The sequence below is a fragment of the Gossypium arboreum genome, chromosome 5 (assembly GCF_025698485.1).
Source record: "Gossypium arboreum isolate Shixiya-1 chromosome 5, ASM2569848v2, whole genome shotgun sequence".
Classification (NCBI taxonomy): Eukaryota; Viridiplantae; Streptophyta; class Magnoliopsida; order Malvales; family Malvaceae; genus Gossypium; species Gossypium arboreum.
The window spans coordinates 61,178,397-61,250,485 of record NC_069074.1 but is presented as its reverse complement, the minus strand read 5'-3'; the positions used below and the strand labels follow the sequence as shown (position 1 = coordinate 61,250,485).

Sequence of the window (72,089 nt, the reverse complement as noted above, 5' to 3'; positions counted from 1 at the left end):
CCCACCGATACTCGATGTCTTTTCGTTTGCACCGCGTACCACTTCGACGATCGGAGGCTATCTTCGGACTTTCACGGATTACTTTCACTTTCATTCAGATCTCTAATTAAATCCACCACGAAAATTTTGCTTTCACCGAGCTCGGTCAAAACAATGGTGTACGGCATTTACGACCGTACAAAGCCTCGTAGGGTGCCATCTTAATACTTGATTGAAAACTATTGTTGTGCGAATTCAATCAAAGGCAAATATCGTTCCATGAACCACTTGAACTCGAGGATGCAACATCTTAACATATCCTCAAGTATCTGAATTATCCGCCGGATTGACCATCGGTTTGGGGTGAAAGGCGGTCTTTGAAATGTAGCTTGGTACCCAAAGCTTCTTGCAACTTCTTCCAAAATCGCGAGGTAAATCTTGGATCTCTATCCGATACGATGGAAATAGGCACCCCGTGTAATATCACAATCTGAGAAACATACAATTCAGCTAGTTTGTCCATTGAAAAATCCGTACGTACGGGGATAAAGTGAGCCAACTTAGTCAATCTATCTACCACGACCCAAATTGCATCCTTCTTACTTGCTGACAATGGCAGTCCGGATACAAAGTCTATTGTGACTCGATCCCATTTCCACTTGGGTATCGTGGTCGGTTGAAGTAATCCTGAAGGCACTTGATGTTCCGCTTTCACTTGTTGACATATTAAACATCTCAAAACAAAGTCGGAGATGTCTCGTTTCATACCATGTCACCAAAACCGACGTTTCAAATCGTTGTACATCTTCGTACTCCCCGGGTGGATTGCCATTCGGCTACAATGGGCTTCGTTCAGAATTATCGAAATAAGTTCCGAATTCTTTGCAACACACAGACGACTTTTGAACCTCAAACAATCGTCATCATCGATTTGAAATTCCGAGTCCTTGTTCGAACACACTCACCCGTTTGCAACCAACTCATCGTCGACTTTACGAGCTTCACGAATTTGACGTATCAATAATGGTTTGGCTTTCAATTCAGCTACTAACACATTGTCGGGTAGAAACAGACAAGTGTACATTCATCACTCGTAAAGCGAATAATGATTTACGACTTAAGGCATCCGCAACCACATTCGCCTTTCCGGTGATAGTCAATGACCAGCTCATAATCCTTTAACAGCTCGAGCCAACGTCTTTGTCGCAGATTTAAGTCTCTTTGAGTCATCAAATATTTGAGACTTTGTGATCCGGATACATATGGAACTTCTCACCAAATAAGTAATGTCGCCATATCTTTAAGGCGAATACGATGGCGACCAATTCGAGATCATGGGTCGGATAATTTTTCTCGTGTGGCTTTAATTGCCTCGGCGATAGGCCACAACTCAACCTTCTTGCATCAATACGCAACCTAACCCGAGTAGGGATGCGTCACTATAAATAACAAACTCTTTGCCCGATTCGGGTTGCACTAGAATTGGGGCTTCACCAAATAAGTTTTCAGTTGATCGAAACTTTTTTTTCGACATTTCTCGTCCATTCGAACTTAACATCCTTTTGGAGTAACCGTCATTGGCGTGGCTATCGTCGAAAACCTCTTACAAATCGTCGGTAATAACCGGCAAGCCCCAAAAGCTCGAACCTCGGTAATATTTCTGAGGCTTCCAGTTAAGTATGGCTGAAATTTTGTTCGGTCGACTCGAATACCCGTCTGAGATATCACATGCCCCAAGAAGCTAACCTCTCTTAACGAGCTCACACTTGCTGAGCTTAGCATATAATTGCTTATTCCGTAAAATTTGTAGCACTAACCTCGGTGTTCAAGATGTTCGGTCTCATTTCTTGAATAGACCAAGATGTCATCAATGAACACGACTACGAACCGATCCAAATATGGTCGAAGATCCGATTCATTAAATCCATAAATACCGCAGGGCATTAGTAAGCCCAAACGGCATCACTAGGAACTCGTAGTGACCATATCTCGCTCAAGGCAATCTTGGGTACGTCTCAATCTCGAATTCATGAATCGATAATAGCCCGATCTCAAATCTATTTTCGAGAACACCGAAGCTCCTTCGCTTGATCGAACAAATCGTCGATCTGTGATAACAGATATTTGTTCTTTATCGCCGCTTTATTAAGTCGACGATAGTCGATGCACGACCTCATGGTTCCATCCTTCTTTTCACAAACAACACCGGTGCACCCCAAGGTGAAAAATTCGGTGAGCAAAACCTTTATCCACCAATTCTTGCAACCGAGCTTTCAACTACTTTAATTCCGTTGGTGCCATACGATACGGAGCTATCGAAATTGGGGTGGTACCAGTACCAATTCGATGCCAAACTCTATTTCCCGAGCAGTGGTAATCCGGAAATTCTTCAGGAAAACATCCGGTATTCACAAACCACTAGCATTGCCCATATTTCTAGGTGGCCTACCTCGAGTTGTGGTAGCACCGGGTTCCCACTTTGATTTACGTTTTGTTCGGATAAACTCGGGCAATCCTTAATGAAATGATCGAGTGATCCGCACTTGTAACAGAGCGGTCACGAGTCTACAACTCGAAATGCCATTTGCCACAATATTGGCACTCGCTCGTCTCGACGATCATTGCCAACACCGGCGATCGAAGTGACTCGCGTGCCCATAGGGGTCGATCGCGGTCTCGTCTAGAAAAGCCCGAAGTGTCTCTAGACCGCCTAAGCCATCTCTAAATTTCTTTGATGATGTGGGAAGGGCTTCCCGAAGACCTCTTCTGAAACTCCCTTGCTCCCACTTCACTTTTCTTTTCTCCATCTTGAGCTCCTCGGCTTTGCACGCCGCTCGACAAGAGCCACAAACTCTCGGATTTCCAAAATGCCAACATACAGCTTTATATCATCATTCATCCATCTTGAGCGTTTACATCACGACTTCGAAGAAATGCATTCGCAGCGTCTCGCTAAGCCTCACAAATTTTTGTTCGTAGTCGATAACCGACATGGAACCTTGTTTAAGTTCAAGAAATTCCTTCCGTTTTGATCCATAAATCTCGATGATATACTTCTTTCGAACTCGGTTAGAAAGAACTCCCAAGTTACGTGCTCCCTAGGCACAATGAAGTTAGAGTACTCCACCAATAGTAGGCGGAATCGCGTAGCAAGGAGATAGTACACTTTAAGCATTCATCGGTGTACATGATAGCTCATCGAGCACCGGATAGTGTTGTCCAACCAAAATTCAGCTTGCTCGGCATCGTCGCTATCCGTAGCTTTAAATTCAGTAGCCCCATGTTTTCAATTCATCGATGGGGCTTACTTGACCTTATTTGGTCGATTCTGGGAGGTATTGTAGGTCTGGGGTTGCATTAGTCGGGAATGGAGGTTGTGGAACAGCTGTGTTAGTTCGAATGTATTGGTTGAACCAATCATTCATCACGCTATAGAAGGCTTGCTAGCAATAGGTTGAGAGTCCGCGGCGCTGTCCCTTCTTGCGCGGAGCAGCGCCACACTCTCCACATCATCAGCTATTGCTCGGTTGGGATCGGGATCCATGGCTATAAACAAACACAAATTTCAAAATGTCGTAAATCACCACACTATCAATTATCACTTAATGGCATGTATAGCTAGACCCCAAACATATCACAGTAGTCCTAGGATCGACTAAACCGTAGCTCGATACCAATAAAATTGTAACACCGAACCCGAGACCGTTGCGGTTGTCGGACACGAGGGTTAACAAGCCAAAACCACTTATAGCACCGACCAACTTGACATTCCCAGACAAGCTGGAAAACTGCATCACTGTTACCTTAAAAAGCATATCTCGAGTTACAGAACTCGGAAACTGATTCCGTAAATTTTCCCTGAATTTAGACTCATATATACATCCCTGGATTTTTTTATATAATTTTTGGTCGGGCCAATTGGTACATTTTATTAGTTAAAGTCACCCATGTTACAGGGGTCGACTACACTGACCTTCGCGCGTTACAACTTGAATATCTCTCTGTACAGGGTTTCAATACTGATGTCGTTTGTTTCTAATGAAACTAGACTGAAAAAGGAATCTGGACATATAAGAAATGACTTCTAATTCATTCTTGATAATTTATGGTAAATTTTAAAAATCGCGACAGGGGACCCAGAAACCGTTCTGGCCCTGTCTCACGAGAACTTTAATATCTCTCAGTATACTGTTCATATGATCGTTTCGTTACTTTCATATGAAAATAGACTCGTCAAGGTTCGATCACACAATTTATTCACTATTTAACACCATTCCTACAAATTTTGGTGATTTTTCACATCCACGTCACTGCAGCTGGCAGCCTCTGTTTTTAAGGTAGGCTTTACCTATATTGTAGTTCCCATGGACCAACTATAGTCTAGTCATACTTAGGTCCACATATGATCATATTTAGCCATTCCAATGGCTGATCATGTGACCAACACTCTCATTCAAACCATAATCACATCATGAAACCAAATATAATTACAAACCACATATGGTCAAATTCCATACTCCACTTTTACGAACCATTTTCGCATGGCCGCACACATATACATCACAAAGTACTTAAAAACAACCGAGGGTGGTCCTATACATGCCATATCCAAAACTCAACTAAAGGAGTACCAAAAAGGGCTTTGATAGTGTGGTTGACTTCAACTTCTATGATCCCGAATCCGATCGCTAACGAGCAAAATCTATAAACAGAGAAACAAAGAAACGGAGTAAACAATTTATGCTTAGTAAGTTTCGAGCCATAATATACACACAACCAAAGCATAGCATTCAAGTAGCTAAACAATAATTCATATGCACAATTTCTCAAAGACATGCTTACTTCACAATCCCAACTCTTATATTCATACAAAAATAACGGCCTAGTTAATGCCGATAGCTCATTTATCATTAGAGCGAATATTCATACGCACTTACTCATAGTGTGCGAAGCACACAAAACATACCTTGTTGTTGGGAATTTCACAAGTGCATTAACTGAAAATTTTCCAGCAAGTTCAAAGTTCTCGAATCACATACCTTGAGTTTATCCGGATATAGCTACTCGTTCAAACGCCTTGGGACATAGCCCGTTATGGTAACCGCACAAAGGCCTTGGGACTTAACCGGATATCACAATTTGCACAATTGCCTTGGGCTTAGCCCGGATATCATAACTCGCCTAATTGCCTTGGGCTTAGCCGATATCATAACTCGCACAATTGCCTTGGCTTAGCCCGATATCACTCGAACATTCATACACATCTTTGCTTCAATTTCATAACACAACTTTTATGCACAATTCACTTAGCAAAATATCATTTCGCTCAATGGCCACATACAAAGGCACAATTTCGATTGCTTATTACTTCATTCAATCGAATCAAAATCTAAGTTTCGATACTCGAAAACTTACCTCGGACGTGGTCGAACGATTTGACGGCTATTCGACGACTTTTTCCTTCCCTTATCGGATTTAGCTCCCTTTGCTCTTGAGCTTAATTTAACAAATAAATTGGTTTTATCATTTGAGCATCGAAAGAGGAATTCAAGATACCTAGCCAATATATATGCTCATTCGGCATCAAAGTCGCATATGTACGAAATCACGAATCGAACTCAACACATTAGTTAATATTCCTCTTAGTCGAATTTTCTAAGCCAAGAATAGGCATCAATATGCTTGCCTCTAACCGAATGCATGCACACCAATTTCCCCTCATGTGGCCGAATATGCATGTCCATGTTGAGGCCAATTATGCATAATACCACACAAAAACAGCATGCATTTTACTAACTAACGCATTACATATTGTAGCTCAATACACATCTCTCATGTACTTCATAACCGAAACATCATCACAAGCAAATATATACCTTGAAATAGTATATATGTCATGCCAATACATCATGTGCAAACATGTATACACATATAGGTGCAAGGTCAATCTCAAGGGGTTCATACCCATCCAAACACAAATTTTACCAATCAAGTAACAAGCATAAATCATGCTCATGAATGCACCATGGCGAATACATCACAACCATACTCTTTCAACTTCGGTCATGGTTAAACAAAGAATTCAATGTCCTACTCAAGAATACTAAAAGAAATTTCAAGAGAAGTCAATCCATCATTACATGCATCATCAACAAGCTTCACATTTAGCATGCAATGGCTTTAACACAATATCAACCTTGGCCAAATACCATTTTTCATGGCATAGCAAGGATTTGAACCATGGCTAACATGAACATCAAGTTAGCAAGCAAAACAAGCATGAATCTCATGACACAACCTCAACATACCTTAATCTTGATGCAAGTATAGCCAAATCTCCTTCTAGATCTCTTCTAAACTAAAAATGGAGCAAAATTTCCTTCCTTCTTAGAATTTTCAGCCCAAAGAAAATGAGAATGGATGAACCAAATTTTTTTCTTTTCCTTTCTCTCAACTCACGGCCAAGGGGGGGGACGCATGGATGAGACCATTTTTTTTTCTTTCTTTGCCCATGCTCTTTATTTTATTATTTCACCCTAATGCACCAACAAAACATGTTTCATGACATGTTTTGCCCATCCACTCTTGCCATGGCCGGCCACATCATGTTGGGGGGGGAAATTGACATGCAAATCCCTTATTTTTGTATGCATGTTCAACTAGTCATCACACCTTTCCCCATCATACTTTCAAAGTTTACTACTAGGTCCTTTCTAATGAAATTCACATTTATAACTCTAAATCGAAACATCAAAATGTCACACATGAATTAACACATATTATAGGCATCAAAATAAATTATAAATTATTTTTATGCCTCGGTTTTGTGGTCCCGAAACCACCTCCCGACTAGGGTCAATTTTGGGCTGTCACAGGCAGCGCCTTTGACAAAGCTAAGAAGGAAGGGAGTATTGTTTGTTTGGATTGAGAAACAACAGGAATCTTTTGAGAAGCTGAAGAAAGTTCTGAACGAGGCACCTGTACTGATTCAGCCAGAGTCTAGAAAAGATTTTACCGTATGCAGTGATGCATCACATGTAGGGTTGGGCTGTATGCTGATGCAAGAGGGTAAAGTGGTATCTTATGCATTGCGACAGCTTCAACCACATGAAGTTAACTATCCTACTCATGATCTAGAGTTGGCAGCGATAATCTTTGTGCTTAAGATTTGGAGACATTACCTGTACGGAGAAAGGTGTATTATATACACAGATCATAAGAGTCTTAAGTAATTGTTGACTTAGAAGGAGCTGAACCTTAGGCAGCGGAGATGGATAGAGTTGCTTAAGGATTATGACTGCACGATTGAGTATCACCCAGGCAAACCTAATGTGGCGGCTGATGCCCTAAGTCGTAGAATTGTATCTAATCTGAGAGCGATGTTTGCTCGTTTGAGTCTGTATGACGATGGTAGTCTGTTAGCAAAACTGCAAGTTAGGCCGACCTGGGTGGATGAGATTAAGGAAAAATAGTCGAGGGATGAGTCCCTGGTTTCTCGATTCCGGCAGGTTAAGATTTTAAGGAGGAAATCAGTTCCGCTAGTGAAGGTGTTATAACATAATCATGGCAAAGAGGAAGCTACTTGGGAGCCAGAAGTGGCGATACGTCAATAATATCCTTATCTGTTTGATTCAGGTAAAATTTTGAGGACGAAATTTCTTTAAGGAGGGTAGAGTTGTAACGCCCCAATTTTCGGAATTTTTTGTGTTTCTGTGATTTTTAAAATTTGTGTGTGTTCTAGTTGGTTAAAATATATATTTTAGTAGGTTAGTGGTCATTTGGAAGGCCCAAACTTAAGTTAAATCTGTGGTAGTCTTCGGAATTTTAATTTTATGAACAGGTGATGCAATTGGCATTTGGGCTTTTAAGAGTAAAGGGGTAAAAGATGACACAAAAAGGAGTGTGGTGTAGTGGCAAGGTGGCGCCACTTAAGGGACAAGGAAGTGACGCCATAGAGGAAGCAAGTGGTCTAAGGTTCAAGTCTTGGCTCTTGCAATATATTTTGGTTTCTCTTTTCAATAAATCTAGAAGCAAGTAGGTGCACTTTAAAGTTTAATATGTTGGATTTATGAAACAAATGAGTTGATGGCCTAGTGGTGGTGGCGTGAGTTGGCATGTGAGAGGACTTTGGTTCGAATCCCTTGGCACGAAAGGTTGATTATTTTGCTATATTGGGACGGTAAGAGTTGGTGTTGGTTTTAAACTCTGGTGATGGAGGGATCCCACATCGGGAAACTAACATACGAGTAGATGGAGAGCTGGCTTTAAATAGAGCAAACCATGAAGAGTGTAGGCATACCCTTCTTGGCTGATCCCTTTCACTTTGTGACGTGCTCGTTTGGGTTGGGCATCGGCTAAGAGTGCTCGGAGCGCGGATTAACTCCAGTCTCCTATCAGGTGTGTATTTCTCACTACTCTAGCAGTAGGACGGCTATTTCAGGCCGCGATGGGCTAAAATGGGCCCTGTGGTCCCAATGGGTCCATAGGCCCAAGTGGATAAGTTGTAGAATTACCGAAATCCCCCTATAAGGTAGAATTACCGAAATACCCCTGTAGGGTAGAATTATTGAAATACCCCTGTAGGGTAGAATTATCGAAATACCCTTGTAACATAGAATTACCAAAATTCCTCTGTAGGGTAGAATTACTGAAATACCCTTGTGGGGTAAAATTACCATTTTGCCCCTAGGGTGTTAAATGACTATTTTGCCCCTCGTGTGTAAATGACTAACTTGTGTGATGATTAGGTTAGTTGACGTGGATTTATGTTAGTTATCGTTAATTCGTAAGTCTAATGTGTTAGTGATCGATTGTAGGATTATCGCGTGGGAGATATCGTCATCAATCGTCATCAACCAGGTGTGTAAACGACACCCTCCCTTAGACTGAATCCGTAAAAGCCGAAATACCGAAACATTGGTATTTTGTGAACTCGCGAGCGTGCAAGCGCTCATGAGATAGTTGTTAATGAATATGGTGCATTTGGATGATTAGAGTGCAGAGTGTGCATTTTCGCACACAACGGTATTTTTAGGCTTAATGGGCCGAAAACGGGTCAATGGGCCAACGAGCCCACTTTGGTAAAAAAGACGAGGTAAGTACTTCTGATTACTTGGTAAACGTTTGAATGAGCATGAAACCTTAGTAATAGGTAATAATTACTGAAATACCCTTATGCATGCAAAATTACGATTTTACCCCTAGGGTTATTTTTTTCTGAAAATCATGATGTTCTGTTTCTGTATACGTATTCCATGACATATTATTTCTGTTGCATGGGACATGGGTTTATATTAATGGAGGAAGCGTTCTGGCAGCCTCGTTGCAATCTAGTGGCCTCGCCAAGATATATTCGTTCTAGTGACTTCACACAATATTTGGCGACCTCATTTTTGCAATCTGGTAACCGCCATATATATATATATATATATATATATATATATATATATATTTGTTCTGGTGGCCTAGCCACAATATCTGTATCTGGTGTCTTAGTCACAATAACTGGCAGCCTAGCTGCAATTTCTGTGGTGTGTAGCAGTTGGATGGGTCGAGTAGTCTCCCCACATGGTGTAAGGCAGGTACAGGGGTATTGTGGATGGCTCTGGGTTGGGATTTCTGCATTCATGATATATTTGTTCTATATCTGCTATGGGCCTATGAGTTTCATTCTAATTTCTGTATTGGGCCAAGGCCCAGATAAGTCTGACTCTGAGGTTTGATCCGTTTTGGGCTATGGTTGGGTTATGTTACACACTGAGTTTTCGTAAACTCACCCCATTTATTAACCTTTCAGGTAATTTCCAGCCTTAGACGGATCGGAGCTGCAGGGGGGAGGGGGGGCTCGAAGGAAGCCACACACACTGTTTATGTTACAGTTTTGATTATTACTTTTAAATGTTTTTATGTGGGTTGTAGTAAAGCCGTTGTAATTTTCTGGATTTCAAATTTGGAATTTTATTTATTGGTCTTATAATTGCTAGTATTAGAACACGGTTTTCCAAAGCAACTACTATTTTTCAAAACATCACGTATCCGCAATTGTTTTTAAATTAAGCTTCTGCAAGTACCAAGATTTTTACAAAGTTGTTAAGAATGTTATTCAGCTGAGGTTTTCTAACAAGGTTTAAAAAGGGTATAAGTTTTTAATTATTAAGAAGGGTTTTTAATGGAAACATGGTTTTCGAAAAACACTTCAATGTGACACGCTAGATTCGAGCCAAACTTCCAGACCGAGTTTGGGGTGTTACACATCAAGTACTCGAATAGTGTTGTCCAACCAAAATTCAGCTTGCTCAACATCATCACTGTCTGTAGCTTTAAATTCAGTAGCCCCGTGCTTTCGAATTCTATCAACCGGGGGCTTATTCAACCTTATCTGATCAATTACCGGAGGTATCGTGGGTGCAGGGGGCGTATTTTTCAGAAGTGGCGGTTGTGGAGCAGCCGCATTAGTTCGAATGTATTGGTTAAACCAATCATTCATCACATTATAAAAGGCTTGTCTAGCCTCGTCATTTCGATTGCTCGCAATAGGTTGAGAGTCCATCAGCTCTGTCCCTTGTGCGGGAGCAGGCGCTACACTCTCTACATCATCAGCTACCGCTCGATCGGGATCGGGATCATTACTATACGAAAACACATTTTTAACAGTCAGAAATCAACACACTATCGTATTAACACTAATGGCATGTATAGCTAGACTCATATAAGCTATGTTAGTCCTAAAATTCACTAAACTGTAGCTCTGATACCAATAAAGTGTAACACCCCTAGCCCGAATCCGATCGCCGGATTAAGGCTAAGAGGTATTACCGAACAAAACATTTAATTATCTCATTCACATTGTCAATAAACATAAACAAAGATCGAGCTGAAATACATACTGATATTTAACTTATACGCCATTTTCATATGGCCAAAATATTTACAATTTCCAAACATCGTTATCATCAGCCTAACCTATACATGCCATATCGAGTCCAAAATATAATTGTACCAAAAAGATCGATAGTGTGATGAACTGCTGACGATCCCCGGGTCGGTGGCCAAGATCAACAATCTATAAAACAGAGAAATAAAGAACAGAGTAAGCTTTCAAAGCTTAGTAAGTTTTAAGCATCGAAAACAATTAAGACTTATCAAACATCGAAACATTTATTTAAACAAACCTAATCTCAATTCAAATTTGCTTCATGATCGAATACACATAAACATAAACATAGATTCTCAACACATATTTTTCTTTTACTTAAAGTTCATACGATGCATTTAAATCAAATAATCTCATATATTAACAACATTTGACTGAATAGGTCATTGTTTTACTCATAGATATAACAATCATTCACACTTAAGTATCATTCTTTAATACTAATAATTCACAAAATCATTGATTTGGATGTACATGTGTCATAAAGTAATTTTAACATATAATTCATATACAAATATACCATGACCGATTAAATCATTCTCATATTCGCAAATATAACCATCAATCACATTTATATATATATATATATATATATATATATATATATATATATTATTCTTTGATGCTAATGATTCACTTCGAAATCAATTCACCGATGTGTAAGTAATACATACCTGAACATCTTAAATGTATAGTACTTACTCAACAATGGTTTACTGCGAACATTCAATATCGTAATCTTATTTAATTTACTGGCATTAAGCCTGTCAGGTCTTAGAACTTGAAACTAATTACTAGCACAAGCTCATGGGAATTTAAACCGGTATAATACCATTTCGAAGCTCATGGGACTTTAGCGGACATATTTCCAAAGACGTAGCTGCAGACCTTAAGTCCGGTTATAATTCCAAAGACATAGCTCGGACCTTAAGTCCGAGATATAATTCCAAAGACATAGCCTGCGGACCTTAAGTCCGGATATACTTCATCATGAGTGTCATGCATACTTATTTGCAGGAGAATTCAATTCACATAACATCTCACAATCATAGTTCATTTATTCCATTCAAATAATAATGTAACATAGGCACCATTCATATAACCTTTGGTTCAATAACATACATGAGAATATATGTTCGTTTTACTTTCCAAACTTATCTTCTAATGTCTATTCGGCTTTAAGCCTTAAACATAAGTTATTTGACACACAACTATATTCAAATAGCCTCAATAGATCTTACTACAGTTATCATACATATATCAAGATATTATCAATTACATACTAAATATGACTATTCAAAACTTACCTCAGATATACTTGAACGGCTGCGGAACGGCTACTCTATTACTTTCTCTTTTCCCTTATCTAATTTTGATCCTCTTTGCTCTTGAGCTTAATTAAAACAAATAGATTTGTTTAATAACTTACTCAACTTTATTTCTTAATAGTCACATTTGACAATCATATATAACTTCAATATGTATTATATTTTATAAAATATGCCATGACTCAATTTCATGCTTATATAATCTATATCGAATTCGCATACCAGGCAAAGATTCACATAACTTATCATGCTTCCTTATACATGAATTTGACCATATTCCTGAATGTCTATATAAGCACAAGGTACATATATAAGGCATATATATATACTTATATATGACTATCACAATTTAATCATTTACTCATATTTATGCACAATCGCGTATACACATGCATATATATAATGCATGCTTTAATATCATATACTTTTATTATTTCAAATTACACTATGGCTCCAAGACATATAACTAACTCCGAATCAACTTATTAAACATTTACCACATTAACAATTGCCATTTATCATCAATGCCGCACACACAAATACATACATACTCATATGCATAAAATCCGTTTATGTTTAATCTATAACCCATTCGGCCTTAACTACCCAAACTTAGCCTTCATACTTAATTCCATTTTATGACCGAATGTAACAAATTCATATAGGTTTCACCTATTCCAAACAATGACCGAACCATTTAAACATGCTTATGGCCGATTATCATATTAACACGAGACACACAAACATCAATATCCAAGTATGCTAATATATCACACCATCAACTAAATCATACATATAGAAACATAAAATTCATTTTACCTATTATACTTTCATGTACACAATTTTAACCATATAGCCAACACCTTAATAAACAATTTAAATACATATCACCTACCAATTCACATCTCTAAAATCCCCGATACAATCATTTTTTTTATCATAGCCGAATGTCACAAAACAAGGCATCCAAAATCTCAAATCACTTTATATAATCCATTCGGCCATTTCAAATTAGATACACAAAATTTTATTTTTTTTAAACTTAACATACTTTTATAATTTCAACCGAATGGAGTACTTTTATTAATTCAAAACAAAACATCAAAGTATCATTTCTAAATGAAAAATCCTCTCATGACCGATTGCTCCCATAGCTACCAAAATGAAAATTTGCACATGGGTTATAGAGGAACTAAGAAACTATCCTAAAATACACAAGTAATTTCTTTCAAAACACTTTAAACATACTAATGACATCAAAACATCTACTAAGAATTTCAAACTCCTTGGCCGAATTTCAATCCTCCCAAATAACAAAAATTCAAACCATGAAATAGGTAGAATTCAAACTAACCATCCAAATTATGCATAAATTTCCAAGAGTGGCATTGTACATACCTTATTCTAGCAATCTCCTTAGCCGAAATTTTAACAAGAAGTTTCTTCTTCCTCTCTTCTAGCTACGGCAATGGAGGAACAAAGATGAACCCATTTTGGTTTCTCCTCCCACTAACCCATTATTTTATTACCCTTTACTCTTTTATTCATTCTTTAATTCATTTAGTTGCAAATAATGTTAATGGAAAATACATATAATATATTAATCAACAACATGGCCGGCCACTATCAAAAAACATGGATAATTTGACATGCAAGTCCACTTTTTTTATAACATGCATTAGTAGACCATTTTAAATTAACCTATCACATTTCAAAAGTGTCTCACATAAATTCTATTTACTAAATTTCACATACATTAGACAAAATCAAAGCACGAAACTTTCACACATGCATTTACACAAATAATAAGCATAAAATATAATGGTTAATTATTTAATGACTCGGTTTTATGGTTCCGAAACCACTTTTTAACTAGGGTCAAATTAGGGCTGTTACACACCTAAAGAATTAAAAGAATTGAAAGCTCAGTTGCAAGAATTGACAGATAGAGGTTTTCCGGGATCGAGTTTCTCTCTGTAGGGTGCACCGGTGTTATTTTTAAAAAAGAAAGATGGAACTATGAGAATGTGCATCGATTACAGACAGCTTAATAAGGTGACTATAAAGAATAAGTATCCGTTACCATGGATTGATGATCTATTTGACCAACTGAAAGGGGCTACAGTATTTTCAAAGATAGATTGAGATCAGGCTATTATTATTTGCTAGTTAAAGATTCAGATGTGCCAAAGACTACCTTCAAATCAAGGTACGGACACAATGAGTTTTTGGTCATGCCTTTCAGACTCACTAATGCACCCGCTGTTTTTATGGATTTGATGAATCGGATCTTTAGACCATACCTGGATCGGTTTGTGATGGTGTTTATAGATGACATTATGATCTACTCTTGATATGAGGTTGAGCATGCCGAACATGTGAGAATTGTGTTGCAGACCTTGCGAGATAAACAGTTATATGTGAAATTCAGTAAATGTGAGTTCTGGTTAAATGAAGTTAGTTTTCTAGGCCATGTGGTATTAGCATCAGGTATTCAGGTGGATCCGAGCAAGATTTCAGCTATACTTGATTGGAAACCCCCGAAGAATGTTTCTATGATTGCAACCTCGATAACAAAGCTATTGCAGAAAGATGTTAAATTCGAATGGCCAGAGAAGTGTCAGAAAAGCTTTGATCAGTTGAAAGCCCTTTTGACTGAAGCATCATTAAATGGTTTGGGTTGTGTTCTGATGAAGGAAGGCAGAGTGATAGCTTATGCCTCGAGACAGTTAAAGCCACATGAAAAGAACAATCCAACACACGACCTAGAATTGGCAGCCATCGTGTTCGCATTTAAGATATGGTGGCATTATTTGTTCGATGAGAAATGTTATGTTTATTCTGATCATAAAAGCCTGAAATATTTGATGACTCAGAAAGATATGAATTTGAGACAACGTCGATGGTTAGAACTGCTAAAAGACTACGAGCTTGTGATTGACTATCATCCGGGAAAAGCTAACATTGTTGCTGATGCCTTAGGACGAAAATCACTGTTTGTTTTACGTGCATTGAATACGCATATGGCTATGTCTAATGATGGTTTGATAGTAGCTGAATTGAAAGCTAGACCATTATTTGTCCAACAAAATGTGATGCCCAGAAGATTGATAATGAATTGATTGTAAAACAAGCTCAGTGTGAGACGAATGTTGATTCAGAGTTCAGAGTTGATGCCCATGACTGCTTGAGGTTTAGAGATCGATTATACGTTTCGATAAATTCAATGTTGATTCAGATAATTTTGAATGAAGCTCACAGCAGTCGATTACCTATTCACCCAGGTAGTACAAAGATGTACAATGATCTGAAACAACTTTGCTGGTGACATGTTATGAAACGAGACATTTCGACTTTGTTGCAAGATGTTTAGTTTGTCAACAAGTAAAAGCTGAACATCAGGTGCCTTCAGGATTACTTCAGCCTATCATGATACCTGAGTGGAAATGGGATAGTGTTACATTGGATTTTGTATCTGGTTTACCATTGACACCGGGCAAGAAAGATGCAATCTGGGTTGTTGTTGATAGATTGAATAAATCGGCTCAATTTATTCTGATACGTATAGATTACTCACTCGATAAGTTAGTTGAATTGTACATTACTCAGATAGTGAGATTACATGGTGTGCCTATATCTGTTGTTTCGGATAAAGATCCGAGGTTTACATCGCGGTTTTGGAAGAAACTGTAAGATACACTAGGTACAAAATTACATTTCAGTACTACTTTTCATCCGTAAACAGATGGCCAATCTGAACGAATCATTCAGATACTTAAGGATATGTTGAGATGTTGCATTCTCGAGTTCGAAGGTACGTAGGAATGATATCTGCCTTTGATTGAATTCACGTATAATAACAGCTATCAATCGAGTATCAAAATGGCACCTTATGAAGCTTTGTATGGTCATAAATGTCGTACGCCATTGTACTGGACTGAGCTTAGTGAAAATAAGATACACGGGGTTGACTTGATCAGAGAAACTGAACAGAAAGTGAAAGTGATTCGTGAAAGTTTGAGAGTGGCGTCGGATCGTCAGAAATCTTATGAGCACTTGAAACATAAAGATATAGAATTTCATATCGGAGGTAAAGTCTTTTTGAAAGTCTCACCGTGGAAGAAAATACTCAGATTTGGTCGTAAAGGCAAATTGATCCGAGGTTTATTGGGTCGTATGAGGTTATAGAGCGTATCAGGCCAGTTACTTACAGATTATCGTTGCCACCTGAGTTAGGAAAGATACACAACGTATTCCATGTTTTGATGCTTCAGAGGTATCGATCTGATCCTTCACATGTGATTAGTCCGTCTGAGATTGAAATTCAGCCTGATATGACCTACGAGAAAGAACCGATCCGCATTCTGACTCATGAGATTAAAGAGTTGAGAAATAAGAAGATTCTATTAGTTAAAGTACTATGGCATAAACACGGTGTTGAAGAAACAACATGGGAACCAGAGGATACAATGAAAGAATGCTATCCGAACCTATTCACTGGTAAGATTTTCGGGGATGAAAATCTCTAAGGGGGAGAGTTGTAACAGCCTGATTTAGACCCTAATAGAACGGTGGTTTTAGGACCACAAATCTGAGTTAGAAAAATATTTAAAAATTATTTTCTATGTTTATTTTGTGTGAATTAATATCTGTGAAATTTTCGTGATTTAATTTTGTCGTTTAGGTGTCCGATTAAATAAAAGGACTTAATCGCGTAAATTGAAAAATGGGTAGTTTATTTTGTAAAGGGATTATTTGTTAATGGCTTTCTAATTCGGGGTATTTATGATGAAATTATCCCATTATATATATAATGTTGGACAGTAGTGGGTGATTTTATAATTTATTAACTAAAGTTTAAAAAAAAGGTAAAATAATAATAAGTTAATGTGTGTTATTATATTATAAAATAAAAAGTCATATCCATATTATTTTCTTCATCCTTGCACTGAAACTAAAACAAAAAAAAAGAAAGAAAACAAAGTAGGGTTCGGCCTTGTTCAAGCAAGATTAAGGTAAGTGTTCAACTTGGTTTTTGATAATTTATACCTTTTTGAGATCGTTGTTTCGAGTACTTCAAAACCCAAGCTTTAATTTTTTATTTTCATGAATATTTTGAGTTGTGTAATTGTTGATAGCTTGTGATTTTTGTGGTTTGATGATGAAAAATGAAAGATATGTTTTAGCTTAACATATTTTGTATTGAAATTTTTGATGATTTTGAGTAATTAGGACTTAATTGCATAAATAATAATTTGAGGGACTAAAATGTGAAATAAATGAAATATATGGACTTGTATGGTAATGGGTAAGATTCAGCCAAACTTGGGTATTTGGAAATTTTGTGTATTTTGTGTTTTGTGCAATAGGGACTAAGTTGTAAAAATTGTAAATGTTAGGGGTAAAATGGTAATTTTCCTATTTATGTGTTTTTGCATTAAATTGAATGAAAATATGTTTGAATGAGCTTAATTTGAATATGTTTAGATCAGGAAATAAAGAAATTGGATTTGGACCAGGGAAAGACGAAAGTTGTCGACTAGCAGCCCCATCCCTTTTTACGACATCCAAGGTAAGTTTATAAGCAAAAAGACGTGTTTATTTGGTAATTAAATGTTATATTTATATGCTGTTATTAAATTTAGAATTTTAATATGCTATGGCCGAAAATGATTAAATTTGACTACTACACTTCCGAGTTCGATTCGACCGAGTTACGACGTCCGAAAGCCCTGTATGGACCTTAGGAATAGTTAGGATACTTATGTCATGACATAGGATTCCGATATATGTGTGTGAGTAAGACCATTGCATCGATATGTGATTCTAATATGTGTTTACGAGTAAGACCCTGTCTGGGACAGTGGCATCGATATGTGATTACATGTAAGACCATGTCTAGGACGTTGGCATTGTACGACTTATGTGATTATCCGAGTATCCTATCCAATTCTGAATGGTTCATCAGGCAAAGATAAGTTGTATTCAAGTGTGTAAAATGAGCTAAATGACCTGGTATGAATTAGCTCGAGGTTTATTTAAAATAAGGTAAGTGTGTAAATTGATACTCATTACAAATTGTGTGTACTACAAATGAGGATTATTTTTGAACTAGGTATGGGTATTCAACCTTGTGAAAATTATTGAAATGAGTATTAATTATATGTATGGAAATTTATGTATTCGGTCACATAATCAATGCATGTATATGAAATTATATGGTAACACGTGAACTTATGTAATTGAGTGTAAGTGAATTAGATTTGTAATGATTATTTGGCTTTGGAAAATTAAATGCTAATATGTTAGTTTGACTATATAGATATTCGGTTAGGTGATATTTATAATGAATATATATATGTATATATATACAATATAAATTTATATGCGTTTGAATCTAAATGTGTTATGATAATATAATTTGGTTTAGTTAAAATAAGTTGATAATATCCTTGGGTTGATTATTTGCTTATGACTTACTAAGCTATAAAAAGCTTACTTGTGTATATGTGTATTTCTATTTTATAGATTTTGGATCAAGCTACAAGCTCGGGGACTGTCAGCAAAGTTCATCACACTATCTGCTGTTTTGGTTCCTTTTTAGCTAAACTTAAATTATGGCATGTATAGGCTAAAATGTGTTTTGAAATATTAGATTTTTCTTTTGTATATAATGAGCCATGTGAAAATGGCTAAGTTATTATAGTAGAATTTGAATTATGTTAGTTATGGTTTAGATTAATTTTGGTTAACAGGTTGTGAGCCATAAAGGTAAGATATATGCGGTAAGCAATATTTATTTGTGAATGGCATGCTAAATATGTCTAAATTTGACCTGTTAATAGTTGTGAGGAAGAAAAAATATATGGAATGTTGCATGAATCAAAGTGTTAAGTAGTTATGTTCAAGTTGACTAATTTGAAGGATACGAGGTGGGTAATGCTTGTGTCTTATGATCAAGTTGGTTGTTTGTTATGAGAACTTAATATTCAAATAGTAAATTGATTATATTACATAAGTGATTCATTGATAGGTCTGATTATGGAACAATATTACAAGACATTTATAATTGCAAAAGTAGGTGTGGTGTTTAATAGCTAACTAAATTGATGTTATGTTGGATGCTTGTATTATTCAATTCAGTAATTAAATCCAATGGTACTTAGGTTGCATAAGAAACTTTGTTCTTAAAATAAAAATAAATATATTGTACTAGTAAGCGGATATGATCTATTAAATGGCTACTTACATGTATATATAAACATGTTTATAAACGCACTTATATTTGGTTCATGTATAAACGTGCATGGTCATATAATTTTATTAATTTTGGTATATTAAAGAATGTGTAAAATAGAACTATGTGGGGCGAATGAATAAAGAATGCATTGAGTTAATATATTTGTATATTTGGATATTTGCATTGCAAATTTGTATTATTTGTAAAACAAATGAATTTCATCTTAGTTCACGTGGTATTGCCGCATTAATGAATGGTGAGGTTGAAAATGATGTTTACTTATTTTAATTGATGTACAATTTATACATACAGATGACTTTTGTAAAACAAGTCTAACATTCAATATTTAAGTTGTGGATGTGTTTTATGTTCTGAGTATGTATAAAATGCTTAGTATATACATATATGCATATATGTTATCTAGATCTCGTAGTACAATTATTAATGAATATTTATGTGAATAATATTTTAATCGGTAATACCTCATAACCCTAATCTGCCAACGGATATAGGTTAGGGGTGTTAGAGATGCTGTTTGGACTGACGAATGCACCAGCGGCTTTTATGGATCTGATGAACCGAGTGTTTCTAGCCCTATCTAGACCGGTTCGTAGTGGTGTTTATAGGCGACATCCTAGTGTATTCGAGAACTGAAGATGAACATGATGCACATCTCTAAATTGTTTTACAGATTCTGAGGGTGAAACAACTATATGCCAAGTTCAGTAAGTGTGAATTCTGGTTACTAGAGGTAACATTTCTGGGCCATGTGGTATCTATGGAAGGGATTAGAGTTGATTCTCAGAAAATCGAAGCTGTTCTGGATTGGAAGCCGCCTAAGATGGTATCTGAGATTCGTAGTTTTTTGGGACTGGCAGTGTATTATAGACGATTTGTTGAGGGGTTTTCATTGATTACTGCACCTTTGACTAAACTATTGTGTAAGGGTGTATCGTTTAAATGGACTGATGCAAGGCAAGAGAGTTTTGAGAAACTTAAAAAGGTTCTGACTGAGGCCCTTGTCTTAGTACAGCTAGAGTCTGGGAAAGACTTTACTGTCTACAACGATGCATCACATGTTGGTTCCAGATGTGTGTTGATGCAAGAGGGTAAGGTGGTAGCATATGCATCTCGCCAGCTTAAGAAACATGAGATGAATTATCCGATGCACGACTTGGAGTTAGTCGCAGTGGTATTCGCACTAAAAATTTGGAGGCATTACCTATATGTTGAAAAGTGTATCATTTACACAGATCACAAAAGCCTCAAGTATCTCCTCACTCAGAAGGAGCTAAATCTTAGGCAGCGGAGATAGATTGAGCTGCTTAAGGATTATGACTGCTTGATTGAATACCATTCTGGCAAGGCCAATGTGGTGGCCGACGCACTGAGTCGTAGGGCTATGACGGAGCTGAGGGCAATGTTTGCTCGTCTCAATTTGTTTGACAATGGTAGCTTGTTGGCAGAACTCCAAGTTAAACCGAGGTGGATTGAGAAGATTAAAGGTAAACAGTTGGAGGATGAGTCACTGGGTTCTCGATTCCGACAGATAGTGGTAACACGTCAGATTTTGGATTGAATAGCGAAGGGGTACTATGTTTCCGTAGGAGAGTCTGTGTACCGAAGGATAAAAATTTGAGGCAGTCTATACTGCGAGAGGTGCATAGTAGTCCTTATGCTATGCATCTCGGTGGGAATAAGATGTATCGGGACCTTCATGAGTTATATTGGTGGCCAGGTCTTAAACGTGAAGTTACCGACTTCATGGGTAAATGCCTTACTTGTCATCAGGTTAAGACTGAACACCATTTACCTTCAGAGTTGCTTCAGCCAGTTAAGATTCCATTGTGGAAGTGGGAGAGAGTGACTATGGACTTCGTTAGTGGGCAGCACTTAACGCTTACTAAGAAGGATTCAGTATGGGTCATCGTAGATTGATTGACCAAATCTGCCCATTTCATACCTATTCGTACTGATTACTTATTGTAGAAACTGGCTAAGCTGTATGTGTCTGAGATAGTGCGACTGCATAGAGTACCGATTTCCATAATATCTGATAGAGATCCTCGCCTCACGTCTCGGTTCTGGAAGAAGTTACATGAGGCTTTGGGTACAAGGTTGGACTTCAGTACTGTGTTCCATCCTCAGACAGATGGTCAATCAAAGAGGGTGATTCAAATACTGGAAGACATCTTAAAAAGTTGTGTGATAGATTTTCGAGGTAGTTGAGGAGACTATTTGCCGTTAGCAGAGTTTGTATATAACAATAGCTATCAGTCTAGCATACAGATGGCACCTTACGAGGCATTATATAGTCATAAGTGTCGTACTCCTTCGTGTTGGACTGGGTTATGTGAGCAGCAAGTTCTGGGTCCTGAATTAGTTTCTGATACCGAGGATAAAGTTAGACTAATTCAGGATCGACTAAAGGCAGCATCAGACAGACAGAAGTCATATGCGGATCTGAAATGTAAGGAGGTTGTGTATTCTGTAGGGGACTTGGTATTTCTCAAGGTCTCACCATGGAAGAAGGTATTGAGATTTGGATGGAAGGGCAAGTTGAGCCCTAGGTTCATTGGGACTTACCGCATACTGAAACGTGTAGGACTGGTCGCCTATCAGCTTGAGTTACCTCCAGAGTTGGACCGAATTCACGATATGTTCCACGTCTCTATGCTGAGGCGTTATCGCTCTAATCCTACACATATTATCTCGACTGAGGAGATTGAGGTCAAGTCAGATCTGACCTTTGAGGAAGAACCAATTCAGATTCTAGACCATGATGTAAAGGTACTAAGGAAGAAATATATTCCACTGGTTAAGGTACTTTGGTGTAATCACAGCTCAGAGGAGGCTACGTAGGAGCCGGAGTAGGCGATGCGACAACAATACCATCATCTGTTTTGATAGGTAAATTTTGAGGCTGAAATTTTCTTTTAGGGGGTAGAGTTGTAACGCCCCAAAATCTAAGAATTTATTCTTGCATGTGGTGTTGCATAAATGCATGCCTACTACACTGGTTAAGTGTCCTGAGAAGTACTGAGTTCAAGCCTTGGCTTGTACAAAATTTTTCTTTTCACTTGAATTAACCCTTACCTTTAGTTAGTAGACTTTTAAATTTATGTGAGTAGAGCATGACATAAAAAGCCTGTTGGTCTAGGGGTAAGTGGCATGTGGAGTGTTCTAAGGGGTCTGAGGTTCAAGTCTTGCTTGACACAAGGGAGTGTTTATTTTGCTGCTGAGGCTGTGAAGGTGTTTTGGTTTAAACGAAACACTGAAGTGCTGTAGTGGAATTCAAACTAAGCAGTTGAAAGAAGAGTGATCAGTTAAGGGATTTGAGGAGGAATTTTAGCAGAAAATCAAGGGAAGTGTGGTGAGAGAAAGTAGTGTGCCAATTTTGAACAGTGGGCATTCAAGAATTTCAGTTTTGGTAAGTTTGAGTACTCCATTTCGGCTTTTGTAAGCATTTTGGGTTCCTTTCTTTTGTTCTTTGGAGGCCGAATAGTGTTAAGAAAATAGGTAATACCTTTTATTTTCTCTTATTGTTGTTGGTTTTACACTCTTTATTAGCCAAATTTTTTCTTTCTCTCTCCCAACTCTCTTGAGACCGTCAAGCCTCCTCTTTTGCATCTTATTGTTGGCCAAACTCTCACTCCCCTTTTCATATTAGCACTTTCAGTTTTGACAAGTGCTCTCTTAGTTTTCTTGTTCTTGTGGTGACCTGTCTTGACCGTATACTCCATCTTCTTCCTCCCCCAATTGGTTGTGGTTCTTTGACCGAATACTCTCCCCTTCCCTTCTTTCGTTTCTTCCTCCCTTTTTCTCTCAATTTCTTCTCAAGCTGAATACCCCATACTTTTTTCTCCCTTCGGTTTTCACTTTTTGGGCACCATATCCTCTCTTCTCATAATCCTTGTCATTACCCCAATTTATTGCTTCAGATCAATCTTTCCTCACCTACCGATTTCCTTTTCTCAAGCTGTTGGTTCTGCCCAACGTGAATTACTTTAGGGTGGTAAGTCTTTGGTAAGAGTGGAATTTGTTTTTGGCTCAAACATTTGAAGTACTGTTATTTATTAATTTTTTGAGTTTCTAACATTCGATCCTATCAAATGGTGGTTGGCAGTTTCTAATCATAACAAATGGGGACTATCTTTGGAGTTGTAGGCTACATCTTGTTTTTGGGAATAGTAAGGTAAGCAACGAATGTAAATCAATTGTTTATGGGATTGGTTCCAAACATGAATAAAAATGGATATGAATGGTTATTGGTTTTAGGTACAGTTCATCTCAGGAGGGGTTGCAAACTTAGAATCCTATCAAGTGTGTAATCACACTGCTATACACGTAAATCGGCAAAAGTAGGAATAGGTGATTGTTGACCCTACACGAGCGTGCGCTCGCTCGTGTGGTAATCTGAACGTGTAACCGTGGACATTTGATCGTAAAGGCCACCATGAGCGATTTCATGGGTTTAGGCATTTCTGGGCCACGTTGGGCTGAAATAGGCTGTGTGGGCCCCACAGACTTGTGGGCCTCACACGGGTGAACCACACGGACGCGTGGAGATTATTAGGCCAGGCTGTGTAGTTCACACGGCCAAGGCCACTCTAGGGCTTAGTGGACCTATTGTTAAGGTTGTACGGGTCGCCCGAGACGACTGTGGACCTACTGTTGGGTCAGTAAGTATATCTAGACCCCAATCTAATGAAATGACTATTTTTCTCCCTATGAGATAAAATGACAAATATGTCCCTATGTTATGTATGACTGTATTGAGCATGTCATTTTATATATGTTGCATACATGTAGGATATTATGATGTAATGCATGGGTTTGGGTTATTATGATTGGAGGAAGTGTACTATCCTGGTAGCTCTACTGCAATTTTTGTTTAGTGCCGCCACCGATGCTACTTTTGGTGTGTAAGGATGGGTGGGTTGATTTTATCCCCACATGGTGTCTAGGGTTGGACTGTGACACCCTTAATGTGACCCTAGTCGGAAAGTGGTTTCGGGACCACAAAACCGGGTCACAAAAATAATTAGATGTTATATTCTGTGCTTATTATATGTGGGATTTGTATGTGTGAATATTTCGTGGCTTGATTTTATCAATTAGGTGCTAATTTATAAGAAAGGACCCATGTGATAGGACTTGAAAATGTGATAGGTGAAATTTAAAGTGGCCAAATAATGCATGAATTATTGACATGAGGGACTTGCATGTCAAATTAGCCAAAAATCTAAATGGTGGCGGCCATGCTATGGGGTGAGGCATATTGTAGACATATTATGTTAAAAGGTGTGGGAAGAATAATAAATAAAGAAGGGAGTGGGAGGAGAAACCAAAGTTGTCTCCCCCTTTGCCGTGAATGGAAGAAAGAAAGACTCCAACTTTCATTTTCTATCTTGCTTCCTTGTCTCTTGCAAAGGAAGCTAGAGAAGATAGGCCATTGCATGTAGTGGAAAACCATGGAATTTGTTTGCTTCTAAGTTGAAATTTTCAAGTAGAAGGCTAAAAGAGAAATCGATTCTCCTTGGCGAATTGAAAAGAGAAGAAGGAGGATGGTGCTCATCTTCTTCTCATGCCACTCTCTAACCGAAACAAAGATGAAAGGAAGAAAAACTTACCTAGAGCAATTCGGCCTTCATCTTTAGCTATTAGGAGGTAAGCTTTGAATTTGTTGATTTGGCTTTATAATATGCTAAGTTAAGTTGTGGATGCACTCTTGGTAATGTCAAGAAAGTTGAGATTTCTTATGGTGATTTGAGCATAATGCCAATGTTTGTGTTTATTGTTTGTGTTTTCAACTATTTTGGAGATATGTTTTATGGTAAATATGCTTGTGGTGTTTGGTTTTGTGATTTGGTAATGAGAAATGCTAGGTATAATATACAATCGGTATTATGGTTAGTTCATTTTGGAGAAAAAAATTAGATAATGGGATGGATTAAGTGTGAGTGATTCTATTATTCGCTTGACTAAATAGGTGAGGTAATGAGTTTGACATATTGATATGTTTTGTATTTGTGATAGTTATTAGTAGCTTTGGTAAAGGAGTAATGTTCATTAAATGTATATTTGGCTATGATGGTGAGTTGTTTTAAAAGTGTTTTATGGCATGATTTATGTGATGGAAATAATAGATAATATGTACGTGAGCATTCGGCTATTGTTTTAGGTTCAAGTTGATGAGTATGAAAAATTAGTCTTATATGCATAAGTAGTTAGCAAAGTGGTTAAGCTACCGAATTTAATTATTAAATGAGTTCTAAGCTTGCTGAATTTTGAGATGTGATTGGGAGTGAATTTGACATGAGCATATTTTGTTAATGATATATTGATAAATGTTGAGTTATGATACCATGAAATGAACTTAATTATCAAATTGCGAATCGTTTATAATTAAGTAAGGTTAATAATAGAGCAATGAGTGGCTAGTAGAATCTAGTAGTCTTCTTGTTATATTCGCCATGAGTTTGTATAATTGGTTGGTAATAGATTAAATTTGTTTATGCAAGCTCAAGAGCTTAGGGAGTCTAATTCGGAAAAAGAGAACAAGCTACCTAACCGAATAGTCGATCTGTAACCGTTCGGCAATTCCCGAGGTAAGTTATTAAGTATATGAGTTGATTTAATAAGATATGATGTGGCCATGATATGTCTTAAACCCAAATGGTAAGTTCATAAGTGTTTGGACTTGGAAATTTAAGAGCAAATTGTGATAATTTGCTTGGACAGTAGCAGTAATGTGATTTTAGAAAATCACTATAAATTGTCGGTGTGGAATTATAGGCTGAGTAAAATATGTAATCAAAGCTTAGTTGGTCTAGTTTCTTATAAAAGAGACTGTGGAAGCAAAAACATTTCCTATAAAGAGATATTTAAAGTTGTGCGAGACAGTGTCGGATTGACTCCGAAATTCCCTGATTTGTTTTTGGAAAATCATTATAATTTGTACAAAAATGGTTATAAGATAAGATTTATATGCTTAGACTCCTTAATGAGTCTAGTTTCAAATGGAATCAAATAGAACACATTATGAATTCTGTACAATGAAAAATTCGATTCGTAGCGAAGGGGGGGTCAGATTAGTCAAACAGTAAAACAGGGAAACTTTAAGAAAAATCTGGTATTGATTGGCCAAACCTAAAATTCTGAAAATTTTATGGGTGAAAGATACATGAGTCTACATTGGGGGAAAATTAACAGCAATTGATTTTGAGTTTTTTAGCTCCAGTTATAAACAACTTAATGACTGTTGGTCAGAAAAAAACTGCTTGTAGTGAATATGTGATTTTGTTGTAAACTTTGATGAAACTATTTGAGTTGCTTATAAGCTATTGCTGAAATTGATGTACAAGAAAAATATGAAATATGTATGATATACATATATGTGTGATAAGGCCTAATGGCCGATGTGATGAATGTGAAAGTGTATGTATATGTGATAAGGCCTAATGGCCGATGTGATGAACGTGAAAGTGTATGTATATGTGATGAGGCCTAATGGCCGATGTGGTGAACGTGAAAGTGTATGTATATGTGATGAGGCCTAATGGCCGATGTGATGAACGTGAAAGTGTATGTATATGTGATGAGGAGGCCTAATGGCCGATGTGGTGAATGTGAAAGTGTATGTATATGTGATGAGGCCTAATGGCCAATGTAAAATATATGTGTGATATGCATATGTGGTAAAGCCGAATGGCTAATGTGAATGTTGTAACATGTGATTAAATGTACATGAAACTTGGAATATGTTCCGGGCGAGACCCGATGACTACGTGTGGAGATTATGACCGGGTAAGACCCGATGACTACGTGTGGAGATTATGACCGGATAAGACTTCTTTTATAAGAATTGCTTATAAAAATACGCAATGCAAAAGGTCAAACAGGTATGTACTCCAAGTTTATATGTGAGCTTGATTTAAACCAAACCATAAGGTAGTTATGTGATGAATACGAGAGCAATCTATGAGACTATTCCTATGATTATGATGAGATGTGCATATTTGGATAAAGGGGTGGTATGCCCGAAGGAAGAGTGAAATAAAAATACGAACAACCATGTTATAACTTGATTGTTATCTGTTGACACTGCTTGAAACTTACTAAGCATTGTAATGCTTACTCCGTGTACTTTGTTTCCTCTGTTTTATAGATCTCAATTGGAAGCTACAGGCTCGGGGATCGTCAGCAACTATCACACTATCACTATCCACTGTCTGGTACTGCTATGTTTTGGAATATCTTATGGCATGTATAGAATAGACTAGTAGCGGGGTGGGGGGATATTCTGGTTAATGTATATAAGCCATGCGAAAATGGCTTTAAGTATACTTTGATCATAGCACTGTAATCATTTTGTATGTCGTCCATCAAGAAGTATGGAAATGTTGGTAACGGTTAGTCATGGGAATGGTTATTCATGATCATTTTTGGTATATGTATGACAAACTCTAGTTGATCCATGGAGGATCATGAAATAGGTAAAGTTTACCTTAAAAATAAATGCTGGCAGCAGCAGTGATGTGGATGTGAAAAATCTCTAAAAATAGTAGGAATAGAATTAAATAGCAAATAAATTATTTAAATGAACCTTGATGAATCTAATTTCATATGGAAGAAACGAAACGGTCATATGAGTTGTATGTTAAGAGATATTTAGGTTTTCGTGAAACAGGGTCAGAACGGTTTCTGGATTCTCTGTTCCGACTTTGGAAACTCATTGTAAATTAACCAGTGATAATTAGGAGTCATGCCATATATGTATAGATTTCTCTTTGAGTCTTGTTTCTATAGAAACAAACGGCATCAGTATTGAAGCCCTGTACAGGGAGATATCCAAATCGTAACGCATGAAGGTCAGTGTAGTCGCACCCTGTAACAGGGGAGGCTTTAACTAATAAACTGTACTAATTGGCTAGACCAAAAATTCTAGAAAAAAATCTGTAGATGGATATACGAGTCTAGTTTCGGGGAAAAATTACGAATCTGATTTTCGAGTTGTGGAACTCAAGATATGATTTTTAAAGTGACAGTTACACAGTTAGCCAACTGCCTGGAAATTTTTTTTTTAAATGGACTGTGAAAGTGAATGGTTTAAGCCGTTAACCCCTCGTGTCCGACTCCAGCAGCGGACTCGGGTACGGGGTGTTACATGGACGGAATGGTGTGTAGAGGCTGGCTGGGTAGGATTTCTATTTGCATATCTGTACCGTGGCTGCTACTGAATTGGGCTAAGGGCCACACTAATTCTGATATTGTAATGGGCAAAGGCCCTATCTGAGATTAAACTGTTACTGAAGCGGGCTTAGGCCCAGACTGTAAATGCCTACTGTATGACTGACTGTTGTTATGGGATTACACACTGAGTTTTCATAAACTCACCCTTTTGTTTCTGCGCAGGTAATTCTTAGGTGGGTCGGTGCTGCGAGGGACTCGAAGGTGGCCACACAACTGCATGGACTTTTATTTAAATTTTACTTTATAATTTAATTTGGGTATTTGGTTATGTAATAAGGCCTCTTTAATTTTTAACTTTTAATTTGGGATTTTTTTTTAATTATGATTCATATCTAGTAGTAGTAGGGCACAAGTTTTCAAAATGATAAATGCTTTTCAAAACACCACAAGTACGCATCCTATTTCAAAAAGCTTCCGCAAACAAACAACGATTTAAAAAGATAACTACGATTTAATTGATTAAGCATTTTACTAAAAAAACTACGATTTTAAAACTGAACAAGACAAATTAAATAATGGCTAAGATTACAAAGAGGATTAATACAGAATGGAATTTTTCAAACGAAATTTTATTTTGGGAAAAACACTTTCATGTGACACCGCCAGATTCGGTCATAACGTCTAGGCCGGGTTTGGGGTGTTACAGCCTAAACCCCTTCTCTAAATTCTAAGTGTAAGTTTTCTTTTACCTATGCCAAATATGTGATAAATATGTTTGTGAATTGTGATAAAGAGTGTTATGATTTGATAAAATATGAACATGTTGTGATGACTGTTATGACGATAAATATGAGAGTATGTTATTCATGCCATGTGACAGTGTGTCTAATATGCTAATGATATGGTTGTGGAGAGACTATGTATGAATAATCGGTAAAAGTAATATTTGATGATAGAATGCATATTTTGGCCTTGTGATTTAATGAGACCATTGGATATAGTTGGCATGCCTTAGGATTGTGAATACTCACTTATATGTGTGGTGATATTTGGGGCATTAAGGCCCAACGACAGTTTTTGGAGAGATAGCAAAATGCAAGCTAAACTCCATTAACTAGGATATGTATGTTTGGTGTGTTGGAGAATGTTTACTATAAGCTACACTTATGGGATATGTTCAACTCTACGAGTCTATGTGTGGTATGTTGGAGATCTGTGTATTCGATGAGTGATGGTAAAGCTCACTTTTATGTTTCATAGCTCAAGTGTCAAATTATCTTAAAAAGTGTAGATATGTGTAATATGATGTTGCTTAAACGAGTATGTGGATGCTACGCAAAATATTATAAATTGCATTTAAATGGGATTATATGTGACTATATGTCATTAATATGTATTAGAATGTAAAACTAAATATTTGTATATAAATGTGTAAAAAGGATACATGAAAGATGATTAAATATGTAAACTATGGCACTAAGTTAAAGAAATTTTGGAAAAATGCTATAAGTTGTTTGGTTTATGCATGATGAATTGTTTGCATGGTGGTTATTCTGAGCATTCATTAAGCTTGTTAAGCTCACCCACTCCTTTTAAACCATTGTAGATAAATAGTGCTAGTGTGAGCGATGTGGTCTCAAGGAGTGATCCAAGCCAGGAACTTAATTGCTATTAGTAGGTGCTATTTGTTTAATTGGATTTTGGGAATAAAAGACAATGTGGTAGATGTTATGTGATTTTACTATAAATTTTTAGTTGATTGTATGCCTATTATGATTGGTATTTTGTAGACTTGAAAATATGATGTTTGGGACTACCATTTGAGGTATTTTCTATGTATTTTATAAGGTATTTGATGCATGACATTTAGGACTAATCGAGAATGATCAATGTGTTGATACATGTTATATTTTTAAGGTCTAGAATAGAGGTATCAATATTCGGCCTTTAAAAATGATACCTCTTCTATTTTCAAATTTTAGGAAGTCAATTTTTCTTGTAGGGATTGATATTTTATCTCGAGTATCGATACTCGGGGTGAAGTTATTTATTCTTTGTTAATGGTACCGACATTTTCCAAAATTTAGGTTTTTGAAACAAGAAACATTAAGTTAATTTGGTATCGATTTTCCAAGTGGTATTGATACCACTTGAGAGAAATATTGATATGTACATAACAGTTTAGAAAATTTTTCGATTTGTCTAAATGCATGTATAATTATTGTTATAAGACTATGTGATGTATGTTTAGCATGTAACGATGATAACTAAAAAGTAAGATTGACTTAACACCTATATGAATACTAAAATAGAAGACTTTTCTTTTACAACGAGATTTTAAAATGTTGTGTATGACACAAGACGTTGATGTGGCTTCTTGATATTTGGGCTTGGCAACCAGGCCGGGTATAGGGTGTTACATATTAAGTGGTATTACATGGTCGGGTCATCATTCGAAAAGACAACTTATATTAGTAGATAATATTAAGACATCCTTAGTCTAATTGGAATTAAGAAAATTGATTGAAAGTTTAATATATAGTCTATCAAGTCCAATTAAGGAGATATCTTCTCTTGGTTATTGAAGCTGATGACTCCTAAAAGACAAAAATGTAGATGTGACTAACTAGATTGACAGTTAACCAGACGACAACCAAGTAGAATAGATCCTAGATCCGTTTATGGATTTATTCACATGTGACATTCATAGTGTGACATACCTTAATCAGGAGTCAATGATAGAATATATATGTGTGACTCTTATAATTTGATATAAGTGAAAGCTTGAGTTTGAAAAGATAAGGAACTGAAAGTTGGTGTGTTGGGTATACGTGTAACACCCCTCACCCGTATTCAACTTCAGAATAGGGTTACGGAGCATTATCGAACTTACTATATCATTAAACACGCATTTCATATACATTTTCACTTTTCATATAATCATCATTCAACAATGATGCGAGCTTAGTCAAGGAGCTAGTTGCCGAACCACCGTTGGAGTTGCCTTTGGGACCAATCACTTGAGCCCCAGCAAAGAGGTTCCAATAAGCTATATCGAGCTACCTTGATTGAGCTTGGAGAGAAAAAGTGACCGACCATTGCTGTTTCAACTCACCAAGCTTAGTGTGTATCGTCTTGCAAGCTAATTTACCTCAACCTAGCTCAATGGAGCTTACACTAAATTGCATCTAGCTCATTCAGCTAGATTATTATTTTTCAAGCACCTAAGCTCATTTAAAATAAATTAATTAAGTTAGTTTAATTAGTTAAGACCAAATAAATGTGTTCAATTCTGGACATAATAATTAAAGTTTAAATTTGTATCAAGTTCATACATAATTAATAGTTAATTTTAATATGTTTAGATTAAGACAGATTTATTAGCTGTTGTTAGTCAACGTGTCCAGCCGAATAAACTTAATTAAAGTTGTCTTTGAGCTGCCAAATTTAATATGTCTTAAAGATATTTAATTTGTTGTTTTAATGTGCAGCTCATATGCATGAAACAGCTAGCAAAGGAGCTGAAGATCAACTCTTTTCAAGTGGTTGTTCATGGCTATTCGTGTAGCTTAACAGCCCTTGAATGAATTAATTTAGTTGTTGTAGCCATTAAACTTCCCTAAGTGACGCCTAGAGGAATTCATCAGCCACATCTTTTCACCAAAAATTCAGCTGAATGGTGCTGTCCATTGGAGTTTCCTAAGTTGAATTCAATGACTTCCTTGACTGTCCAGCTAACTGAAGTAGCCTCCAGCTCAATGCATTCACTTGGCCGAATGTAGACCAGGCTATTCAGCCCTCTACCATGTCAAACTAATGTTTAGCTAAATAATCTCCATCTAGAAGCTAACTATTTGTGTTTTCTATGCTAAGAAGCTTCTAGGGACGTTCAAGAATCTTCAACAAATTTTCCAGCCCCTTTCTAGCTTCAATATGCCGTCCATTTAGCTCACTTCAGGACCATTCGACTAGCCACCTGTTTTAGCTATAAATAGATGTTTAAACCGAATGCAAAAAAAAACTTTTGATGAATTTTTATGTTATCATATTACTTTGTGAATGTTCAAACTCTCATTGCTCTCCTTAGACTGAATTGACTTATCAAGTATCCCTTGTGGGGTCAATCCCATCTTTTCTTGAACTTATCACTTGTTAAAGTGTGGCGTTCACCCATACCAAGGTTCCTATCTTCCGTAGATATCGGGTCGAGGTTATTATTCATTGTTCATCAATCTATCCTTCCTATTTTTTATCACCTTTTAAAACTAAGTACTTGTCTAATTTTCGGGTCAACACGGCATATTGTGTTGGTTCACTCCTAAGCCTTAGCTGAACCCATAACTTTGCTTCCATATCCACTTCGAAACCATCCCATTGAACCTATCTTTATCATTTTCAACCTAATTTTGCAAATCATCCAAACTTACCCAATTGTACGATCAGGCAAACAATATGATTCAAGACATCCACATCCGAGCTTGTATTAAACAACATACATATCGTCCCTAGTATAAGCCTACGAGGCCTAGAACATGCATTCGAGGTGGTTCAGAACTAAACCAAAAACTCAAGAAATTTTATGAAACTTAGAAAATTTTTCAAACTACAGGGGACATATGCCTGTGTGGCCCGGCTGTGTGCCTTACACGGCTAAAGACATGCCCGTGTCACAGGCCGTATGGACCTTCGAAATGGGATCACGTGACTGTGTCCCAGCCCATGTCCGACCCTATGTAACTTTCTGACTTGGGTCACATGGCCAACTCACATGCCCGTGTGCCCTAAAAATGGCCACACACATTCGTGTACCAGGCCATATGCTAGGCCATACCAAACCTGTAGGGTATACTGACTTATGCCACACGGCCAAGTCACACGCCCGTCTGCTGGGCCATGTAAAGCATACTGACTTGATTTCTAATTCAACGCCAGGGGACACATGGCTGTGTAATCTGACCGTGTGTCGGACACGGCTGAGACACATGCCCGTGTCTCTGCAGCCATTTTGCCACCCAATTTGTACACACCTATACTAAACCAAATGGCACCGAAACATAGCATGAATAGGCATCCAATTCAAGCACAACCAAGACCAAAAGATGCCAATTCAATACCAACAACTAACACGATCACAATATCATGTTTTGCCAATTCAAAGCATACAAGTTTCACAATTTCAAAACACTTAATTGGTCACTTTCAATTGTGCACTAATTTACCTAAAACCACATATCTATCATAACTCTTAATGCATTCATATGGTACTCAATGTACCAATCCACAATAAGGCATACCCTAAGCAATTTGCTACCTTTTATGCTCAGTCTCAACAAGCCATTCAACTAGCAAGTATAAACCACATCACCAAAGAGCATTAGTACATGTATATACATCACCATATTTTCCAAAATAAGTTAACTCACATGGCTATACACAAACAAATTACTTAACTTTTACAAGCCAACACAAATGGCCAAATTCATACTAACATATACCAAAATGACCCAAAGTCCCTATACATGCCATATGACCAAAACTTAATTTCAAAAGTACCAAGTGGTAGTTGGATAGTGTGATGAAGTCTCCAACGATCCCCGAATCCAAGCTAGCTTTAAAATCATTATAAAACACAGAAAAACAAACGATGTAAGTTATAAAGTTTAGTAAGCTCATATGAATTAATAAGTAAACTCACCATTTATTCACAATCAAATAATATAAACATAATAGGCTACAAAACATTCAAAGCAAAATGTTAACTTGTATTCAATCACAACTATAACCGTGAACTTATAATTTCCATAAATTAGATGCTCACATAGTTTTCGTACATACCTGTACTGTTTCGTATCTATTCTCATCATTTCATATCTTCGATATACCCGTTGAACCATTTGGAATATAAGTCAGATACTCGGGAGTCTCGCACCCTAAGTGCCAATATCATGGCCCAAAGCCAACTCAATGTAACCCCTAATGACATGTCATTTGTATCCTACTCTATTCCTAAGGTTCAACCAGGATTTCCAATGCCAAATCTTTGTCAAATGTGCCCGTAAGGTCATAATTCACATTTTAGGCAATATTAAGGTATTCAAAATACAATTAAAACAAAGCTTATTACATACAAACTTACCTCGGATGCAAAAATGGCAAAACAAGTCGATTAATCCAAAACTTTGTTCTTTCCTTGATCTAAATCCGTATTTCACTTTTCTTGATCTATATAATATCAAATTTAGATTATTTAATAATCTCTCTATTCAATTTAATCCAAAATACACATTAAAACCACTTTACACATTTGCCCTTAATATTTCATATTTTTACAATTTAGTCCTTATTTTATAAAATTACAAATTCATGCAATTCAACCGCAACCCATGCTAGCCAATTTTCAATTAGGTCCCTAGTAGCCCATATTTTTCTTTTATTTAATATTTTAACCACAAAGTTTCCACATTTCACAATTTAATCCCTAATTTGCATTTTCACTAAAAATCACTTAACAAAACTTGTATAACTATCATCAAACATTCATAATCTATCATCAATCATTAAAGCTCATACATATTCATCAGTGGAAACATCCTAAACATTTAAAAATTTTGCAAATTAGTCCTTCGGCTGGCTAAACCTAGTTGCAACAATCTCAAAAACATAGAAATCAATAAAAACCGAGTCAAAATCACTTGCCAATTTATCCATGCAATTGTCGAACCCTAAATAGCATCCATGGATGTTTTTCTTTTCTTAATTTTGGCTAGAATGAGGAAGATGGACTAAAATTTTTGGTTTTTGTTTTATTTAATTTATTTTAATTAATCAAATTACTTATTTAACCTTACTTATAAACTATTAATAACACTTAAATGAAGTCCAAGATTGTCCACCCATAATAAAAATGGTATATTTACCACATAAGGACCTCCACTATTTAATTTCATAGTCATTTAATACCTTTAACTATTAGAACATACATTTTACACTTTACGTAATTTAGTCCTTTTTATCAAATTAAGCATTCAAACGATGAAGTTTCTCAACGAAAATTTCACACAATCACAATATCATGCTGTAAATATTAAAATAATAATAAAATAATTATTTCAACCTTAGATTTGTGGTTCTGAAACAACTATTCCGATTTGACCAAAAATAGGCTATTATAATACGACTTCGGCTTGATGTATCGTCATTCCATAATAGTGGAACTCATAGCCAATAAAGCATAAATAATATCCTTTCATCAATATAGCATGATAAATAAAAAATAACATGGTTACGAGTCATTTATCTCAATGATAAATTTTTTAATTACTATTTTATAGTAATTGACTTTTCATGAATGTAGACATAATGGTAACCATGAGATAAAATATAATCATATAAGGGAAACAAATTTATCTCAAAAAGATTAAAAGATATCCAATGAGGGTAACACACACTTAAGACAAGGCTATTGAACGAGCTTCCCCACTATTCTTGTACCACTAATTGCTTCGAGTGTGGGTTTGAACAATTATGAATCAAAAATAGAACTAGAAATAATTTATTACTTTAGTAGGAAATTAATTCTCTCTCAATAGAATCTGATAGAATTGTTATTCCTAGAAAATAGAATTTATACTTAGAAAATAAATTCTCTCTACTTTTTGGCAGAATAACAATATCTCAAAGTTATGTGAAACTTATGTAAAACTTGTGTATTTAAAGGCCTATTTGTGACATCTATTTATAAGGAGAGATTGGAGAATCCTGATTGAATTAGTAAAACATAAATAATATTTATTTAATAGAAAAACAAGTCTCCTGCTTGAACTAGAAGAGGGGATGGTAGACCATAGTTAAATGCACTAGGGTTGTTGCCCCTTAAATGTTATATGAGAGGAATTAGACCTCTCATGTATTGGGTCCAATTATATGTGCTTCTTGGAATTTTATCCTAACACTTTATAATTTAATTCAACCCGATACATGTTTTTGTATTTCCCAAAATAAATATTACTAATTAATTAATCAAATTAAATAATTTAATATTTTCCAATTAAATTATTTTCTCAACCCAATTTTAGTTTTGTTAAATGCATCACAACTTCACCGTAAAAGAATCTATGATGAAATATATTTAATTTTCATATTTAGCTTATTCACAATGAATCATTAATTTCATTCCATTTTTTGAACTTCAATTATTTAATTATAATTAACTAAATAATAATTCTCAAGTGATTTCTGTACTCAATTAGAAAACACATTCATTTGTGAATGTAACCCACTCTCTAACTTCATCATTTCTGTTCATTTGGCTTTACATGCAATTTATTTCTAGTTTCAATATGCTAGCAGAGGGACTGATTGGTCATATTTAATTAGGGCTCAAACAATTTTGTAATTAAGTTTAAGCTTTTCATTCTATTGAGTATAAACTTATTTAGTCACGAAGTTATTCCATTATAGTATTGTGATTGAGATCTCCTTAATTACCTATCATTACGAAAACTATTCAATCAGTGCTCGTCCAATGACATTGTCATAGGTGTGTTACCCTCATAAGATATCCTCAATCTCTTTGCAATAAATCCATTCTCAAAATATGATCCTATTTTATCTCAAGGTAACCATTACATCTTCTTTCATGAAAATTCAACTACTATCAAATAGTAATCAAGTCATTTATCACAAAGGGGAATGACTTATGGCCAAATTTAATTTTCATCTATCATGTAATACAGATGAAAGAATATCATTTACCCATTAGTTGAGCTATGAATATCTTTATTGTAAATAATGCTACATACTGCAGAAGTTGCATACCCAAAACACCAACTTTCTATTTCTTATTGTTAGAGTATGTCCATAGACCAATCGTGAAATGATTGTAATCACATACTCGTTTTACCTTTTTTGTTAATATAATGAATTACCGGTGTTATTTGAGTTTCTTTTTCTATGTGTGTAAACAAATTAATTAATAATTAAATCATGAGAATAATATGGTTATTCTTAAAAGGTCTTTAGTCAAGTATTATTGTGGGCTTGGACAATAATAATGCATTAAGACTAATGTGTAGTTGATTGATGACAAAGTGTTGTCATTGACATAAGGATGTCAAAATCAATACATGGGTATGTGTTAAAGACCCGTTATGAGTATGTTTCTTGGATTATTATGTAATAGTCACAACATTACTCATAGTGATAACTATGTATACGATCCTTAGACTTGAGATGATCATTGTCCCAACATTGTGAGTCATATATTTTGATATAGTTAAATGTCTACCGTAACATGTTGTACTATAAAATCTGATGTTGGGTATGCCACAATCTGTGTAGTTGGATATGATTGATCAAGATAGGATTTGCCCCTCCTATATAATAGGAGCAATTGATACGTGATATTCGTGACAGGTTTTAAAAATTTATAATTAATCATTCTTGAAACTAACTATTATCACGATGAAGGCAAATGTACCTATCGAATAGTAGTATAGCTTTAGCAAGACCGGATTGTCAAACCCAAAGGAACCAAGAGTACTAGTAATTACTTTCTTTTTATTATCTAGCCTAAAAATTAAGGGATTTGTTTATCTAAACTAATTAACTAAACTAAGAGTGCACAGAGAGAAATTGGGGAAAAGCTTTTGGGGAAATTCGATTGATTAAGACAATACCCAAGGAAAAATCCACCTAGACTTCACTTGTTATTTGACTCTAAATCAGATGATTTATTCATTTGACTTGATTCGTAGAAATCCCTAAGTTATATTATCATCTCTCTCAAGACTAATAATGTCTAACCCTAGATTGATTAATTGAAATCTCTTTCTAATTAATGCCCTAGTGTTGCATTAACTCGATCTATGGATTCCCTGATTAGGTTCCACCCTAATCCGGCAAAATCTTATCACCCGATCTCTAGGCATGCAATCAAATCCGCTTAATTTTGGCAAATTTACTCTTAGGCAGGGTCTATTCCTCCTCTGAATAAGAGCATTAACTCGAATCAATATCCTGGAATATTTAAACAAGAATTAATAACACATAATTAAGAACAAGTCAAATATTTATCATACAATTCAGATAATAATAACAAGATCTATCTTAGGTTTCATTCCCCTTAGGTATTTAGGGGGTTTAGTTCATAATTATAGGAGAAAACATCTCAGAAGAATAATAAATACAAAACATAAAGAAAACTCAAAACCCCTGAATGGAAATTGAAGGGAGATCTTCAATCTTGATGATGAATCCGGCTTCTGAGATGGACCAATCGCCTTCCCTTGAGCAATTCATTGCCTCCTACTCTGCGTCCCCCTTCTAAGTGCCTTCTCAAGTATTTAAATAGGCTTTCAAATGCCTAAGAACCCTCAAAATTGGCCTTTTCTGAATATGACTATACTTGGGCTCGATAGGGATACGCTCGTGTGCGATTACTCCAGCCCGTGGTCAAGGCTGTTGAATAGGCATGGGCGTGTATTCTACCCATATAAGTCGTGCTTCGATCCTGCCAAATGGACACGGCTATGTGACACGCCCGTATGAGGAAGTACAGGCCGTGTTGATTTCCTACGTGGGTCTATTTTCTCCATTTTCGGCCCGTTTCTCGCTCTTTTTACTCTCCTATGCTCACCCTAAAACATGAAAATAAAAAAATTAGGAGCATCGAATTCACCAAATCTAAGGAAAAACCATCCATAAATGTGCTAAGCATGGGATAAAAATATGTATAAATTACGGTTTATCAAATACCCCCACACTTAAGCGTTTGCTTGTCCTCAAGCAAAATCCTCAACTCACAATCAAAATAAATTCTTCTCAATTTATAATCCCTATCAATAATATCTCAACATAATCCATAAGTAATCATACATTGAAAATTAAACTAAAAGTACACCAAAGTTTCAAACATTCCAAGTTGAGCCTTTTATCACGAAAACATAGGCATAAGTAATCATACATTGAAAATTAAACTAAAAGTACACCAAAGTTTCAAACATTCCAAGTTGAGCCTTTTATCACGAAAACATAGGTGTCTCCCCTTATCTAAGTGATTAGCTTTGATCAAAATATCATAGAGTTTAACATCCTCACTAAAGATTCACTCAAATCACTTGAGGTGTTTAAGGACATCAATTAAAGCACTCATTAGTCAATATGAAAAGTTATTACCATAGGCTTGCTTGAAAATCAAATCTCCACCACTATATATTTAGCTGATACATCAATCAAAAAGGTCTTTTAGAGGGTTGTAATGTGGCTTTGGTTAGGGGGTGTGGTCACAAGCTGAAAGAAAAGGTTAGAATCAAGATTGAATTGAAAATTTACCTAGCTAGAAAAATAACTAGTCATCAGTTGAATATTCTTTTCAAAATATGGAATTAACACTCAAGCTCAAAAACGACAAATTACTACTAATATGTATTAGAGTGTTTTTTTTAAGAATAAGTAAAATAACACAGAACTTAATTATCACAACAAAGAATAAAACATAGCTAAGCAATTATTTCAAATTAAATCTCGAAAAAAATAAGGGTCAAATTAGGGGATTTCAACAATAATGGGTTATGGGTTAATATTGAGGGTAAATCAATTAATGGCTTGTTAAGCCCAAAGCGGATCACTAAGGGTTAATTATGAAGGTAGGCTTTTGTGGAGTGAGTGGGTTAAACCTAAGTGTCTTTATCATCTTGACATATCAACTCAAATGGTGTGGTCTTGACATGCATAAGCAAGCAAGTTCTAGAATAACAAATCAAAACTAATGCACTCATAATGAAAGTGAGAATGAAAGAAATAAAATATGCTCTAAAGGCTTAAGATCTCACAAAAATTATGGCTTTTTGATGTTTAAACTTGTGAATTTCAACTCACGATAATACCTAAACTTAAGGAAATAGCCTAAAAGTTTTTAATTCTTCAAAAATCAACTTATCATGCTTGATTCCCTAATGTCTTAAAGTTTAAACAATCAATGCATAAATGCCTATGTTTTAATTCAAGACATATCAATAAAAATCATAAATTAATTAAAATTCATTCTAATAGTGATATGAGTGATTCACGTGAGAATAAGAAAAAATTCAGGGATTTCTAATGATGATATAAAAGACCCCCCACACTCAAGATGTACATAGCCCTCAATATACAAAGATAGATTTATTGAAACATATAGATATATAATCATAAGTTAGGGAGAGAAGTGAAACTTCCTGAATGATGAATGAATTCCTTGAATTGGAGTTATGGAGAATAATCAGCCAAGGCAATGATGAGAGTGGAGGAGGATACTCCGATGGTGGTAGAGGTTCATTAATCCATAAGTCCTTTGCCCTTGGAGTCTTTAGTTCCTATTTGATGATGAGCTTTGGAGCTCTTTATGACTGTGTTCAAATCAGGAACTCTTTAGAAAATATAATGAAGCATAATTACTCGTAATGTAATAGCCGAAAATAAAAATTTTAAAAACTCAGGATAAAATAGTATTAAAAGGGAATAAAAAGTAATTTCAAAATATAAAGATAAAAATAAAATAAATTATAGGTGTTTATAGAGAAATTTGGGCACACGGCCATGGGGCACGCCCGTGTGCCCTCATTTCAACCCGTGCGTTTCGTGGTTTTTGAAATTGGGTGCATTGGTTTACACAGCCATGTTGCATGGCCGTGTCAATCTTCGTTCGCTTCTCCCACACCCGTGTATGCAGGCGCACGCCCATGTTATTTTGGCAAGCTCGACCACAGTCGATGGGCACGGTCGTGTCGCACGCCCATGTTAATTTGGCAGGATTGCCCACGGCCATGGCAACTTATCGGATCCCGTGTTGGGGAAATGTTTTTGCTCTATTTTCACATGGCTGTATCACATGGACGTGTTGCCTCCCGTGTTATGTGCACGAACTACGACACGCCTATGTGCCTGGCCGTGTGGTTCTAGAAATCCTATGTTTAGTGACTAAGCTAGTGAATTAAATGTTAAAGACTAAAATTTAAAGAAGTTAACAGCGTTAGTGCTGGGGTGCCTTCTGAGAAGCGCTTGTTTATATTCTAAGCTCAACTCTACCTTGTGGGTATATTTAGGTAACTTCGTGGAGCCGTAGCTCCTCTTTATCGTCTTTGAAATTCTCACTGTTATACATTTTGAGATGATGTCCATTTACCTTAAAAGTGCCTTGTGATGGATGACTTACCTCTACTGTGCCATATGGAAACATAGTTTGAACTACGAAAGGACCTGACCATCATGATTTAAGCTTTCCAGGAAACAATTTGAGCCTCGAGTTATATAACAGGACAAGATCTCCAACTTCAAATTGCCTTCGTTGCTTCAAATGGGCGTTATGGCGGCGCTTCGTCGCTTCCTTATATAGGCGCGAATTTTCATATGCATTGGCTCGCCACTCATCTAACTCGTTCAACTGCATCAACCTGTTTTCACCTGCAAGTTTGGGGTCAAGGTTTAGAAATTTTATAGCCCAGAATGCCTTGTGTTCTAACTCAAACGGTAGGTGACAACTTTTCCCATAAACAAGTTTGTAAGGTGATGTTCCTATGGGAGTCCTAAAAGCAGTTCTATAAGCCAATAAAGCATCATCTACTTTCATCGCCCAATTCTTCCTATTTAATTCTACTGTCTTTTCTAGGATACGTTTAAGCTCTCAGTTCTCTACTTTGACTTGGCCACTAGTTTGAGGGTGATAAGGGGTAGCTGTTCTGTGATGAACTCCGTATTTCTTAAAGGTCTTGTCAAATTGGGCATTACAAAAATGAGTACCACTCTCATTGATAATTGCTCTAGGTGTACCAAATCGAGAGAAAAGTTTCTTAAGGAATTGTACTACTACTCTAGCATCATTAGTAGGTAAAGCTTGGGCCTCAACCCATTTGGACATATAATCAATAGCTACTAAGATGTATTTATTCCTGAATGAACTAGGGAATGGACCCATGAAGTCGATACCCTAAACGTCAAATATTTCACATGAGAGCATATATGTCTAAGGCATTTCATCACGTTTGCATATATTACCTGTCCTTTGACTTTTGTCACAAGAAGTAACATACCTGTTGGCGTCTTTGAATAGAGTGGGCCAATAAAAACCTGATTCGAGGACTTTATGTGCAGTCTTATTTCCACCGTAATGTCCTCCAGTCGGTCCTGAGTGGCAATGTTCCAAGATTTTCAATGCTTCCATCCTTGTAACGCATCTCCTAATGATTTGATCTGCATATTTACGGAAAAGAAAAGGGTCTTCCCAGAAGTAGTTTTTCACATCAGTGAAGAATCACTTCTTTTGCTGATGTGTCAACCCTTTTGGAATAATGTTAGCGGCTAAAAAATTTGCAATATCTGCAAACCCAGGTACCTCAGAATCAGCTATAGCAAAAAAAATTTCTTCAAGGAATGAATCATTTATTTCAATGTCATCTGGCTCTTTGGTACTTGAGTTTTCAAGCCTGGAGAGATGGTCAGTCGTAAGATTTTTAACTCCTTTCTTATCCTTAATCTCCAAGTCAAATTCCTGCAATAATAAGCTCCATTGAATGGGTCGAGGTTTTGCATCAGTTTTAGTCAAAAGGTGGCGAAGAGAAGAATGGTTAGTATAAACGAAAACTTTAGACAATATTAAATATGGCCTAAATTTATCGAATGCAAAAACCACAGCTAGCAGCTTTTTCTCCGTGGTGGTGTAGTTTTCTCGTGCAGCTGTCAATGTCCTGCTAGCATAATAGATAGATTGAAAATGTTTATCTCTTCCCTGTCCCAAAACTGCACCTACAGCAAAATCACTCGCATTACACAATAGTTCAAAAGGTGAATTCCAATCAGGTGCAATTAAAATTGGAGCTTTAGTTAGTTTACCCTTTAAAGTATTAAATGCTTCTAAACACTCCTGATCGAAATTAAAAGGCACATCTTTTTCTAGTAATTTAGTCAAAGGCTTAGCTATTTTAGAAAAGTCTTTAATAAATCTTCTATAAAACCCAGCATGTCCTAAGAAGCTTCTAATAGCCTTAACCGAATTAGGGGGAGGTAGTTTTTCAATTGTTTCAATTTTAGATTTATCAACCTCAATCCCTCTACTGGAAATTTTATGTCCTAACACAATACCTTCTTGAACCATAAAGTGACATTTTTCCCAACTAAGCACAAGGTTTGTTTCCTCACATCTTATTAACACTCGTTTTAAATTTTTAAGGCAAAGATGGAAAGAGTTACTGAAAACTGAGAAATCATCCATAAATACCTCCATGATGTCTTCTACGAGTTCGTCAAAAATGGCCATCATGCAGCACTGAAAAGTAGCAGGAGTATTACATAATTCAAAAGGCATTCTAGGATAAGCAAACGTACCGTATGGACATGTAAATGTCATCTTTTCTTGATCTTCAAGAGCTATTGGGATTTGGAAATAGCCAGAGAGTCCGTCTAAAAACCAGTAGTACATGTGTCCTGACAATCTTTCCAACATTTGGTCAATGAATGGAAGGGGAAAGTGGTCTTTTTTCATGGCATCATTTAGCTTCCTATAATCAATGCACACTCTCCAACCTGTGACTGTCCTTTTGGGGATTAATTCATTCTTCTCATTGGCTACAATAGTCATGCCTCCTTTCTTAGGAACAACCTGCACTGGACTTACCCAAGAACTGTCAGAAATAGGATAAATAATTCCAGCATCTAGGATTTTAATTACCTCAGCTTTAACAACTTCCTTCATGTTAGGGTTCAGTCGTTTTTCGGCTTGCACGTATGGTTTATATTCATCTTCCATTAAAATTTTGTGGGTGAAAAAAGAAGGGCTGATCCCTTTAATGTTAAAAATTTTCCAAGCTATGGCCCTTTTATGCTCTCTTAATACTTGGAGTAATTCCTCTTTCTCCTTGGGTTGGAAGTTGGATGCAAAATTACCGGTAATGTAGAATTATTTCCAAGGAATGCATATTCCAAGTGATTCAGAAATTGTTTAAGTTCCAGTTTGGGAGGTTTGTCAATAGAGGGTTTTTGCTTAAGTTCATCTTTTACCTTAATTCCCTCATATTCTGCTAGTTTTGGGGAGGTTTCATTGGAGTTTAGTTCGGTTCCTATCTCAGAATCATCATCCACCCCCTCTCCTTGGGTGAGACACAGTTCCCTCGTGTCCTTGTATTCGATTTCCTAAAAAGAATCTTGAGTAGCATATTCAATAGAGTCGATAAAATAACACGAGTCATCCTGTTCTCTAGAAAATCTCATGGCATCATAAATTTTAAAAATAATCTCTTCGTCACCTACTCTAAGTACCAATTTACCATCACTCACATCAATTATAGCCCTCGTAGTAGCTAAAAATGGCCGACCTAAGATTAAAGGCACCTCAACATCTTCATCCATGTCAAGCACAACGAAATCAACAGGGAATATGAATTTATCTACTTTTACAAGTATGTCCTCTATAATTCCCTTAGGATATTTAACAGATCTATCAGCTAATTGAATACTCAATATAGTAGGTGTAGGTTCCCCAAGACCAAGTTGTTTAAACATTTTATATGGCATCAAATTAATGCTGGCGCCTAAATCAGCTAATGCTTTATCAATATTCAAACTACCAACTAAGCAGGGAATAGTAAAACTTCCTGGATCTTTCAGTTTGGTTGGTAGTTTATTTTGGAGTATGGTTGAGCACTCCTCATTAAGTTCCACTGTAGATAAGTCTTCAAACTGCCTTTTGTTTGTTAGAAGCTCCTTTAAAAATTTTGCATACGTAGCCATCTGCGATATAGCTTCAACAAAAGGTAAGTTAATATGCAGTTGTTTAAAAAGTTCAAGATATTTATCGAATTGTGCATCCATGTGGTCTTTCTTCAACTTTGCTGGGTATGGGATTGGTGGTTTATATTCTTTTGGCATTAGATTGTCATTGTTTTTGGGTTTGACCTCCTTTCTGTCAGCTTCTTGTGGTGGCTTATTTTCAGATTTAGCTAACACTTTCCCGCTCCTTAGTGTAACTGCTTTCACGTGCTCTTTTGGGTTGGGTTTAGTGTTATTAGGTAGACTTCCTGATGGTCTTTCAGAAATTAGTTTGGCGAGCTGTCCTATTTGAGTTTTGAGCCCTTGAATCGATGCTTGTTGATTCTTAAGTGCTGTCTCAGTATGCTGAAAATGAGTTTCTGACACCGAGATGAATTTTGTTAGCATCTCCTCAAGGTTTGGCTTTTTCTATTGTTGGTAGGGTGGTTGTTGGAAGCCTGAAGGTGGTAGTGGTCGTTGATTCCCTTGGTCTCCTCATAAGAAATTTGGGTAGTTCCTCCAACCTGCATTGTAAGTATTACTATAAGGATTATTTTGAGATCAAGGATTATTACCCATGTAATTTAACTGTTTGTTCTGTATGTTGTGGCCATAGGGTGGGTAATCTGAATTGCTTGATCCACCTCTACTTGCTTCGCACTACATTACTGGGTAAACCTATGAAGAACCAAGAAAACCGTCAATTTTTTATTCAAAAGTTCTACCTGATTGGAGAGCATGGTGACTAAATCAACGTTAAAAATGCCAGTTGTTTTTGTTGGTTTTGTCCTCATGACTTGCCACTGATAATTATTCAGTGACATCTCTTCTATAAATTCATAAGCATCCTCAGGTGTCTTATTGTTGATAGTTCCACCAGCGGTTGCGTCAATCATCTGTCAAGTCGAAGGATTCATGCCATTGTGAAATGCTTGAACCTGTAGCCAGAGTGGTAACCTATGGTGAGGGCACCTTCTCAAAAGGTCCTTGTATCTCTCCTACGCCTCATAGAGTGTTTCTAAATCTATCTGCACAAAAGAAGAGATATCATTACGTAATTTAGCCATTTTAATCGGCAGAAAATATTTTAATAAAAAATTTTTGGTCATTTGTTCCCAAGTAGTGATTGACCGTCGTGGTAACGAGTTCAACCACGGTTTAGCTTTGTTCCTCAATGAAAAAAGGGAATAACTGAAGGCGAATGGCATCATCAGAAACGCCATTGATTTTAAAAGTGTCGTAAAATTCTAAGAAATTTGCCAAATGAGTGTTTGGGTCCTCGTCCTGCAAACCATCAAACTGAACAAACTGTTGGATCATTTGAATGGTGTTAAGTTTTAGTTCAAAATTATTTGCAGCAACAGCAAGCCTAACTATGCTCGATTTAGTTCCTGTTAAAGAAGGTTTAGCATAATCATACATAGTACGTGGAGCAGGATTCTGATTTACTGGATCAGCGCCAATCACAGGAGGTAGCGGATTTTCCTGGTTTTCAGCCATCTCCTTAGTTGTGGTTGAAGTATCGTCCTCTTACTCTTCCTCTGTGTATCGTAAGCTTCGCCTTATTTCTTTTCGGTTTCTACAAACTGTGTGATCGATCTCACTATCAAACAGTAATGGTCTCGACAAGTTTCTTCTAGTCATACACTATAAAAACCTGCCAGGAACGAATAAAAGAAAAATTAGAAAAGAAAATAAAAATTTAAATTGAAAATAAAGTAGAATGGCTAAAGTAATAAAAATCAAGTGTTCCTAATATCTTAGTTCCCCGGTAACGGCGCCAAAAACTTGATACGTGATATTCGCGACAGGTTTTAAAAATTTATAATTAATCGTTCTTGAAACTAACTATTATCACAATGAAGGCAAGTGTACCTATCGAACAGTAGTATAGCTTTAGCAAGACCGGATTGTCAAACCCAAAGGAACCAAGAGTACTAGTAATTAATTTATTTTTATTATCTAGCCTAAAAATTAAGGTATTTGTTTATCTAAACTAATTAACTAAACTAAGAGTGCACAGAGAGAAATTGGGGAAAAGCTTTTAGGAAATTTCGATTGATTAAGACAATACCCAAGGAAAAATCCACCTAGGCTTCACTTGTTATTTGACTCTGAATCAGACGATTTATTCATTTGACTTGATCCATAGAAATCCCTAAGTTATATTATTCTCTCTCGAGACTAATAACATCTAACCCTAGGTTGATTAATTGAAATCTCTTCCTAATTAACGCTCTAGTGTTGCATTAACTCGATCTATGAATCCCCTAGGTTTCACCCTAATCCGGAAAAATCTTATCACCCTATCTCTAGGATGCAATCAACTCCGCTTAATTATGGAAAATTTACTCTTAGAAAAGGTCTATTCCTCCTCTAAATAGGAGAATTAACTCGAATCAATATCCTGGAATATTAAAACAAGAATTAAGAACAAGTCAAATATTTATCATACAATTCAGCTAATAATAACAAGATCCGTCTTAGGTTTCATTCCCCTTAGGTATTTAGGGGGTTTAGTTCATAATTATAGGAGAAAACATCTCAGAAGAATAATGAATACAAAACATAAAGAAAACCCAAAACCCCTGAATGGAAATTGAAGGGAGATCTTCAGTCTTGATGATGAATCCGACTTCTGAGATGGACCAATCGGCTTCCCTTGAGTAATTCCTTACCTCCTACTCTGTGTCCCCCTTCTAATTGCCTCCTCAGGTGTTTAAATAGGCTTTAGAATGCCTAAGATCCCTCAAATTTGGCCTTTTTTGAATAGGACTATACTTGGGCTCGACAGGGACACGCTCATGTGACACACCCGTGTGCGATTACTCCAGCGCGTGGTCAAGGCTGTTGAATAGGCACGGGCGTGTAGTCTACCCGTGTAAGTCGTGCTTCGATCCTGCCAAATGGACACAGCCATCTGACACACCCATGTAAGGAAGTACAAGTTGTGTTGATTTCCCATGTGGGTCCATTTTCTCCATTTTTGGCCCGTTTCTCGCTCTTTTTACTCTCCTATGCTCACATAAGTATAAACATGAAATTAAAGGATTAGGAGCATCGAATTCACCAAATCTAAGGAGAAACCATCCATAAATGTTCTAAGCATGGGATAAAAATATGTATAAATTATGATTTATCATCAATATCTTAGGCCACTTGATGGAGTGAGACTAGAAATACATGGCCATGCTCAATTAAGTTGATATGAGATATCACACTTATTTGTTTATCGTAGTTTACTCAGAATATCAAGAAATATGAAATTGGACTATACAAGTGTGACTATACCAAGACTCTTGTCCAATCTAGATATAAAGGATAAAAAGATATAATACATGAAAAATTTATCATAGAAATGTTATGTCGAATTATTATTTCTTATAACTTGGGTAGTACTGATGCATTACTAGATGTAACTCATTGCTTGTGACATTAGAAATGTTCTAATATTACTACCAACGTTACAAAGCCTAGAAGTTACACCCTATGGTTGAAGCATACAGAATCCAAATACAGTTGGTATTGTGTTTAGTCATCACATGAATTAAATTAATTGTTTAATTAATTTAATTTGACATCTAAATATTGAACACATTCCATGTACAAACGTGTTGTACACAAATAAAGAACATAGTTAAAATTAATTTATGAATTTGATTCATATAAAATATTAATTGAATATAGTTTACCAAAATTATTAATATAAATAGTTATAATAATCATTTTGGTCAAAGGTAAAAGATAAGGAATTTGATATTCTTTTGGAAAGAATATAATATTTTTAATATGCTTTCCATATGTTTCTCTAAAATTAAGGATAATTTTGTTTTTCTAATTATGTTATATTAAATAAAAATAAAAGGAAAAGAAATCCCTAATTGTGTGAGGGTTACCAAGAAAATAACAGAGAGGGCCTAGTAGTTGTTTTTCAAAAATTCTTTCTAAAAGGTTCAAGCGAAAATTTTTTCATAGCCAACACCCAGCCCGAAAAGATATTGTCCGCTTTGGGCACACATTACCCACATGGCTTTGTTCTTGGGAGCACCCATACACCCCTAAAAGGCCTCTTACCACTTAAGTGTTGCTACCCCTTTATATAGTCTATGTCTATAACACCCTTTACCCGTGTCTGACGCCGGAACAAGGTACGAGGCATTACCGGACTTAATCGTTCGCAAACATGCAAAAATCAGGCTAAAAAATTTCATTCGTCAAAAATTTTCATACACATGCATAATGTCCCATATACGGGCCTACAAAGCCCTAAAAAAGCATTGAAAGTAGTTAGGGACTAAACCAAGAACCTTAGAAAACTTTTCCATGACAAGGGACACGCCTAGAGGTGTTCATGGGCCGACCCAAACCGGGTTTGGGTCATGCTCAACTAAAAAATCATGCCCATTTATTAGGCTTAGGCCGAGCCGGGGCCCAAAAAATGGGCCTAAAATTTTGCCCAAGCCCGACTCGGATAAAAATACTAAAACCCGAGCCCGGCCTGACCATATATTAATTTTTGTATTATTTTATATTATTTTAAAATATATATAATACATCAAAATACTAAAAACATCAAAATAAATATTTCCCAACAAATTGAAAATAAATTTTAAAAATATGTAGTCTTAAATAACACTAAGATAAATGCAACTTAACAAGTAAATACCTCTAAAATAATAAAAAATTAACAAATACCTTTAAAATAATAAGAAAATTAATAATAAAATAAATTTTATACAATATCCAAACGATAACAACAAAATAGTAGCAACATAATAGTAAAATGGTAGCAAAATAGGGAGAAAACAACAAGAAAATAACATTCAAAAATTTTAAAAAAATGTAGATTTTTTTTGTCCTTTAGTGAATTTGGGCCGGGCCAGGGCTAAAAATACCTTACCAGAGGCCCGGCCCATTTTTTAAATGGGCCTTTTTTTGTCCAAGCCCATTTTTCGGGCCTATATTTTTGCCTAAACCCTCCCACATTTCGGGCGGGCCTTTGGGCAGGGCCGGATAGCCCAGCCCATGCACACCTCTAGACACGCCCGTGTCCTCAGGCTATGTAACTTTTTGGCTATGACACCAGAGAATAAATTGAACCACACGGCCAAGCCACACACCCGTGTGCTAAGGTCATTTTCCTACAGTTGAGACACACAATGTGTCTCAAATTTGTGTAATAACACTTAGGCTATTTTCCAAGCCTTTATGTTACCCTTAATCTTTCACATCTATATACACACCGAGGACACATATCATGACATCATTTCAATGATTTAGCATCCCATAATAAGACACATTCACAAGCATTAGAACATAGCGTAGATAGATAGGTTTACAACAATAATCCATATGAGCCACACCTTTTGGCCATATACAAATAACTCAATATATACCAATACATTCGGCTAATCATAATTATACATATTATAAAACCAAGCCCCTATACATGCCACTCACTTGAAAACGCTTAATATGTATATATCAATATTCCAAAGGTGATGGTTTGATAGTGTGGTGCCGCCTCCGATGATCTCCAACCCCGAGCTAACCTGTCAGCACTAAAGAAAAGGAAAGGAAGAGAGTAAGCTTTATAGCTTAGCAAGACCGTATGAAAATAATAAGCAATTTATCAACTTTCTTTTCAAGGTAATACAACCATATTTGCACTTTTACTTATGTTCATGTCAAGATGTTTTCTCGAGTTACAGTCACTAAATTATTTATATCTTGAGCTACGGAACTCCAAATCAAGATCTGCTAATTTTCCAAAAACTAGACTCACATATCTTCTTACCATAAAATTTTCAGAATTTTTGGTCTAGCCAATAAGTACAGTTTATTCTTTTAAGTCACCCCTATTTTGCTATCTGACAGTTCCAACCCCTCTTCACTAAAAATTAATTATCTCCTCATATTGGATTCATATGATGTTCACTTTTATTTATTTTGAAAATAGACTCATTAAGGATTCTAAGAATATAAATTATAACTCATAATTATTTTTGTAAAATTTTTAATGATTTTCCAAAATCAAAATAGGGGATTTCGAAATCATTCTGACTCTGTCTCACAACAATTCAAATATCTCATATTATGAACTTCTTTTGCTGACACCATTTATTCTATATGAAACTAGACTCAATAAGATTTAATTTTATATTTTATTTAGCTCTAATTCGATTTCCACAATTTTTGGTGGATTTTCAAAATCGGACTGGTGCCGCTGTCCAAAACTGTTTCAATGCTAATTTTACCCTTTCATAATTATCTTTAAACAGGCTTTTATACCAATTAATTTCTCTTTTCATATTCATTAGGCCATAAGGTGAAGGGATAAAAATATCATGTCCCAATTTAATTCGACCTAAAAGCCTCACACATAATCATCCATCAAATTTACCGCATAATTATACACCATAGGTATCGACCTAATATTTACAAGGTCATCACAAAGTCATTCTCATAGGTATGACTTACTCATTTACATTCTTACCAAAAGCCCAATATACATCGAGCTCATCACTCATGAATTTTTCGTACATACCTGAACCCTTTCAACATGATCATAAACATAGCTTACTCCTTTTCACTCCTTACTAATCATACAACATAAATTGAGCATGCATTTCATGAATTTCATGTAAGTGCCTGTACCACTCACGACATGGTCATAACCTCTCTTATTCTGACATAAACCGTAAATTTCCCATTGAACCATTTGGAATACTATAGGATATTCAATAAGCCTCAAGCATAGGGTAAGATGCTGACGCCATGTCCCGGACATTGTCTTACACTAGCTCATATGACGAGGCCGATGCCATGTCCCAGACATGGTTTTACACTAGCTCTTGCCTTCATGTCAATGCCATGTCCAACATGGTCTTACACTGGCTCTCAATTAACGCCGATGCCATGCCCAACATGGTCTTGCACTGTCTCTCAATCAACGCTGATGCCATGTCCAACATGGTCTTACACTGGCTCGTGTTTCCATGCCAATGCCGTGTCCAACATGGTCTTACACTGGCACACGAAATTTGGCCGATGCCATGTCCCAGACATGGTCTTACACTAACACACATGTTGCTCTAGTACGATGGCAAGAACATCTGACCTGTAACACCCCATATCTGTATCCTAAACCGTGACAAAATACAAGGTGTTACCCAACTTTAAACTCAAGCTTTCATTCATTTCTGAGTTATCGAAACTCTGTTCAATTTTAAAACTTATCAACATATCCTGAATATGGGCTTACGAGGCCTAAAACACACATCGTAAATCATCCGGGACCATTTCGAGCCCTTTTTCCAACTATAGAAAATTATCACTTAACATGGGGACATAGCCGTGTGGAAGGGTAACACACCCTTGTGACCATTTTGACATGGTTGTGCTGATGGCCAGTGTATCTCACATGGCCTAAGCACTCTGAGACATGCCCGTGTCCCACACCCGTGTAGAATTAAATTCTAATTCACACCTACAGGGGTTTTCACATGGCCAGACACACGCCCGTGTCCCTTACTAACCACGACACGCTTGTGTCCTAGCCCGTGTGCAAAAACATGGACATCCTATTTCCAGTGTCAGCATGCTCATAATGTCACACGGCCAAGGTACACACTCGTGTGCTGGGCCGTGTCTGTGACATCCCTAATTTGACCCTAGTCAGAAAGTGGTTTCGGGACCACTAAACCGAGTCTTATAAGTAATTAAAAGTTATATTCTATGTTTATGATGTTAGTAAATGCATGTGTGAAAGTTTCATGCATTAATTTGATCATTTCTATGTGAATTTATTAAAATGGACTTGTATGAAACATTGTTGAAAGGTGATAGGCTAATCTTACAATGGTCTAATAGTACATGCATGCAAAAGAGTGGTTTTGCATGTCAATTTGCCCAAAAAAGGGAAGAGTGGCCGCCATGACAAGAATATGGGCAAGGGAACATGTTTCCAACATGTTTAGTTAGTGGATTATGTAGAAAAAATAAAGAAATGAAAAAAATGAGCATGGATGCCCCCCTTTTGTTGCCGTGAGTAGAGGAAAAAGAAAGGAAAAATTTGTTCATCCATTCTCAAATCTTGGCTGAAAATACTAAGGGAAAAGGAAGGATTTTTGCTTCATGCTTGGTTTAGAAGAGAACTAGAAGGAGATTTGGTCATACTTGTGTCAAGATTAAGGTATGTTTGAGGTTGTGTCATGAGATTCATGCATGTTTTAGTTGCTAACTTGATGTTCATGTTAGCCCATGGTTCAAATCCTTGTTATGCCATGGAAATGGTATTTGGCCAAGGTTGATATTGTGTTAAAGCCATTGCATGCTAAATGTGAAGCTTGTTGATGATACATGTAATGATGGATTGACTACTCTTGAAATTTCTTTTAGCATTCTTGAGTAAGACATGGAGTTTTCTTTGTTTAACCATGACCAAAAATTGAAAGGGGGATGGTTGGGGATGTATTCGGCCATGGCATGCTCATAAGTGCGATTTATGCTTGTTGCATGATAGGTAAAAATTTGTGTTTTGATATATGTGTATATGTGTTTGTACATGATGTTACAAATGGATGTGAAAATATATGCTAGATTGGGAAAATTTGATTAAATGTTCATGAGATGAAATTAGGTGATTAAAAGATGTTAGTTGACATTGTACATATATATATATATATTCGGGCATTAAAGTGAGTATGTAGGTAATGTTGAATCAAGTTTTTGGTGCATATTCGGTTAGGTGTATAATCGACCAAATGGGCGATTAGTAAGAATGGTTGCCGAATATACAAGCATACATATGCATGTGTAGTTGAATTATGAATGTTTAGCAAGATGGTTAAACTAGTGATTTATTGATTAAGCTCAAGGAGTTAAAGAAGGAGAATCAAGCAAGGGAAAGACGAAGGTCATCGAGTAGCTGACTTGGAACTATTTTACCCAACACGAGGTAAGTCATTAAGCACGTATTTGATATTGCTTAAATGATTGTAAAATTTATGCAATTGTGTTTAATGGGATGATATATATATATAAATGAAAATGTATGTGTATGGAGTGATGACATTTGTTGAATGTAAAAGAAATAGTGAAATGTATAGAAAGTTTGCTTTCGGCACTAAGTGTCTTGAACAATACGTGTGTACGGTGATGAGATCGGCACTAAGTGTGCGTGCTGGAAATATATGGCACTAAGTGTGCAAGCTGGAAAAATACTGACCTTTGGGTGTGCGAGCTCGGAGGGTATGGCACTGTGTGTGCGGGCTTAAATTACGTGGCACTAAGTGTGCGAAATCGAGTAGTAAGCACTGTGTGTGCGTACTCTATATATATGGAGGTGTGTCTCCATTGAATTGAGTATGGACAGCGGATCGGGTAAGTACCTCGAGCTCATGACGAATAGAGAATACGTTCATGCTTGGGGTTGAATTTGGTAAGCCTTAAATCTATGTGATGATTGAAATTGTATGGTTGTGCTGGAAAATGAGTTAATGTGTAAAAATGCTTGATTATCTTGTTGTGTAGAATATGAAATGTGGATGTATGAATTGGTACGAGATTGGACCGAAAGGTCCGAGGTATTATGGTATAGATTCGATATGGACGAGTACCTAGCCTCATTTGTTGTACATGTAGTAGTAACTTTATCGGTGGATTGATGAATGCTTATGACTTACTGAGTTGTAAACTCACTCGGTGTTTTCTTGTCACCCATTTTAGGTCTCTTGGACTCGTATTGTTGCGTGCTCGAACCGTCGTTGAAGTCATCACACCGGCTGAAATCTTGTGGTATTGTTTTTGTTGTTGAAGAACATTTGGCATGTATAGGCTATTATATTTTGTCGAATTGTGGGTTGTAAACTTTAAGCCATGTGAAAATGGCCTATGTGGTCGTCGAGTGGGATGCTAGAACCTATAGCCACGAGTCTTAGAAACTCAAATTTTGATAAGGTGGCCATAATTTGTGTCATGTATGATGGATGATTAAGGCCAAGGAAAAATTCATGAAATTGGCATAGTCTACTGCAGTAACTGTTGCGGACAGCAGCAGTGAGATGAGATTGAAAATCACTAAAAATAGTAGAAGTAGAATTAAATAGTGAGTAAATTATGGAACTGAACCTTGATGAATCTATTTTTATATGGACGAAACGAAACGACCATATGAGCAGTATACTGAGAAATATTAAAGTTCTCGTGAGACAGGGCCAGAACGGTTTCTGGGTCCCCTGTCGCGACTTTGAAAATTTACCATAAATTATCCAGAAAGAATTAGGAGTCATTCCTTATATGTACAGATTCCATTTTGAGTCTAGTTTCATTAGAAACAAACGGCACCAGTATTAAATCCCTGTACAGAGAGATATTCAAGTTGTAACGCGCGAAGGTCAGAGCAGTCGATCCCTGTAACATGGGTGACTTTAACTAATAAACTGTACCAATTGGCCCAACCAAAAATTCTAAAAATAAATCCATGGATGGGTATATGAGTCTAAATTCAGGGAAAATTTACGAAACCAGTTTCCGAGTTTTGAAACTCGAGATATGATTTTTAAGGCGACGGTGACGCAGTTTTCCAGCCTGTCCAGAAATGCCAAATTGGTCGGTACTTTAAGAGGATTTGTCTCGTTAACCCCTCGTGTCCGACACCGGCGATGGTCTCGGGTTTGGGGTGTTACAGTGTCCTCCACATGGCTGAGACACACGGTCGTGTCTCTGCCCGTGTGTTTATTACCATGCATACTGACTTGAAATTTTTATGTGCAAGGGACACACGGCCGGACCACACGCCCATGGGGAATGTAACACCCCTTACCCATATCCGAGGCCGGGCTAAGGTATGAGGCGTTACCAGACAAACATACAAACATTAAACTAAAATACGAGCCATAAAATTTTATTCATATTTCAAAGCGTTCATTCTCTTACACATAGTCCCTTATTTGAGTCTACGGAGCCCAAAACATACTTTAGAAAAGGTTTGGGACTAAACCGAGAACTTACAAAAATCTTGGAAATTTCATGCTTTAAGGCTCCACACGCCCGTGTCCCAAAGTCGTGTTCCATACACGGCTGAGACACATGATCGTGTCTCTGCCTGTGTGGAATATACCTAGGCTATTTTCCAAGCTTTGGTCAACCTTGATCTCTTACACACTTATAAAAAATCAAAAGCATATAACATGGTATTCATTTAATGATTAAACATCCTCAATTAAACCACAAACATAGCATTTGTATGTCATCATACATGTGTCTCTCATACTCATTTTACCTTGTTTATTATAGTACGACTTATACATTTATACCAAGATTATCATCTTACCAAATATCTTCAGCTTAATCATCAAGCATTCATATTTAAAGCTAGATCATATCTTTATAAAATACCATGATTCAGATGCACGAATAACATGTTTGCTGAAACATTTCAATTCAATTCCATACCCAACAAGCATTACATTGAGACTAGTCATATATATATATATATATATATATATATATTTACATGTCATGATACATAAAATTCTCTTTTGTTTTCTTATAAACACATATCATTTATTTCATTATATCAATATTTCATATACCATAGTTTCCATGTATTCCACATATATTTATTTTCCTCCTCCTTCTCTCCATTCCACATCCTTAATGTATATAACATTCTTGTAAGTACGATTTCACAATTTACTAATAAATGTTCACATCAGACTGTCCACACGAGTTATAGTCACTTAATTATTTATAATTCGAGCTACAGAGCTCCAAATTAAGATCCGTAAATTTCTCCTGAAACTAGACTCACATATCTTTCCACCATAAAATTTTCATAATTTTTGATTTATCCAATTAGTACAGTTTATTCATTAAAATTTCCCCTGTTTCACTTTCTGACAGTTCTGACCTCTCTTCATTAAAAAATAATTATCTCACAGTACAGAACTCGGATAATGTTCTTGTTGATTTATCTTGAAAATAGACTCATTATGGATTTTAAAAATATAATTTTGAGCCTCTAATTATTTTTCTCCAAATTTTTGTGATTTTCCAAATTCAGAACAGGGGATCACGTAATCATTCTGAATCTGTCTCACAAAAACATAAATATCTCAAAATATAGAACTCCTTTGCTTTCTATATTTCTTTTATATGAAAATAGACTCATTAAGATTTAATTTGATATCTTAGTCAGTCTCTGATTCAATTTATACTATTATTGGTGATTTTTCAAAATTACATCACTGCTGCTGTTCAAAACAGTTTTATTGCTAATTCACTCTTTCACACTTTCTTTGTATTAACCTCATTTTAACATACATATCACAAATCATTTTCACCACATTTCATACATCACAAGTATAGGCCCATGATCACAAGGTCACCATAAAATCATCCTCATGTATAACTTACTTGTTTATAACCTTACCACATCCTGGTCACTTAATGAACACATCATTCACATAACCAAGTTCCTGCACTTATTCATCACAAAACTCAAAAAGCAATACATAGAGAGTCTCCCGTTGAACACTTCGGATCAATCCTCGATACTTGGTGGTTTCAGCACATAGCTCCACCCATCATATAGTTCGGCTCTCTTGTACACATGGTGTACACTTAGTACCACCCATGTGACCTAGCCAGTTTATCTCGTAGCTCTCTTGTCTACATGGTGTCCTTCACTTGGAACCACGCATGCGACCTAGCTACATATATCCCGTAGCTCTCTTGTCTACATGGTGTACACATAGTATCACCCATGCGACCTAGCTACATCATAATGTCTTGTAGCTCTCTTGTACACATGATGTGCACTCAGCACTATACATGTGACCTAGCTACATACCATCTGTATCATCCAATCTTTCCGAATGTTCAACCGAGATTTCTCTCTCTTTTCCAACAATTTCACCAATCAAGTAATTATCCACAAACATATTTCCAATATTTTTATAAAATATCATAATACAAGTAATAGTGATGTATTACTTACATATAAACTTACATATCTTTTGATATCAACGCAATAACATTAAATTATACATTGTCTTATTAAAATCATATGAACTTACAATTTCCCATAATATCCATAATCATAGAAATCACATTTATGTATTATAATTCAATGCACTTCATGTACCATAGAAATATTTTAAATCAATTCATAAACTTGGCACCATAATCATTTAATTTAACATAATTCAATTAATTCACTAAATTTAACTTTCAAATATAAATTACTGACATTATTGTTGTATTATTATCATACCAACTTACATACTTTCAACACCTCGGAGATCATAGTAAATATATCAATTTTACATTGAAACATGCATAAATTAATGCTTATTATACATATGAACTTACCTTGATATTAAAACGGCCATTTTACCAACTTTCCCAATTTTCGATTTTTCTCTCATTCTAGGTTCAAATCTCGTTTTCCGGGATCTAAAACATCATATTTTACTTATTTAATTAATTTACTATTCAAAAAAGTCCTTAACGCAAACTTTGAAAAAATTACAATTTTGCCCCTAAACTTTTGCATATTTACACTTGTGCCCCTAGGCTCGGGAATTAAACTTCATCCCTTATTCTTATGTTTTATGACATGATGATCACTTTTCCCTTCTATGGCAACATCAAATTCTCACTCCAACATATACTTATGACTATTAGGTATTTTTACCAATTAAGCCCTTTTGCTTGTTTTCACTTAAAACCGAGTAGCACAAGTTGTCTAACATAATTTAAAACCTCATATTGTATCATAAAACACCAGAATACACAAATTTTACCTATGGGTATTTTTCCAAATATGAACCCTAGGTTGAATTATTGCTAGCATAAGCTAAATCAAGTTACCGGGACTCCAAAAACGTAAAGAACTTGAAAAATGGGATTAGAACGGACTTACAATTGAGCTTGGGAAGCTCAAAAACCCTATCCATGGAGTCTCCCTTGGTATACACGTCCATGGTGAAGAAGATGAGAAAAATTGGCTTTTAATTTTGTATTTTAATTCATTTTACCCCTAAATGACCAAAATACCCTTACTACTAAACTTTCCAAAAATTCCATCCATGTCTAATTTTTGTCCATAACTTAGAAATTGGTCAAATTCTACTTAAGACCTCCTAATTAATATTTCAAATCAATTTCATACTAGAAACTTCTAGAATGCAAGTTTTGTAACTTATTCAATTTAGTCTCTAACTTCGAATTAAGCACTTTATGCATAGAATTTCTTCACGAAATTTTCACACAATCATGAAATCATATCATAGACCTCAAAATAATCATAAAATAATTATATATATCTCAGATTTTGTGGTCCCAAAACCTCTGTTCCAACTAGACCCAATTTTGGGCTATTACAGGGAAGACCGTGTGTCACACACGGCCTAGACACACGCCCGTGTGCCTATCCATGTGGATAGTATAAGGCTATTTACCAAGCCTCATTGCCCCCCTTACATATATAGTTCCATACAAATACCAACCAATATTGAAACAAGTATAACTCCTATAACTAAATTAGCCACAACAGACATTCATTCAACCATGAGAATGCATCTTTTATAAATTCAAAATGAATGTTGGCCATCATTCAAGGCTTCATACAAATTGAAGGGTTTCTAACCCAAGCCAACACATATGGCCAAGCCTTAATACAACAAAATAATAATATCTAAGTCCTATACATTCCATATTCAAAAATATAAATCTAACTATACTAAATGCTTCGGTTGATAGTGTGATCAATAACTCTAACTTCTGGAATCCTTAAGCTAGTTGGGTGGCATTGTAAGGAAATGGAAAGGAAAAGGGAGTAAGCATAAAGCTTAGTAAGTTGTATATAAATAAGTATACAACAACAATTTATCCATAATCAACATGCTCATAACACCAAAGTAGGCATAAGTGTAACTTACTCAATACCATCTATACAAGTCACCTATTATATATATACTGAGCTCATATCTCATACGTACCAATTAGGTACTTGTACCATTCGCAACACGATTATACTTTCCTCATTAGCTTAAGAACATAACATTCACAGTTGAACCATTTGGATCACTACTGGATATTCATTAAGCCTCAAACGTTGGTAAGGTGCCAATGCCATGTCCCAGACATGGTCTTACATTGACTATCATCTTGTAGCCGATGAATGTCCTAGACATGGTCTTACACTAGCTCTCATAATGTGGCCGATGCATGTCCCAAACATGTCTTACACTGGCTCACAAACAAATGACCCAAACGTCATAGCATGAATATTCGATTTACTTCTTAAGGTTACAACGAAATTACCACTATCTCAATTATCATTATATATTCTCAATTTCACAACCAAACAATTCATACTATATTAACTCAATACAATTCATTACATACGTTAACAACATAGTTGTATTATTTATATACAACTTACATCAGATTACAAAATGTATACGACGAGTCGGTTTAGTTGATTTGCTTGGCTTCCCCCCGGTCTAGGTTCAGATTTGAAAATTCTTGATCTATATTAGCAAAATACACTCATTTAGTCCCTAAATTCAATTAGGAAAATCAAAATTCACATCTTCAATAAAATGACCATTTTGCCCCTAGACTTTGGCAAAAATGACTATTTAACCCTATGCTCGAAAATTGATTTTCATCGAATTTATTTGCATCTTAAGCTTATTTGAACTTTTTTTACTCTTATAGCAACTCCAAATTCATCATATTTCACACATTTATCAACTATTTTCAACTTGTGCAAAATAGTCCCTTTAGGTGTTTTCATGGTAACACCTTTCACAAAAGTTGTCTATTACAAACTAAGACTCATATTCTTCCATAAAATTTCAAAAAACACCCTAAATTCTCTCATGGAAAAACTCTAGACCTTCAACCATTTTGCAAGATATACCCCTCATTTGAAAACTCATGCTTCAAGGGTCTCAAAATTACAAAAATCATCAACAAAGGACATGGAAATCACTTACTTGTGAGTGCTTCAAGTTGCTGAAAATTTTGAAGTTCAAAACCCTCCTATGGCTGGTAAAAAGTGGTAAAGAAGAAGAAAAATAAAAGGGGTGTGGCCTTTGATTTATTTAATTTAAAACTAGTCAAAACTGGTGACCAAACACCACCTAATTTTGACTTTCCCATCAAATTGTCTCCTATGGCCGGCCACCCTAGTCTCTAAGGGTCTAATTTCTCTTAAAGACCCCCAAATTTTATCCTCTAGCTATTTGACATCTTTAGCTATCAAATTAGGACTTTTACAATTTATGTGATTTAGTCTTTTTTCGCAATTGGGCTCACAAACGTTAAAATTAGCTCACCAAATTTTTCATGCACTATTATAATCATGCTTTGACTCAATTTTGCTAATAAAATAATTTCTCCAAATTTAGATTTGTGGTCCCGAGACCAATATTCCGACTAGCCCCAAAATTGGGCTGCTACATTTCTCCCCCTAAGGGATTTTCGTCCTCGAGAATCTTACCGATGAACAAGTTCAGGTACTGATCTCTCATAGTCTCTTCGGGTTCCCATGTGGCTTCCTCAACTCCATGTCTATGCCACAAAATTTTCACAAGTGCAATACTCTTATTTCCCAAATGTTTGACTTCCCGAGCTAAAATCTTGATCAGCTCTTCACTATAAGTCATGTTCGGATGAATCTCTATCTCTGACGACGAAATCACATGTGAAGGGTCTGATCTATATCGATGTAGCATGGACACATGAAACACATTGTGAATCTTTTCCAATTCCAGTGGCAAGTCTAATCGGTAGGCAACCGGTCCTACTCTCTCAATAACCTCATAAGTGTAACACCCCGTACCCGAGTCCGTTACCGGAGTCGAACACAAGGTGCACACAGACTTAACTTAATTATTTTCACAGTCCATTTAAAAATTTCCAGACAAGCTGGTTACTGCATCACTGTCGCCTTAAAAATCATATCTTGAGTTTCAAAACTTGAAAATCAGTTTCGTAATTTTTCCATGAAACTAGACTCATATGTCCATCTACAGATTTTTTTCTAGAATTTTTGGTAGAGCCAATTAGTACAGTTTATTAGTTAAAGTCTCCCCTGCTCCAGGGTTCGACTACACTGACCTTCATGCATTAGGACTTGGATATCTCCCTGTACAGGGCTTCAATACTGATGCCGTTTGTTTCTATAGAAACTAGACTCAAAGAGGAATCTATACATATATGGTATGACTCCTAATTATCTCTGGTTAATTTATAATGAATTTCCAAAGTTGGAACAGGGAATCCAGAAACCGTTCTGGCCCTGCTTCACGAAAACCTAAATATCTCTTAACATACAACTCATATGACCGTTTCGTTTCTTCCATATGAAATTAGATTCATCAAGGTTAATTTACATAATTTATTCACTATTTAATTCCATTCCTACTATTTTTAGTGATTTTTCAGATCCACATCGCTGCTGCTGTCAGCATCTGCCTTTAAGGTAGACTTTACCTATTTCATAGTTTCCATGATTCAATTAGCCCTTTTTGCATACATAGCACAAAGTATAATCATGATTAACCATTCCAATGGCTAATCGTTTCCAAACATTTCCATACCTCTTAGTGATCAACATACAAAACGATTATAGTACTATGCTAAAACGATATAAGCCATTTTCGCATGGCTATCCAAATTTACACAAAATCCATGGGTACATGACCAACAACAAAAGGGTAGTCCTATACATGCCATATCCAGAGTTCAACTAAAAGAGTACCAAAAGGGCTTTGATAGTGTGGATGACTTCAACTTTGATGATCCCGAATCCGATGGCTAACGAACAAAATCTAGAAAACAAAGAGCCAAAGCAACGGGGTAAGCATTTTAATGCTTAGTAAGTCTCAAGTAATGAAATCAGCTTTGACTAAAGTATTACATTCACATAGCTAAATGAATCACTTTATTGATACACATTCTCATAATCATACTTACTTCACACTTCATCAACATATACACACACAAGGTATCAACCTATCTAAGAGCCGAAAGTTCGTTAGTCGATTGAACGAATACTATTTAAAACGAATCAACTTTTCCGATGCACATGCAAACATACCTTATCGTTTGGGTTTTTCGAGCGTATTAATTAAAATTATTATAGCACAAATCGCTACCTTCAAACCCAAGTTTCTTGGATTTATCCGGATATAACCACACGCCCAATTGCCTTGGTCTTAACCCGACATAGCAACTTCGCACAAATGCCTTGGTCTTAGCCCGATATAACAACTCGGACAAATGCCTTGGTCTTAGCCGGATATAACAACTTCGCATAAATGCCTTGGTCTTAGCCGGATATAACAACTTCGCACAAATGCCTTGGTCTTAGCCCGGATATCATTCAAATGCTCATGCACACATATATCAATATTCATGACACATCCATATTTCATTTTCGTTACTAAGGCTCAAACACAAATCATTTATCAAACCTTTCCAATTTCGGCTCAATAGCTACACACAAAGAGCATGATTTCAATTGGCTTTATAACATAGGCTCTATGCACATTCGGCTATCCGCCATAATATGACAAATCATTTCAATATAAATCAAGTAGGGTCATTACTCAAGACTTACCTCGGATGTTGTCGAGCGATTTCGACTGACTATTCGCTCACTTTTCCTTCCCTTATCCAACTTTGGTCCTCTAAGCTCTTGAGCTTAATTCAAACAAATAGAGCTTATTTAATAATTTATCAATTTAACAATCCGATTAAATACATTTATATTATACAATTAGGCGCGAATAGCTTTATTGACTAGTTATTCAAGCATTATACATGTGCTCTACTCATGCACCACCGAATAATAGGACTAGCTTAATACCTTGCATTTTCAATTCATAGACATCATTTCGTTCCTCACAACACACATTTTGTCCCTAACCATCATAAGAGCCCAAGGCATCACTTACAATGCCAATTCCAATTAAGTCTACCATCATAGCATTATCATATTTATGCACTTGGTAAGTTGTGTTTGAACACATTCGCACTAGGTGTCCAAACCAATGTTCCTCGAACATTAAACTCAATTTATAACCCATTCAAAATTCCTAAGCAACAAGCATTTAACAACAATGTACATAACCAATTCCTTAAGCACACATTCGGCAACATATATATATATATATGTCAATGACTAAAACACTTAGGCCGATTCTTTCCATTTTGTATCTATGCACCTATTTGATCATTAGTTTAGTTCAAACACCCTTACACCAAGATTCATCCAATTTAACATGAAACACAAACCTAAATCCTCAATAGCTACCATGGCGAAAGTTCTAGTCATCCCAAAATCAAAATTCTTAGCATGGGCTACCTAGAGGATTTGATGACTAGTTCAAATCTCAAACCATTTAACATACTTATCAAAATATATAACATTACCACCATTTTTCTTTAACCTCTACCATGGCGAATGTTCATATCACCATCCATTTCAAAGATTTCGGCATGGTTAAGTAAGGGACTTAGAATCTAGCTTAAAACCATGCTAAGATTTGAAAGGACTAGCTTGAGTTTCTTACCTTAATGAAGGCCTACCATGGCCGAATGGCTCCTCCTCTTCCTCTCTTAGAATCGGCCAAGAAGAAAACATGAGAAAGACTCCTTTATTTCTTTTCTCTTTCCTTATTTTATTTACTTATGTTATAAAATATAAGCTACTAACTAATAATTAATACATATTATGTGCATATAAGCCCATCATGGTAGGCCACTACTTATGATATATGGGAAATTTGACATGCAAACCTCTCATTTTTGCATGCATGATCAACTAGTCATCACACATTTCCCCATCATACTTTCAAAGTTTACTACTAGGTCCTTTCTAGTGAAATTCACATTTATAACTCTAAATCAAAACATCAAAAATATCACACATGAGTTAACACATATTATAGGCATCAAAATAAATTTTAAATTATTTTTATGCCTCGGTTTTGTGGTCCCGAAACCACATTCCGACTAGGGTCGTTTTAAGGCTGTCACAATAAGGCCCTATAAAACGAGGACTCATCTTGCCTTTTCTACCAAATCTGAGGACTTTCCTCCGCAGGGACACTTTCAAAAATACCTTATCACCGACTTGAAATTCAATTTCCTTTTGTTTCAAATCCACGTAGGATTTCTGTCTATCCGAGGTGGCCTTCAAGCAGTCATGAATTACTTTAACTTTTTCTTCAGTCTCTCTGACTAAATTGACCCCGTGAACCTGACTCTCTCTGAGCTCGGTCCAATATAAGGGCGTTCAACACTTTTGCCCAAACAAAGCCTCATAAGGCGCCATTTTCAGACTTCTCTGATAACTATTATTATAGGCAAATTCAATCAACGGTAGATACTTTTCCCAACTGCCTTAGAACTCAAGGATGCAACACCGTAACATGTCATCTAATATATGTATTACTCTCTCTAACTGACCATCGGTTTGCGGATGGAAAGCTGTGTTAAAACTCAACTTTGTTCCCAATGCCTCTTGTAACTTTTTCCAAAACCTCAAGGTAAATCTCGGGTCTCCGTCTAAAATAATCGATATGGGCACCTCATGTAGTCTCACAATCTCAGAAATGTACAAGTCGGCTAATCTCTCAAGGGAGTAGTCGGTACGCACAGGTATGAAGTGTGCCGACTTTGTTAGCCTATCCATAATAACCCAAATAGCATCCTTTTTCTTCGGGGTTACTGGAAAACTCGTGACAAAATCCATAGTGATTCGATCCCACTTTCATTCGGGGACCATGATAGGCTGAAGTAGACCCGAAGGTACTTGGTGTTCAGCCTTCACTTGCTGACACACTAGGCACTTAGTCACAAACTCTGAAATGTCTCTTTTCATACCCGACCACCAATACATTTTCTTAAGGTTGTTGTACATTTTCACACTACCCGGGTGGACGGATAAACAATCACTACGTGCCTCTCTCAGAATCTTCTGAATAAGCTCATTGTCTTTGGGTACACAAACTCTGTCTTTGAACATTATACATCCATCAGTACTAATACAAAAATCTAATTCAACTCCCGACTCACATTGAGTTTTCTTGGCTTGCAATTTCTCATCACCTTTCTGAGCTTCTAGGATTTCTTGAAGAAACGTCAATCTAGCTCCCAACTCTGTTTGAACCGAACCATCATCAGACAAAGCCATATTGACATTCATTGCTCTCAGCGCAAATAATGATTTTCAACTCAATGCATCAGCAACCACATTCGCTTTTCCTAGGTGGTAGTTGATAATCAACTCATAATCTTTTATTAGCTCTAACCATTGTCATTGTCTTAGGTTTAACTCCTTTTAAGTCATCAAGTACTTAAGGCTCTTGTGATTAGTGAACACCCGACACTTCTCGCCATATAGATGGTGTCTCCAAATTTTCAATGCTAATAATACTATGGCAGCCAACTCTAAATCATGCATCGGGTAATTTTTCTCATGTGGTGTTAACTATCTTGAAGCGTAAGCTATGACCTTACCTTCTTGCATAAGCACGCACCCCAAACCTGAGATTTTTCTCATCGGGTAATTTTCAAGGAGGCGTTGCTATTTACCACAAACTCCTTGCCCGACTCCGGTTGCACTAACACTGAGGCTTCGGTCAACAAAGCCTTTAATTTCTAAAAACTCTGTTGGCACTTTTCTGTCCTTTCAAATTTGACATCCTTTTGCAGAAGCCTTGTCATCGGTGTAGCTATCATAGAGAATCTATTTACAAACCATCTATGATATCTGGCTAAACCCAAAAAGCTTCGAACCTCAGTTACATTCCTCAGGAATTTTCACTCAACAATAGCCGAGATCTTGCTTGGGTCAACTCTGATCTCATCACCCAACACAATGTGCCCTAAAAATCTAACCTCTTTAAGCCAAAATTCACTCTTACTAAACTTGGCGTAAAGCTGCTTATCTCTCAAAGTCTGTAACACAATTCTCAAATGTTCCGCTTGTTCATTCTCATCTCGCGAGTAAATCAGTATGTTATCGATAAAAACCACTACGAACTTGTCCAAATACGGTTGAAAAATGCGGTTCATCAAATCCATAAACCCCGCCGGGGCATTAGTCAAACTAAAGGGCATGACGAGGAATTCATAATGCCCGTATCTTGTCCGAAAAGCAGTCGTTGGTACATCTTGCTCTTTAACTCTCAACTGATAATAACCAGACCTCAAGTCTATCTTGGAGAACACTGTGGCTCCCTTCAACTGATCGAATAAATCATCTATCCTTGGCAAAGGATACTTTTTCTTCACAGTTATCTTATTGAGTTTCTATAATCGATACATAACCTCATCGACCCGTCTTTCTTTTTTACAAACAACACTAGTGCGCCCTACGATGAATAACTAGGTCTCACAAAACCTTTATCTGTTAACTCTTGCAGCTGGACTTTCAACTCTTTCAACTTTGTCGGGGCCATTCTATACGGAGGAATAGAAATGGGTGTCGTACCGGGGACTAACTCAATTCCGAATTCTATTTCCCTCACCAAAGGCAATCCGAGTAATTCTTCTGGAAACACATCTGTAAACTCACAAACCACTAGTACCGATTCAATCTTCAGTTCAGACACTTGAGTATTCAACACATAAGCTAATAAGCCTCATATCATTTCCTCAAATATTTCTCGATAGTCAAAGACAATATTACTACATGTAGATTATCTAACTCATCTGGTCCAACTCGAAGAGCATTACCGTCTTCACATTTCATCTTAATAACTTTTCTCCCACAAGCCACTACAACACTATGAGAAGTCAACCAGTCCATCCCAAGGATTATATCAAACTTATTAAACGGAAATAATATCAAGTTACCCAGAAAACAATGACCTCTAATTATCAAAGGGAAATTCCTATATACTTGGTTCACTAATACATGTCTGCCTAAAGGATTGGACACTTTTATTACAAGCTCAGTGGACTCTACTAGGATACTCATACAAGGTATCAATTCCATACAAATATAAGAATGGGTAGATCTCCAGTCAATTAAAGCAACAACAGATATTTCATGGATAGAAAAGGTACCTGTGATCACGTCGGGAGACTCTACCTCTTCCCGAGCTCGTATAGTATAAGTTCTTGTAGGCACTCTGCCCTTAGACCTCACCGCAGCATCTCTTGGCATGCTTTTACTACTAGCCCCACTTCCGAGGTTCTTCTGTGGCCTACTCCTCAAAGGGGCACTACTCACCCTCACATCTTGTTTTCTCTCTCTAATCCAATTTAGGACAATCACGAATGAAGTGTTCCAATGTTCCGCACTTGAAACAACCCATTTCATTCCTTCAGCACTTGCCAAAATGACGCCTACCACATTGTGAGCATTCTGGCCTATTTGGCCCAGTGCTACCAACACTTGTGACTGAAGTGGTTTGGGCTTTAGAAGTTGTGTTCTACCAGTTCTTCTTTCTATTTGAATACCCCACCGAAGCACTCGATCGGGTAGTGAACTGTAACATCCCGAAAATAGGGCCTAAACGGAATAGTGGTTGCAAAACCACAAATATGAGGTATAAAATTTATTTTATTATCATTTTAAGGTCTATGGCATGATTTCATGATTGTGTGAAAATTTCGTTTAGAAATTTTATCGATAGAGGGTTCAATTTGATATTTAGGACTAAATTGCAAAAGTTGTAAAATGTGTGTTCTAGTTCACAAAGGTACTAAGTACTTGTGAGTAATGGGTTTTTAAAATGGAGGTCCTTGGATAGTAATTAGACCATTATATAGTTTGGACAAAAATACCTAAAGGAAGATAAAACACCATAGTTTTTAATTAAGGGCATTTTGGTCATTTAGTTATTAAATGAATTAAAAACAAAATTAAAAGCCAATTTTTGTCCATCTTCAAACCCTTGGCTGAATTTCACATGAGGAAGACATAGCTAGGGTTTTTCAAGCTTCCAAGCTTGATTGTAAGTCCGTTTTAGCCCCGTTTTTCATGTTATTTATGTTTTTAGACTCCTAGTAACTTGATTAAGCTTATTCTAGCAATAATTTAACCTAGGGTTTATTTTTGGAAAAATACCCATAGGTGAAATGTGTTTATTTTGATGTTTTATGGTAGAATATGAAGCTTTAAATTGTGTTAAACAACTTTTGGTAAGCGATTTTACGTGAAAACGAATAAAACGACACAATCGGTAAAAATACCTAATGTTCATAAGTACATGTTAGAGAGAGAATTTGATGTTGCCATACAGGGGAAAAATGGTCAGCATGTCATTAAACATAATAAAATAGGATGAAGTTTAATTTCTGAGCCTTGGGGCAAAAGAGTAAATATGTATAAGTTTAGGGGCAAAAATATAATTTTGCCAAAGTTTGAGTCAAGGACTACTTTATTAAATGTGAGTATTAAATAAGCTAAATTTGTTATTATAGATCAAGAAGAACGAAATCCAGAATTAGACCGGAGAAAGAAAAAGATAGTGGACTAAATCAATATAGTTGATCATATTTTGTTTCGAGGTAAGTTTGCGGTAAATAAATGCAATATTCTATTATTTTATGTTACTGTTTTTAATTTCCAGCATGTGTAAATTTATTTTATGAAATTATTCAAAGAAGACACAAGCATGAATTGACGAAGAAATAATGTCAAAAAGTCCCGGTTGAACCTTAGGAATGTGTAGGATACAAATGTCATGACATTAGGGTTTAAGGATACCATGTAAGATGATGCCAAGGCATGGTAATTGGTAAGGTTTCTAAGGCAAGGATATCATGTAAGACCATGTCAAGACATGGCATTGATAAGTTACTATAAGGCAAAGGTCCCAAGTAAGACCATGCCAAGGCACGGCATTGGTGAGTTCATAAGGCAAGGATACCATGTAAGACCATGTCGAGACATGGAAATGGTAAGTTTCAAACAGATACCACGTAAGACCATGACATGTAATGCCCTAAAAATTTAGGGTTGTAATTTTTTCGGGTTTGACATAAATCACATGTTTGGTGTGGTGGCTAAATGAGTTGGGCATGTTTGGGGGTGTCTGAGAAGGCCTGGGTTCAAGCTCTGGCTTTTGCAAAAATTTTGTTTTCTCTTAAAAAGAACCTGAACGTTGGCACCTAAGCTTTTTGAATAATTGTAGTTGCTTGTTACCACAAAAATCCTTATGGCTTGGTGGCATGTGGCATGATTGGCAGATGAGAAGACTGGGGTTCGAATCCCATAGAAGGTAAAAGATGTTAATTTTGCTACTTGGGATAGCAAGAGTTAGTAGTAGACTGAAACTCTGGTGGGTGAGAGTTTGAATGGGTCTTGGAGGTTGTTATGGAGGGATAAGGGGAGAAAATCTTGGAGGATTTCAAGGGATTTGAATTAGTAGGAGTTGGAGCCGAATAGGGGTGCTTGTGAGTGCAAATTTAGCTAAGGGGGTTGTGGGGAGTGTGTTTTCGGTAATTAGGAAGGGTATAGGTGCCGAATTGTTCTTAGACTATTTTGAGTTTTGCATTTTTGTTCTCTTGATACCATTTCCCTCTTGTGTCGATTTCTTTTGGTATCTTTCAGGTTAAGCCGAAATTCTTTCCTGCTATTTCTCCCTTTTGTTTTTCACTCTCTGCCGAATACACTCTTTCGGTTCACTCTCTAGCCTGTGCCGAAACTCTTTTCCTTCTTTTTTTCTTTCTAACCCCTTCTCCGTTACTCTGTTGTGTTTCTTCCCTTGGAGCCTTGACCGAATACTGCTTGCCCTTTCCTTCTCATCTTATTCAGGTTTATGTTGGTGCTAGCCAAATATCTTCTTTTCTCTACTGAATTTTTCCCTACTTTGATCGAGGTAAGTGAGGTCCTCTTGGTTGTTGGGTTTTTTTATCAATGGTGGGGCCTTGCTAGTACTGTTATCAAATGAAGTTTCACAGTAGTGCCAATTCTCTTTCTTCTTTCTATAGTGGTCTCCCTCTTTAATCTCTTCTTTGTAGCGATTGCTATCAAGAGAACGTTCACGTCATCGTATGCTTTGATTGTAGATGGTATTGGGGTTGGCCGAAAGCTGTTATCCTCCTTCTCGGTTTACGTTCCGGTAAAGAGTAAACTTAGTCTAAGTTTATTACTTTTAAGGTTGCTAAATAGATGGGATTTCTCTGCAGATTGTCGCCAATAGGTGAAGGTTGTTGGTTAAGAGTGGTTTGAACCCTACTTGTTCTATCAAGGTGGTGTGTAGTCATACACCCAACCTTACTCTGTGTTCAATGATGAACGTGGGTGTGTAACCACACCAAGGCTATTGTAGATCGGCAAGAGTCGAAAAGCCGGAGTTTTAGCTTTTGAGGCCTTACGAGCGTGCGATCACTCATGGGGTAAATCAAGCCCACATATTATGGGCGGTAGACTATAAGACCGTTGCGTGCGTTTCATGGATTAGGGCTGTTATGGGCCTTGTTGGGCTGAGATGGGCTGTGCGGGCCCAATAGACCTATGGGCCCCACGCGGATAGGATATACGGTAAGTGAAAAAATATGGAATGGGACATGGAAACCGTGTTGAGACGACTGAACTTGAGCTAAATGGGCCACATGGGCGTGTGGGCCCACTTAGGCCGAGTAATGGGCC

The 72,089-nt window shown here is 36.4% G+C and overlaps 1 non-coding gene across 1 annotated transcript; it reads left to right on the top strand.

Moving 5' to 3' along the window:
• The first annotated feature begins 46,405 nt into the window (after positions 1–46,405).
• On the top strand, positions 46,406–46,512 carry LOC128293451 (small nucleolar RNA R71). Its single transcript, XR_008283634.1, has one exon. It is a non-coding gene; the product is annotated as a small nucleolar RNA R71 (small nucleolar RNA).
• Positions 46,513–72,089: the final 25,577 nt, after the last annotated feature.